Genomic DNA, 55812 nt, shown 5'->3' with positions numbered 1-55812 from the left:
GTTTAGTTTTATAATAGTTTTTAGTTGTTTAGTAATCAAATTTTTTTATAATAGGAGTCAATATACCAATGCAAGAAAAATTTGAGAGCAGTTCCAGAGTTAAAAATAATTTGGTAGAATAGGTAGATATTGCAGAAGCTTATCACTTGCTTATAGTAAATTTAAACTACATAACGGATTGTTTCTACCGGAGAACTACTTACGAAGGTGGTTTATAGCGCAATAAATATCAGGGACCAACATTACAAAACTGATACCTGATGTACCACCTACAAGAATGTCCGCTAGTAGAGATTTGTTATGAGTAACTAACACATGATAAAGAGGAGAAGGTTCACTAGTGAAATAGTTGATCCAGTCACTCTCACTTGGTGGGTCTGAGGTGATTTATTTGACCTTTTTTTCTGCTATAAACTCCCGGATCTCATTTAACTGCGAGATTCCCGCTCTTGCTGTTAAAAATTCCATCTTTATGATTGGGAAGGCTATTCGCAAGATTACCCGCTTAGCATATACATAATGTTAAGGCATTTAATACGCCAGATTTTGGCCTGTCACAATCATTCCATATTTGCAGCCACAACTTAAAAGATTTACAGCTTTTCTGCAAGGCCAGATTGGAAACCAGATTGACCAACAAATTATTTGTGACCCCAGATAAATGTCTGCACAGGATCGGCGCAGCACTAAGCCCAGGGCTCTACTTTTTCCCATCAGTATCGATTTCTTCCTCTCATATTTAAAACACCACTTCCATTTCTTTTCAGCATTTTTAAGGCATTGCTGCAAGCTATATTTTAGCACGAGGTAGCTTTTCTGTGGAAGTCATGTCCTTGTAATCACTCAGTAAGTAGCAGCAGCATATCACCTGGTTTGCAACTTTTATACCTGGAAAACACTTTTTCTGGACAACCATGAAAGTCGAAAGGCGAGAACTAATTAGTATTGCTAGACTGCCTGAAGATCTTCCTTTGTCCAAATATTTAGCTGGCGCAGCAAAGCTGGAGTTTTATTGTTCACTTTTAATAGGGGAGAGAAGTCGGTTGAGAGGAAATGTTCTTTGGTGAACAGTTCATCATTGTAAGATGTTAAGTTTAGTTTTAGTGGGGTTCATTGATTATACCACCGTTTAATGAAGCCATTCTTAGCTCAGAGCACATACACTTATTACTGCAGCATGTGTAGTCTGAATGCTTGTCGAGTGTGTTTATCAGTACAGCCTTGCAGAGTTTATCTTTAGTGTATTCAGGGTTTGTTCAATGAATAAAACAGTTCGTGGTAATGAACTATAAGTAAGGAGTGACCCTGCTCAATAGTAACCGAAACTCTAAAAAAACAGAATTTTGATACCAATAGACATGTCAAAAGAATCGGCTTATTATGCTGATTCCAAATATATAAGTTTCTTTAAGTTAGTCTTACCTATCAAAGGCTATGAGCCTGAGAAAAGCCTAACCCGATCTTCGAAACAAGGAGAAACACATCTGAAAAGTCTTAGAATGAATATTCTAATTCTCTTGGTTCATTATTGTTTTTTAACACCAGCACCTGGAGTCCAGATCAAACTTCTTTTGTCTTCAAAAGATTGGCTTTTGGCCAATTTTCTTTTATATTCATCTTCTTATTGCAAACCACAACTAACCAAAGTGAAGTGAGTGTTGGGTCTGTATTAGAAGATATAATCAAATTTTAGTAATTGGATAGTCTCGTGGAATAATCTGTTTTCTTTCTGTGTTGACAGCTTGATATTCAGTGAATGACTCATATCTTTCTTAAATTCAATCAGAGGATATCTTCCTTATGTTGTCTAGAACAAACGCAAGAAATATGACTGACAAGTACGCGAGCTGGAATTGTATTTAAAATTTACTCAAAACATTACAATGCTGTTAGACTAGGCGTTTCGTCGAAGTTGGTGTGTCCTTGACCACGTGAAAAGTTCCAACGCTGCAGCTATTTCTACATTTTTAAAGCCCAAAGAAAAAGTGGAAACCTTTACAACAACGAAGTCTCAATCTTTCAAAATTCTCATAAATTCGTTTTCGTAATAAACTCTGACTATGAAGACTAGCAGAAATAAAAGTTCCCATTCCTGAATCAGTTTTAAATGACCATTCTTGTTCACTAGACAGTTTTTTTCTTCTTCAAAATTCGCTTTTAAACTTCCAGTTACTATGGGCTGTGGTTCGCTCTTAACTAGGGGTGATTCCATGCTTCGCTCTTTACAGGATTCCGTTCTGCTACTACAACGACATCTGGGCTGGTGCCATCCTGGTTCTAAATTGTGTTTCCTTCCATTTGACGCCGTCATTCTCAACTTTTTTGTATGGCTTTAAAGGAAAGTCTAATAAAATTATGTTTTCAAAGTACAGTCTCAGTGTACCCATACTCAAGTTCAGTTATATAAGATCATTGTTTTCTAGTTGGGATCAATGTTTATACGAATTCCAGCAGCTGATCCTCTGATAGTTCATCCATCGCTTTTGACAGACAGACCGATTGGAAGATGGACAGCATTTCATTGTCTAAACTGTCGTACTGATGTATATGCATGTAGTGTTCTTGACGGCCAAAAGACTTTGGTTACAGCTTGTGGTGTTATTGTAAGTTATTTTTTCAAGTTTAGTTCGTAGTGTAATTGCCAATAAGGAAAACTATCGGTTTGAATTTCAAATAATACAGCCTTTAAATCAATTTATGAAACAAAATTGTCCGGTTGGGGATGAAAATTGAAACTGATCGATTGGATGCGTTACTAGATTATTAATAAACTGCCATCTGAATAAGTTAGCAATTCTTGCAATCAGAATCAAACGAAATATTAGCTTGTTATTTGCATGAGAATTTGAGCTGCTCAAAATAGGAAAAAAAAGCTACAAGAAAGCTTCCCCTTTTCACGTTGACAAACTAAACTAGAACGTGTAAGCTTGACATATTTCTATGGATAAGGAGCCAAATTTTTAGGCTTTCGGGTGAAATCATTTCCTAATTCCTTAAATTTTGAATGACAGCTTTGGTCAATATTTTGCACAAGTATCTTATTTTTGCGAGGTAACTCGCAAAAATAATTTTGCATTGATTTGATATTTGCTCAGACCCTTGGGAAACCATTGTGAATCTGTTGATCCCGGGAAGGTGCAAAATCAAACTTATCTATTCTGTTAAGTTTTACTAATGTGTACATTTTGGACCAACTCCTAGTGCTTCCAGGATTGCTGTCAAGACAGGCACGTACGCAGGAATTTTTTTTCGGGGTGGGGGGGGGGCAAAACCTTCGAAACAGTAGATATAAAGTAGCAATTTTTTTTTAGTATTGCAAAAAGCACGTATATCGGAAAATACAGATTAACTTTCATCTGTAGTATTGTAGCGGATGGGGGAAAGAAGACTGAAGCCTCAAAAGTACGTTTTAGGCACTGAAAGGGAAATTTTGGGGTTAACAGTGTAATATGGGCGCTGTAGGGGGTAGTTCTTTAATTGCAAAAACGTTGATTTTAATGAAAAATGATATTGTCCAAAGTTGATCCATTCAAAGCTCTACTTTATCCTGAAAGGGGGGGGGGGATAAACGCCCTAATATCAAGGATAATTCTATTTTGCTGTGGAAAGCAAATTCTCTTTACAAAAAAATAACAGTACAATTGCTAATTACTTCAAAGAGGGTAAAAAGTTGGACAGAAAATGGGTTAATAATCGGGCAGTGACTTACCGGATAATTGCATGCTGTAAAATCCTCCAAAAAAGGCTTCACACATGTATCTAGATTCTTAATAAATGTCCTACTTTTGCCAGAAATCCCAAGAAACCATGGGGAAATTAAACATTTCATAAAATTTTGAGGAGGGGCCGAAGGCTCCCCCCCCCCCGAAATTTTCATTGTCTAAACATGTCGTACACCTGTCGTACATGTCGTACACCCCGGAATTTAAGGACACTTTTAGTCCGTTAAAAGACAAAAACACAGACAGATTGGTAATTTTATGCGTAGAGACTACGAAAGAAAGGCCATTTTATGTATACTAAACACCAGGAAACATTGATCATTGTGTCCAATGAAATGATGCGAGATTTTTTTCTGCTTAAATGGAAATTTACTTGGTTGGAAAAACCAATTTTCATCAGTAGTGGAATGTGAAATGCTCCTTCTTAGCTTTATTGTAGGGTGGATAAGCTACAACCACTGGGACACATGCAACCCGGTAGAGCATGCTATGTGACCCGTGGACAAATATACGGTGCGTGTTGCGATTTTAGTACTTTGCCGCGCAGTGCAAGGTGTGACGTCCATCCCATCGATCATGATTTTTAGTCATCCACTGCTAGTCATTTGTACTGGTTTGACTTTTTTTTTTAAATAAAACTGTGTTTCTCCCAATCAACAGGTTTTTTTTCAACTGGAAGATTGGGGCCATAAGAATTCACACTCCTGTTCAAAGTTACTACTCAAAGTTTTCAGTATTACAAATTAAAGCCCCTAGTGGTAACTTTGAACGCCGTTTTAAGATTGATATAGCTCTCACTATGTGGACCAGTAATTTGTCATAGTTGCTATTTGACGCAGAATGATACATTCCCCAAAATCCAAAAATGGTTCTAGTTTTGAATAAATTCGGAAATTTTGTTTTTGAACACCGTTTTGAAATTTATATAGCTCTCACTCTGTGAGACCAGCAATTTATTAATGTCGTCATTTGACGTATATGACGTATTCCAAAAACAATTAAAGAACAATACCGCAAAACAACCTGGATTTTTTTGCCATTTTTAGTTGAACGTTATTCCTCTCTATGGTACCTGATATATGATAAAACAAATATATGTATATATTCAATATTAGATATTATAATAGTTCACAAAACAATAATTCAATATTAGAATTTGCTATTTATTTTTATGCTTATTCCTTCAGCTTGCCGTTTGCGATTGCAATCGTGTGCTAGCAATTTTTTTCACCTTCTTGTCTTCGTTGAAGCTTTTGACGAAGTTTGAAATTTTAGTTTTTTGGACACGACCTTATGAAGAAGAGACCAAAAAATTAAAAAACAAAATAGAAAGTTTTAATAGCAACGGTTAGGGTATCTCTCGTTTTCTTTAATTTTTCTTTCCAGTTATCACTAGACGAGGATGGTCATCAAATTCATCCTCGTCATGAAAATTTGTACGATTTTCTTAGAAAAGTTGCTACCATATCCTAACCATATAATCACTTGTAGCATTTACTTTGTAAACCTCATAAATTTTTACGATGGATGTCGGCTGATCCGTTTTTTTTTTAATTAAAAAACAAGGATACCCATCCTTAGTCATACGAAGCATGATTTTCATTAGCTTATCCATTTTAAAACTCTTAATAAAGCATGTTCCATCCTCTATTTAAGAAAATCCAGGAGGATTCGATTTGAATCCAGTTGCCATATGAGGGATTAGGTGGTTTTGGCGGTCTGAGAAGAGTCGGTCAAAGACCGGCTTTGGCCGGTCTGAAGCCCTCTCTCAGAAGAAAGAGTAGAGACACCCACCACGCGCCAGTCATTAGCAGCCTTTGATCTTAGAATCGGGTCTAGCAAGAGAACTTCTCTCTCCTCGGACTACCCCTCTAGAGATCTTTTCTTGTGCTGTAGTCGGTGCTTAATGTAGTCGGGGGTATGATTTTGGCAGTCATAACTAGCTTACCATTATAAGTCAGACACTAGGCAGTGTGACCGGTGGCTGGACCGGGATTGAAATTAAAAGTAGCTGCTCAATATTTGTACCTATTGCTCTCACTGACACCTCGAGAAGGTTGTCACCCCTATCTAGATGCAACAGGAATTTTGATTGCGAAATTTTTGTTTTCTAATCTGCTGGTCGTCAAAACGAAATGTTGTTGGCCGATTCTTTGAAGTAGAAAATAAAACCCAATACTTCTTAGAAATAAAAGGAAAACACGACTTTCTGAGATACTTTGGATCTAAATAATTATCTAACATCATGGATCAACTAAATAAGTTAAATTTAAAATTGCAAGAAGAAACTCGTATTATTTATTTCAAAGTCCAGGCTTTCATAACAAAGCCGCAAAGTTGGTGCCGTAAACGCTGCCACAATGCTCATAACACCACTTAATTGGCGTATGTACCCAAAATATGTTATCAATAGACTCTTTTCTGTGACAATTTTTTTTAATCAATACTGTGACAAATCTATGCTATTTCGTCAGTTTAATCCTCGTTGGTTTTTTCAGATAGGCCCCAGTCAAATACAATTGTTAGAACAGAGCGACCTGTATTCAAAAGCGTTTAAGATTGTATTAGATTCTGAAGATTTTTTCCCATCCAAAGGTAAGGATTTAATTTTGACTAGTGTTTAATATTTTTTAAAGCAGTTTTCCTGCTTCGCTGGGATTATTTTTTTGTGCAAGCTTAATCTTCACACACACACCCGCCCTTAGTTCTCCGGGTTTCAAAAAGACAATCTTTTCCAAATGCGCGAATTCTTTTGAAGTAAATTGAAGTTCGTTACCGACACCAATTTTAGCAGAAGGCCAAAAATGAAATAACTGTATTTATAAAACTGTTTACTAATTCTTAGATATTAAACATAATGAATTTTAGACAGTTGTACAAATTCGATCTTTAGTAGTAATTGTGGCATTGGCGTCCTCAGTTGAAATTGAAAGCTTAACAACTTTCCATTAACGAAAATCAAAAGCCAAAAAACTTTGAAATATCTAAAATACATGAAGGGTAAATTTAAAAGCCAAAGCGAAACATGTAACGTGATTGCTAATAGTTTATCATTGTTCCAAAACAAAGCTTGAAAGAACAGATTAAGAATCTTCGGTGAAATTCAAACTAGGCTACCAGTATTTGGCTCAGATTCATTTTTAATTTACCATAAATACTATCCAATGGTCTGGAGATCAGTTAACTGACGTCCGTTGTCAGTCCATTGGCAATCGATAAATGAATTTACAAAAAAATATTTATGAAATTAAACAAAAAGCTGCCAGACTCCTTTTCAAAAATTCATCTGGTTGCAATGCCCAGGCTCCTGATTGTAGCAGGTAAAGTGGATGGGGGAGGTGATGTCTGGCTGTATCTGCAAGGTTCGAATGCACAAGCCTGTCATTGGTGAAGGTCGAAGGTATGAGTGAGCTGAGAGATGGCGAAGACCAAAGGTATGATTGAGCTGAGAATTGGTGAAGGCCGAAGGTCTGGGCGAGCTGACAGATGGCAAATGCTTAAAGTCTGAGTGAGACTGAGCTGACAGATGGTGAAGGCTGAAGGTCTGAGCGAGCTGAGAGATAGTGATGACCAAAGGCCTCAGTGAGCTGAGAATTGGTGAAGGCCGAAGGTCTGGGCGAGCTGACAGATGGCAAATGCTTAAAGTCTGAGTGAGACTAAGCTGACAGATGGTGAAGGCTGAAGGTCTGAGCGAGCTGAGAGATAGTGATGACCAAAGGCCTGAGTGAGCTGAGAATTGGTGAAGGCCGAAGGTCTGGGCGAGCTGACAGATGGCGAATGCTTAAAGTCTGAGTGAGCTGAGAGATACGACAAATTTCTAACAGTACGGCTGAGAGTAGCTTTCTTCCTTAAGAAGATTGAAGCAATTCCACAAAATTTCCAGGGCAGAGACCTAACTAGACTTAAAAATTTTAATATTCACATAAATATTGCTTGCGATGCAAAATAAATGATCGATATTCCATTTGATATTTATTCTGAATACCTTTTTGAAACCGAATAAAATCTTCCAGTTGCATATTTTCCATAAAATGATTTCATTTTCAGCTTTGTTCTCACTCTGTTGAAAGTCGCAATCCTTTGTATACTTTTAGAATGTCTGTATCTTCAATATAATTTGTGACAATTTTAATGAGCTCATACAACCATAAAAGACTAAAAAAGCACCAAACAGTTGACATTTAGGCATTATATAGCTATTTGTAGTGCTTTGTAGTTGCTATGTTCACCATAGCAAGTAAAGCCCTATGAATTATTTCACAGGGGCTCTTTATGACTTTGGAAGGGTCTAGGTTTGGAAATTTGTAGGAATATCCTCTTTCCAAAATTTATGTATAATTACTCTTTAGACTAATTTAAAGACGCTCTTTTGTAAAACTCTTAAAACTTGCATCCAAACATGAGGTGTTCGGCAAAATTTTCTAAAAGGCCAAAATGTTTGCTTTGGTTACTTTTTTTTTTGTCTAAACAGTACTATTCCAGCCAAAGCTAGAGTCCACAGAGAGAAGAAGAGATCACAAATCATTTAGATCGTATTCTGTTTCTATGCAGTATTGTCTTAATTCTAATTTTTTTGTTTTTACCACTCGGGCGAAAAAAATCCGGGGAGGGGGGTTCAAACCCGGTGCCCTTTCCTCCTGGATATGGAGTTGGGACAGATGAGCGTTTTTTGTTTAAGACTAGCTCCGTATATTATGTAAAACTATTTTTTGTATAATTTGTTTTTGTTATATGTGGTAAAGAGGGTTCAATAATGAAAGGCACTATCTGGTTTAAAAGCTGAGATCTTTGCCTATCATGTGAGTAGGATTTGGGTACTTTTTGACGACATGACTGCCTGTCCATGGATTATTATTTATGGTTGATTGTGTTTGGCTATGCTGTTTGACCTATGTGATTGTATGGATGAGTAGGGTTAAGGCCTCATTCAAGTGCTGGTCTATATTAATCACTAATTTGGGAAAACAGTCTTCTTTTTCTCCTTCTGTCTTTTTTTTTTTTTTTTTTTTTTTTTTTTTTTTTATGTGTTTGTGCTGTTGCATTGGTGATTTCTCTTTTCATGATATATATATATATATATATATATATATATATATATATATATATATATATATATATATATATATATATATATATATATATATATATATATATATATATATATATACATATATATATATATATATATATATATATATATATATTTTTAGTGATGTTTCAGTCAACACAGAAACATGACGTCACCTGACAGACAGACAGACAACTTATTTTTATATATATAGATATATATTTACATATATATATATATATATATATATATATATATATATATATATATATATATATATATATATATATATATATATATATATATATATATATATATATATATATATATATATATATATATATATATATATATATATATGTATATATATATATATATATATATATATATATATATATATATATATATATATATATATATATATATATATATATATATATATATATATATATATATATATATATATTGGAAAATCCTGTTTCCTTGCTGTTCTTTTGATTCCTCGGCACGCTTTCTTTTCTGACTTTCTCTATCAGCAGCAAGTTTTTTGGCATAGACTCTTTGAGCATCTTCATCGGCTTTTGCCATTGTAAGTTCATCAGTCATTTTAAACTTAAACATTAATAGGTTTCTGCGTGAACATATGTCTTAAATATCTTGAATGACGTCACCGTCGTAGCAAAAATGACGACAACTAACTTGATGACGTCAGTCAACACAGAAACATGAAGTCAAACTTGATGACGTCAGTCAACACAGAAACATGACGTCACCTGACAGACAGACAGACAACTTATTTTTATATATTTATATATATATATATATATATATATATATATATATATATATATATATATATATATATATATATATATATATATATATATATTTAGTGATGAACAATATATACACGGAATATACTAAAATTTATGAACGTGCTACACTGTACCTGGAAAATGAAGAAAAAGAAATGCTGACGAGAATAAAAAAATACAGAGATGAGCAGCAGGCCCAGTATTTGAAAATTCAATCACGTGTTGTTCAAGAAAGAAACATGCTTTTGAGGTATGATTATTCCTAATAACTTTGTAATCTAATATATAGCTAAGGTACTTGAAGTTTCACTGTAGCCTACTGACTTTATTTATGTCCTTTCTCGTCTCTGCAGCTGAATTAAGGTTTCTTCCCAATTTACATGCTGTCCAAAAGCAAGCCGTAAAACTTCGTCACTATTAGCAGAGGGTACTGTCTATGTTAGTAGACCCTATACTATTAGGTGCTTCCCCCTGTAATCTGCTTTACTGATGCTACTGCTAACAACTAGTCCCCGAAGCCGCGCCGAAAGTCGACGGCGCTCCGCCCAATATAACTCAACGGGCCGCCGCCGAAAACATGTCGGCGCACTGGCGTGCCGCCGTGAGGTTTGATGGCGGCGGAGATTATAATTATTATAATAAGCATAGATTATAATAAGCGTACTGTATCATTACTGTATGGTACATTTCCATTTCTTGGTAAAGAGGCTGTGTAATGCAGTCTAGCATGTAAAGTATCACTTGTACACAAATCTTTGAATTTCAGGCGTAGTACCGCAATGTGTAGGCATGGTCCTCATACTTTGGGGTACTATGCCCTGTAGCAAGGGCAGGTTATAGCACCAAAATGATTGAATTTTAGTATGTAGCATGTAAATTTGCTTTCAAACAGATTGTTATGGGGGTTGTATGGGTAAAATTATAGCAAACCATATAATTGGCTTTCGTAAAAAGTGAATATACCACTCGATGTCGTTTTTTATGCTCTTTACGAATATAATAATCGCTTCTACCACAAATTCTGATTTGAGCACCTTTTTAGCTCTTAAATACGGCAAATTTTCAAAAAACTATGACAGTTTCTTATAACTGGCTTACCATTAAAGCAAACATACCACTTGATGCCTTTTTCTATGTTCTTTACGAATATAATAATCACGTTTACCACAAATTCGAATTTAAGCACTTTTTAAGCTCTTAAAAATGACGGATTTTCAATTGAAATATAAGTTATCCTTCATTTCCGACAAAATAATACTACATTTTCTGCGCGCCGTTTTTGACAAAATAATACTACATTTTTTCAGTGCTAAAATTATTTACAATAAGGTGCTTAAATCTGAATTTGCGGTAGAAGCGTTTATTATGTTCGTCAAGAGCATAAAAAATGGCATCGAGTGTTACATTCACTTTATACAAAAGCTAGTTATATAGTTTGCTATAAATTTACCGTAGCATGCCCTTACTGCAGGACACGGTGCCTTATTGTATAAGCCCCATGCCCATGCATTAGGAAATGCCCGGGCTTTGGAGCACCATTGCTGGAAAAATTTAGGATTTGTGAATGGCAGGGTAGTATAGCTTTAAAATATACTGTTAGTATATTTTGAATATACTAAATATATTTTACAAACACATACTACCAGGCTGTTCTAAATGAAAGATTATCTCAAAATAGTTGTATGAAGTTGTTTGTAAAATGAACATGGTGATATGACTGTAACTGACTATAGCAAGATTGGGTGCTACTGGAATAAGGTGAGGACAGTGGCATCCCAAGGGGGGGGGGGGCTACACCCCACCCACCCCAAGAATATCTGTTGGTAAAAAATCTGGTAAAATTTGAAAAATTCACCGGAACTTGATGATTTTTAGGGAATCTACATGATTATTTCTCAATGAATCAACTGGAATTTCGCTTAGGTAAAGCTGCGACCGATTCCGGTAAAACGTTGGAAAATTGCGGTAAAATCTCAAAAAATTCCAGTGAAATTCTGAAGCTGCATCCCCCCCCCAACCAGGAAAGTGTCAGGACGCCCCTGGGTGGGGATGCTACTAAATACTACTGCACAAGTAGCAGAGTGTGAGGCACATCAAAGTAAAATATTCTGTGCTATTGCATTATCAAGACATGCAAGTTTTCCATAAAATTACTATTCAACTACGCAGGCTATAAAGTTTTCATTGGGTTTACAGGGTCATCTCAGAGTTCTTGTAATAGGCCGTCTTTTAATTTTCCTGTTTAACCAGGCTTCTTGTAGTTAAAGCTACTGAAAAATGCCTTAAAAATTGCGAAAACGCCAAAAAATTGGCGGCGCGCCGCCAATAGTGCTTCGGAGGCGCGCTGCCGCCGACAAATTCTCTCCGCCGCTGCCAAATTTTTATTTGGCACGGCTTCGGGGACTACTTGCAACTCTCCTTAGCCCCAAGATATCTGAGGCTCACACGCTACGTACGTTCCTCCCCCATTTCAATCTATTCAAAGCATCCCTTTTTACATCTTCCCCAGGAAGTTTCCATTTCACTTAAACCTTTCCTTGCGACATCCTCCCACCCCAATGGAGGACGACCTGCTTTCCGTTTAGTCCTAGACAGTCGGCCGAAAAGGACAATCTATGGAACAATGGCCGAAAATAAGCTTCTTTGTGCTGACAAATGAATCATTAACTCATAATTTGATCAAGTCCTTTAAACAAAAAACCGAGATAATGAAAAAAAAATCGTTGTAGTTTTTTTAAAGGAAAAAATCAAGGGGACGCAATAGATTGGGATGGGTGGCTGAACAAAATAAAAAGCTAAACTGAATATAAAACATGCTGACGTCATTGACTTTGCATATTAAATGCTACTTAACGGTACCGCTAGGTCCTTTTACTTTCGTTACCTTAAAGTTTAACATCCACGTTTGAGAGTCATACTTGATTTTTGTCATTACCTTGGTTTGTTCTGTCCTAATTCTAGAACTTGTGTTCATATTCTTCCAAGCTCTGAATGAAATAAACTGTAGATTAACTTTTATACTTTTTGTATTCTTCACTGCATCCAGCGTCTTTACTAAGGCATTAATAATGCTGCATTGATACTATAAAAATAAAGCAATGCTACCATACAAGTAAAGCAAATCATTCGTTCAAACTTCTCGTTGTCAAGTATTCACCTCGTTATCTTTATTGTCTTAACTCCTCAGGGGAAAGACAAGTACTGCTAGGAGCTTTGGGTAACAGTCTACATTACTGCCTCTATAAGCAGATATGTGAATAAAATAAAAGTAGTACCACTACTTTTATTATTTTTTGCTCTTCCCGAATATAATATTTTTGTAGATACCCGTTATACAAGATCACCTAATCGTACTCGTTTTTCCTTAATTTAAGGGTTTTTCTCTTCTTAGCACTAATTTTCAAATTTATTTCTGCACTGTGTACTCTAAAGCCTCCTGAAAAGCCTAGAAGTTGTTTTTTTTCTTCTGATTTGAAGATAACCTTGCTCAATTTCATATTCTACTTCGGACCAATGACTGGCCTCGCATCCTACTTTAAATATATTATTCTTGAATGTAGCAATCATCTCTTTAACATACTTAAATGTTATTTGATACGTGTCTAAGACGTCACTAAAGCTTTTGTATCAGCTAAGTACAATACCGGTTTATGATCTATTTTTCCCAAGGCTAACAGATTCTTATAATTTAGGCACCTTTCAATGTTTAATCCAAGCGTGAAAATTTCGTCATCGTATCCTCTTCCCTTCTTTTTCGTCTTTTTCTTTTTTCATTACTATATCTACTGTATCTTTGTACCGAAATCAAGCTGATAAATTACACCCCCTCCTTCTTATCATTTTCTTAATTTTGGGTTTAATTTTCCTAAAATCACTAAGAACTTTTCTTTATCAAATATCATATAAGTAATTTTCAATATCTTAGCTTCAATCACTTTATTTCAAAAATTGACTTACCCTATTGTCAGCGGCTGAATCCTTATTATTTTTTAGTCATTTTAGAATCTTCTTTAACTACTTACTAAATTAATCTTCTTTCAATTAAAAACTATCGAATATTTTCTAATAATTTTCTATTTCATTTCATACTACTTTAATCACGGCTGTCAAAATAATTTGCTGATCTCTTCTTGACAATACTTTAATAACGTTCAAACTTAATATTTAACTTTTGAATGGTGTTGAGTTCAACCGGAAGCGGTCGGGGGAGGGGAGGGGCATGAAAATTAGTTTTCATATTTTGTTCAGAGTTATATTTTAAAAGAAAGTGCCTTCTACCACTCCCTTATTAGCTAAAGCTTTACTTCTTCGTAACATTGCTTGGAGAATCAAAATTCTTGTTTAGGTGCATTTGTTTTACACAATAGAATAGTATTATACCAAATATGAGGAGTACTGCCCCCTCAGCCCTTTTACGTTATAGTTTGTGTAAAACGTATTTAGGCGTTGCATTTTCATCGATCCTCCCCCCCCTATCTGAGAAAGGTGTTCTTCATTTTATACTCAAAGGTTTCCACTTAGAGAGAAGACCTATCTGTCCCTCAGCACTCATATTCAACGTCTAGTCGTTTATTCCTACATATGAACGAGAGTTTTGGCGCAAATTTCCTTAGATTTTAGGATATCTGTCACTGGAAGTAGTAAAATTTTGACTTGAAAATGCAGTTTTGGGACTTTAGAACGCTTAAACCTCTCTTGCCTTTGAAATATCTGCATAAAAGCCCCCCTCCCAACCTAAAAGATGGTGTGTAGCTGTGCAATGCTGTGCATACATGAATGAAACCTGAAATGAATCAACTCAGTCAAACGATTCCTTTATCATTTTGTATGGACTCCGCATATGTTTATGGACGAATGCGCCACGTGCCAGTATGGTCTGAAACTGAGATGTCTCATTACCAGATTTCTTTTTTTTCTAGACTCACTGACTATCAGAATTTTGATTGATAGCATCTTGACCCTGTTTGGACCAACATTTTGTTATTTATTTGCACAGAATTGCAGACATTTACGATTTACCGTGGCGCTTTTGTCGCTCAAAATGGTTATTAGAACTTCAAATTTCCATTTAGATGAGCCGCTTCTGATATGTTGTAACGATTTCTCCAAGACGGTCATCCCTGGCAAAAAAGAAAAAAAAACGCATTATTCTTGGGGAAAATACCAAATTTCCTGCTTTTGAAAATTCGAAACTTTGGTTGTAGACTTGTTGGACATGTGGAATTATTTTAAAGTTCATGGGGATTTCAACAATTTGGGCAATAAAATTACACTCTTTGAGGTTTCTGGTACCCCCTCGCGTCTACAAAATGAAACACTGTCCCTAGATGTAGTCGGAAAAACTGCAGAAATAATATTCTAAGGGTCCCTCGGCTCAGGATCTGTTTCTGATTATCCACTAATAATTGATATGTAGATTATGTTATATTGTTAAATCAGCACTTAGGAATTACTATGGGAACTCTGCCTTTAATATGTACAAAATGCTCCTTTGCCAGAACCTGGTATCGTCTATTTGCTTGATTTTTCTATTTTTTCTATTTTACCGACAGAAAAATGTTTATTTTGGGTATGGATTAGCAAAAAAAGAAAAGAAAGAAAAACATACTGCCCTTAAGAGATGAAAAAAAAAAAAAAAAAAAAAAAACACTTCAACTTCATGACACGTGGTTTTGAAATTGCCGTAATACTGCTTGTTTCAACTGCCTCAAAAAATTTTTTTTTTCAACTTTTAAGGGGGTTGAACCGTATATCGAAGCAAATATGACTGACTAGCGACTTTGGGATTTATTAGTCAGTTTAACTCAGCAAGAAAAAGCCAAAAAGACTGAACATAATAATGGCGTCAACAAGGTTGCTGCCCAGAAGCAATGGCATTTCCAATTAGAATAGTGGCTCTTCACTAATGCTTGAGTCGTACTGCAAACAAAATTATGATCCTCTTTTTACTTCATATGTTTATGTATTTAAATTTGTGAATGCAGATTTGTTGTATATACCTAATTATTCATAAAGCATAAGTTGCCTACTGCTCAATTTGGCTTAATTATCCCATTGTTAGGAGTTTAGGTAATTCCAGTCATTTGTGATTGGCTGTAGAGTCATGAAATTTGCCCCCCTCCTTCTAAAATTTTTCTGAATTTAAACCACTGGTTTGATTTGCTACTTGTTCTCTTCTGCTTTAGCCTATTGACACCAAAACGGGAACAGACACCATCTTCCTTTTCTTCCTTCAAATCTTCCGAGCCATTGGATGTCTCTCTGAAAAAGTCTTCAAAAGGCGTTGCAAGTTTCTTTACCTCAATTTTTTCAAAAAATGTAAGTTACTTTCTTTTTATCTCCTTTTCTTCGTTGTTTCACGTGGTATGTTGTTATAATAATACGACTCGGCTACGCATAGCGTTTGACGGGACACATTTTCACCAGATTATACTTCGTGAATAGCGATTAGTTGCCATTATAGTGATTGGTATGGGGGGGGGGGGTAGACGCAAGAGAGGGCGTGTAACCTAAAGGAAAGATGGCAAAAAAATACGTTTTGCAACTTTTAAGCATGAAAATTCATCCTTTTTTTTGTTCAGAGTCTATTAACCAATAAATAAAGATCGGAGATACAATACTCTTTTTCCCCTTCGAAATGCTCAATGACCAGGGATACAAGGGGATACAAAAATACAATATAAGCAACAACCAAATAAAAGAGAGAAATAGCCAAACAACGTATAAGATTTAAAACCTGCATAACATATTTAAAAACTAACATATAAGATTAAATACCTGAGGTCTGGCAGTTAAAGTGCAGAGAAGACGACCATAAACCATGGAATAAGCACCCAGGGGACATCAACTCCACAGAGAAAAAGGAAAAAAAATATATAAATTAAAACAAAATTCTATTCTGTTTGATTCTTAACTAAATGGTCCTTAAGACACCTTTTAAAAGTCCCAAACGAGTGACAAACAGTTGACAAGCAATGAGGGGATCAAAATCTGACCATAGAGTAGGGGTAGAAGGAATAGAAGAATAGGGGTAGAAGGAATAGTAGAATAGAAGATTAGTTGACAAGCACTGAGGGGATTAAAATCTGACCATAGAGTAGGAGTAGAAGGGGTAGAAGGTAGAACAAGGATACTATATGAAGAACGAAGGCTATATGGAGGTGAATCAGAAATAAATACCAGAGTTTTTGAAGATATTTTGGAAGATTCCCAAGAAGCCGATAAAAGACCAAAGAAGCACAAAAAATAATGTTAACGGGCTCTTAGGCTTAAGAGCGGTTTTGGTGAGGAACGGTTAGTGTCCGTAACCAGACGGACACATGACAGAGAGGGACCGCAGTGTAGAAGGAAAATCAGACACCCATGCAATGGGGCAATATGAAACATCTGACTGGCGAAGGCAGAAAATATGACGCTTCAGTATAGATCCAGGAAACGTTTGTCCGAGTTTTTGAATGATACCCGAATTCCGCGAGACCTCAACCTGGCTATATGGTGTCAAAATGGTAGGTTTTCATCAAGCAGGATACCAATAAGCCGGACCACCCGATTCTCTGGTCTACACAAGGAGCCTTGTGACACCTAAAGGTGTGTAAGTGGAGGGAAAGCTATACTAATTCGAGAAAAATAAGAAAATGCGACATACGAACATTCAGGGCCAGGTAATTCGCATCAAACCATGAAATTACTTTCTTGAATATTACCTCAAGGTTAGATGTGATATCACATTCCGTCTTCTCAAGGGTCCCAAGAATGGTATCATCAGCAAAAGCAACGGGACAATCTTCATTGGAAGCATAATTGGAACACCAAGGAGCATCACAATAACACAGCTTGCAGCATGCATGAGGCCTGTTGACTGCCGAAATCAGATCATTAACATAAATCAGAAATAAAACGGGACCAAGAATAGATCCCGGACACCATAATCTACCTCAGAAGGGCTTCGGAAAAGTGGATCAATTGAAATAAGCCCACCAGAAAGATACGACTCAAACCAAGAGAAAGTATTTGATCTTATACCAATATGCGATAGTTTCCAGAGAAAATTCCGATGTGTCAATTCAAGAGAGCTGTGTAAGCATTCTCTGTAGAATAATTCGCTTGGAATCCGAACTGGAAATTATCCAAAAATTAGTTTACCTCCAGAAAATTAAGAAGCCTAGATAGCATAGCCTTCTGAAAAATTTTGCTACAAACAGATAGGTGGCCTAAAATTAGCAGGACCACTCCGAGAACCACCTTTATACAGTTCTATAACCTTAGCTGTAGTGAGTGGGAGCGTGCCTCCTGCCGTGGAATAAACCACGATATTGTCCTTTCGATGAAACTTATGACCCAAAATCAATCTTGTTTCGATACGTATGTTCATCCTGCTCCAAGCGGAATGTAGCCCATCTGCAGCTGCAAGTTAGGATGATGGCAGATCGCACGAAGACCGTCAACCAAAGGGAACAGTGACGATCAGCTCCAAATTCCGGCGATTAAGCACTGTATTCCCATGCGGCACAAAATGGAGCAGCTGGTCTTGATGCAAGTATACCCACCACAGCCTACGTGACCAACCCAATCGAAACGCTTCTATTAGCTGAAAAGGAGAAGCAATTGCGGGAAGAAAATCGACGTAACTTGGTCATAGCGGGAATTCTTGAGTCTGATAATCTTAATGGAATAGAGTCACAAGTAATCATTGAACCTTGCCAAAAGAACAGCTTAGGAGGGAATCTCAAAATAATTGAAAATGCCATGCATGAGTGAGTAACAACAGACAAAAAACAACAATAGCAACAAAGGATCATAGCATCAACTCCTCATATTAAAAGTCACAAAATATTTACCTCATATCCTAGCAGTTCAAAAACCCTAAGCTTCGACCTTCCTACTATAATGCTTGTTAATGCTCAATCACTCTGCAATAAAATCACTGAACTTAATGTTCGCCTTAAAAGCCAAGAGATCGAAGTATGCTGCATCACAGAGATGTGGTCTGCAATCCCATCTACTGCTAGCATTCCTGGTTATGAGCTTTACACAAGAAACCGTACTGATAAAGATGGCAATATTACTACGCACGGTGGTGGAGTTGGCGTCTACATAAAAGCAGACGTTGAACACAATATCTTGAAATTAAATGAACACATGCATACCTACGAGCTTTTATGGGTAAAAGTTAAGCCCCAAAAAATGCCACGAGCTTTTTCATCACTTATTTTTGGAATCCTGTACTTTTTGTCACGTGCTAACTACCTTAAAGCCCTAATAAATCACCTCCATATATTCGTCGATCAAATCCGACAAAACTAATACGAATAGTGGTATAGTGCTGCTAGGCAATTTCAACGATCTCGACAGTCTCTTGATCTAAAACAGGTGGTATGAATACCTACTACGGAGAAATTAACTATCGATCTGATTTTCACAGATATTGGAGAGTTTTACCATCCCCCTGAATCAGGGCCTAGCCTTGGCAAGAGTACCTATTTTTCGATACTGTGGACGAAAAATAGCTACGAAAGAGACTATTATATTTCGGCCTGTCACAGCAGAAGGAAAAAGAGGGTTTTCTAGATGGTGCATAGGCAAAAACCGGGCTCACCTGTATAGACTATCTGATATCAATCAGATGATCGAACTTTTCAACTTTGAAATGACCAATTCCTACCATTCTTTGTTTTTCCAGAGAAACTTGTAAAAACGATCTTCTGCTGACAAATCATGGGTCTTACCTGAGATCAAGAAACTTATCAGAAAGTGCAACAGATTGCACAAGTCAGGAAACTGATAACACTGGAAGAAAATGAGGAACATCGTTGTGAACGAATATACTACTACTACTACTACTAATAAGTCACTACAGCACCAAGCCACCTAAGGCCAACACAGCTACGCACGCTCCTCCTCCAACCTAATCAATTTAAAGCCTCCCTCTTTACTCCCTCCCAGGAAGTTCCCATTTCCTTTAAATCTTTATTTATGACATCCTCTCAACCCAGACAAGGACGACCTGCTTTCCGTGTAGCCCCGGACGGTTGGCCAAAAAGGACAATCTTCGGTAATCTGTCATCCTTCATCCGTAGAACGTGGCCTAGCCATCTCAACCTTTCTTTCATTATAGCCCCAATAAGTGGGATTGAACCACACTTTTCGTACAACCTACTGTTTGAAATACAGTCAGTCAGCCGGGTACCCAGAACAATCCGTAGGCAATTTCTCTGGAAAACATCTAGTAAATTTTCATCTGCTTTTCGGGGTGCCCTTGCTTCAGAGCCATATTCGACCACTGTTATCACTGTAGCTTCCAATATTCTAATCTTGGTTTGTAGGCTTATCTTTCTATTCTTCCAAACTTTTTTTTTTATCTGTGAAAAAACACCCTGAGCTTTAGCTATTCTACTTTTAACATCTTCACTGCTCCCACCATCTTTACTAATAATACTACCAAGGTAACTGAAGCTCCCAACCTGATCAATCTTTTCGTTACCTAATGTCACCTGTTCATCTTCACTTATTCCTAGCCTTAGTGACTTAGTCTTCTTAACATTAATTTTCAAGCCTATTTTAGCACCCTGAACTCGTAAAACCTCTAAAAATTCATTCATTTTGCTCACACCTTCATCTAATATGCTTAAATCATCAGCATTATCTAAGTCCAGGAGTGTTCTTCCTCCCCATTTGATTCCATGGTCTCCAATTGCCTTTCCTGTGCTCCTTAAGACGAAGTCCATCAAAATGATCCATATAAAGGGGGATAGAACACAACCCTGCTTAACTCCTGATTTAATACAAAACCAGTTGCTAACCTCATTTCCTACCTTAACCGCAGCAGTATTATTCTCGTACATAGCACAGGTCACTTTAATGTATTTTTCTGTTATACCATATAACGATAAGACCTTTGTTAACGCTGTTCTATCAACAGAATCGAAAGCTTGCTCATAATCGATAAAACTAAGGACCAGAGGTGTTTGACAACGAAGGGACTTCTGAATTATTAACCTAAGAGTGTAAACATGGTCGACACACCCTCTACCTTTCCTAAAACCGCATTGTTCTTCCCTTAAAACTTTGTCTTCAGCAGGTCTCAGTCTAAAGAGTATCATATTACTCAGTAATTTGCTGCCTACAGAGACCAGACTAATGCCTCGATAATTACGACACTCACTCTTGTCACCTTTCTAATACAGTGGTTTAATTAATGTTTTCCTAAAATCATTGGGTACTTCCCCTTTTTCGAAAATCATGTTCATAATCTTCAGTAGCTTATTCCTAACCTCAGAGCCACCATATTTAAGGAACTCATTAATCATACTATCAGCACTTGGGGCCTGGGGAACGAATATAAGAAAGCAGAATAGGCCTATGGTGAAAAGCTCGAGAATTAACAGGCCCTCAACGCTCCACGACTTTCCAGATAAGGACGGAAGAGGGAATACACGTCACGGCAAACGATGTAAATGAGTGGTTCTCAGAAATTTGCAGTTCTAACCTGAGAGCTGAAACAAAAACTTTTGCCTCGATTTTGCTGAAATTCCTCTAATGCTGCCTCTAGAAGTCTTCTAAGTCCTAGAAAAAGTTTCTACACGTAGACCAACCAACCCAGCGGATCCGCCACCAACTCTGTTCAAAGAAAATGCCATTTACTTATTAGAACCCATTGCTTATGTTGTATAACAATATATACAAACATGTAGCTTTTGATAATGGTGGTTGCCAAGTGTATTTTTTGAAATCTAGTTTTTAACAAGATTCGTGACTGTATTCTTGTAAAGTTGCCCATTTATATCTTCTGAGAATAGAAATCAGATCTGAGGATTCTCTGGAAGATATGGGCAAGCAAATATAACTATGGGGCAATTATAACAGCATAATACTATGTGTTATTTCAGCGGTGTCTGACTCTTGGTCAAGGATTTCAGCTAGTTGCTCTGGATCTTCATTTTTAGTTTGCAAATAAATTCAATAAAATTTTATCTGTAATAGAACTAACAAGGTTGCCATAAAGTCACTATAGGAGGTTCTGCATATTTATCTCTTTTCAATGTCTTTTTTATATTGTCTAGTATGCTATCGTTATTTTTTTCTTGCTTCATGTGGTAAATACTTCAGTTTATTGACTTTTCTACTTTTTTCCTCTTTTTTTTCACTAATGAGGTGACTTGAAATTGTCAGTTGAAGATCTTTATCAATGGTAATTTTAAACGCGTTTTTTTTTCGGTTACTATTGGCCATTGTTCGTTTTTCTACCAATAACAATGTACCAATATTTAGTGTCAAGGCAGATCGAGATAAAAGTCACCATTCTTTAATAAGCTAGAAATAGCAAATGTTTCTTACTTACGTGTTTTTTTTACCATTTTTTTTGTAGCTTTTGGTTACTATGAACATCTGTTGGTCATTTACTGTGCAATAAAATGTAGGCCTCGATATATATATATATATATATATATATATATATATATATATATATATATATATATATATATATATATATATATATATATATATATATATATATATATATATATATATATATATATATATATATATATATATATTACAACCGAGGTCATCAAATAATTTTATTACAACTAACTTCATCAAATAGTTTTACTACTTCGGTTTGCTGCTATTTTAATGGATTACAGCATTACAGTTACAGATTACAGTTAGAAGCTAATGCCATGTAAATTTCAGAGTTTTCGTCTTTTATTTTTGTTTGAGTGTGTCTTCGCATCCGTAATCCGACAGTTTCGTGGGTGGTTTTTTCAACAGAGCAAAAAGTAAATAAATTGCCATTCCTTAAATAGACCTGAAAAATGAAAAAAGATTTTATTTTAGGAAAATCCCTGTCAGCATCCAATTATAATATTAAAAAACGTTCCAATTATCAATATCAAGTCTTTTAAGTACATTTCATGTTATGGCCAAGTGATGGTAGAACAGGTGCGAATTCCAAGATTGTTAGATTCAGGACAGGTATTGGAGGTCAGAGGCTAATGTGATTTCGGAAGTATACATGATCTGATTAGAAAATATGTATCTTTACTACAGTAGTCTTCTTGTGCATGCCCTCATCATTATCAATCAATATATCATTCTAGGGTTTAATCGAGTGATATAAAGTTAGTTCATGCAAGGGATTGTTAGGTTTCCTGTTCTTTCTAGAAGCCCCCCCCCAATGACGCCTTTGTTTTCTATATTTCGTCCCGTTAAGTAAAGCGTTCCAACTGGTTGAACTAGATATGTTAAGTATATGGAGCTGATTATCCGTGATTTCTTTCTAACTTCAATATAGCTTCTACAAAGCAAACACCAATAAAATGCCTAAATACAATTATATTCTTCGCCCATTTTTCGTTTCTACAAACAGAGGATTGGGATTAAGAAACTGCTTGTGCCGAAAATGTTTTTTTTTTCAGCTTTGTGTGAGTTAAAAGCAGTTTATTTGTATTGTCTTTTTTGTTGCTTCCATTTCTATTGTCGAAAATTGAATTGGGGCCATCTTGAATGTTTCTTTACATTCATGATACAAAGAGCAATTTTATAGATTAAAATTGTAACTGATTGATTATAACGCAGTGAATTACTTATAGCCAGTATTTTATCCAGTTCTGACTCAAAACGATGAAATAAAGCCCGCCGAAAGTCGGGCCAGGTTCTTGGGGGAAAGGTGTCCGCTGTAACATCCATAAAAGGTATTTTTAGGCACTAGACCATCTGATGGTTGATTCAGTTATACAATGCCAGGGCAAAATTTTTTCTTATTTGAATTGGAATCTTTTGGGCGAATGTTACAGCAGACAATTCGATCTTGATTCTATGTAAATTAGCTTCATTGTGTCTTTAGTTTTTTAACCCTTAATTTTTCTTAGAACGGTACTAGATCAACAGATGAAATGAACCTCAGGCATGCTTCGGGTCAGCCGGCTTCGGGTAAGGCTCCTTCGAAATTACCATGCACTGCTGTTGCTATCATAAATGGAATGAAATTGTTATCAACCCTTAAATTCCCAACCATGATGAAATGGGCCAAAATTGCCTCATCTGCAACTTCATATAAAGGCATACCAATTGGTAAGGACTATACTGACTCCCAATTAACATGCTAATCTCAATATTTTTGCTTTTTTGAATTGCTAATAGCGAATATCTGGACGAAGTACAATGAGAAAATGCCTGATTTTAATCTTCCTCCACGGCCACCCCCCCTTTCTCTTCAAAGGGTTTGCTGTATCCAGCTGTACTCTGTATTCAAGAATTTGTGTGAGAATTAAGTTTTCAAAAAGAATGAAAGTTCTTAAACCGAACTGGCCAGGCATGACAATAAACAACAAAGAGAGAAAAAACTTTACAAAAGAATTCAAATAAACTTCAAACGAGACGACGGCCAGTAGAAAGGAGAGACTAAAACAACGCGGATATTTCGCCTGTATCCAAACAAGGCGTCCGCAGCACAAGATAAAAAACTAAAAGAAAACTAAATTAAAAACAAATAAAAACCACCACCAATAACAATAAATACAATTATCGCTACTTATCCACGTAGAGAAAAACAGCTATTTTAGTTACTTCAATGAGGATCAAAGAGCAACTGAGGAAAAATTATGAAATGAAGCTTAGTTAATTATTCTGTCGCGAAATAATCCTCTTGTAAGCTAATATTGAAGCAACTCTTTTTGGTCTAGTAGGTAATCTTGTCCCATGGTGATTGTGTAAAATTTTAATTCCCTTATTGATTATTTGCTCATTTTTCAAAAGAACATCATAAATTGGGTCAATATTCAAATTCCCTGTGTCTCTATTTATTGAAATATTAGCAAATATATGTTTTTTAATTTCTGTAGCCTCCCTGCTAGAGCCGAAACAAAAGTTTCCGGAGGCTTCCTTAATTGTAGGGTTTTTTCTATTGAGTTACGATGCTCAATAAATTTTTCAGTAAATTGTTGGTGAGTTCTACCAATATAAAACTTTCCACAGGAACAAGGAATTTTATGCATTCCACTAACTAAATCTCTCCGGGTTAAATCCTTCCCAGAATTAAGAAAACTACCTAATGATTGGACTGATTGGAAACAAGTATCAATGTTATTTTTACTTAAAATTTGTTTAAGCATCTCTCCCAAAGTAGGTACATAAGGTAAAGAAATGAAACTTTTCGGTAAGTTTAATTCTGTGCACTGTGAAACCACAATAACCCTATTGTTGTGTTTAATACGTCTATTTTTATTACTTTATCAATGAATTTAATCGGGTAGCTATTACAAAATAAAACATCCCTCAAATACAACAATTCAGAATCTAAAAACTCCCGGGAACAAATTCTGAAAGCTCTATCCACCAGTGCAATCACAACTCCTCGTTTCACTGAAATAGGGTGGCACGAGTGAAAGTTTAAATACCTATCACTGTGAGTAGGCTTTCTATATATTGAAAAAAGTAAATGGAATTCACTTTTAATCAATAAGATACCAAGAAAAGGTAGTTTATCATCTTCTTCAAACTCCACTGTAAATTTTACGTTTTTGTCAGAACTATTTAAATGTTTATGGAAAAGGTCTAAAGACTCTAAACCGTGTTTCCAAATGCAAACCACATCATCCATGAATCTGCCCCAGAAACAATGAGAGAGCCTAAAACTGTGTATGGCGGAGGTTATAATAGATTCCATGAAGAGATTTGTCAACAAAGGGGAGAGAGATGCCCCCATAGCCAAACCAAACACCTGTTTGTAAAATTCACCTCTAAAACCAAAATAAAGATAATGTTCATTTGCAAGGATAACAAATATTTATGGGACGGAGGGTGACTCCCGTCTTAGGAATCTTGGGTAGACCATAGATCTTTGGTGCGGAACAATCTCTTGGACAAAATTTATTATAAAATTGTGGGGTAATGTGTAAATTATTTTTTAGTGACTCCAATTCCTCTCTAATCGACTTTACATATTTATCCGTAGGATCGAAATCCAATTTCTTGTAAATAGTGGTATCCGAAATGATTGTACTCATTTAACGATCATAATCATCAGTCCCCATAATTACAATAGGATTGCCTTTATCTGCTCTAGTGATAGTAAGGGCCTTATCCTTTTTCAAATCACAAAGTATTTTAATGTAATTTTTTGTTATATCATTTTTGATTTTTTTTTTTCATGTTAAAAGTCTTAAGTTTACTTACGATTTCAGCTCTAAATTCTTGAGGAGCTTCGACTTTATCAATAGAAGCCATAATTCCTGACTCTACCTTAGAAATTACTTTTGAATAAGAACTTGGGGTTGGAAAACAAAATCTAAAGCCCTTCGACAAGACTGCCTCTTGTTGACTGCTAAGGGGAGTAATTACTCTTATTTCTTAGTCTCGGTATGTTATCTCTGTGCACTTTCATGATAGTACAACTCATATACAATTGCCACAGATTTCACATATTCAAATATGAAATCTTACCGTGCAATCATAACTCCAAAAGAGGGAAACCGAACTAAAATAAATTGAAATGTAAAAAAGGTGTTATCAGATGTTGAAATCCATACAGATCATTTGTATTCATATTATTTCCAAACAAGTTTAATATCTATTTAAATTTGAGGTTTTTGTTAGAAGGTGTACAAGAGAGAGGGAGCTTAAATTTATTTTTTATTGCGTTATCCACAGAAGTGCCACCCTGGCCAGCATCGTATATGCAGGGTGGCCATTTAGAGCCTTAGTCATTATATTCTATTGACCTGAGTTTTCTTGAGAATAATTTGTCTTCTTTTTCTTTTAGGCGTTGGTATCTTCGGAGCAGGAGGTGCAATGCTCCTTTATAATTATGATAGCATTCCTCAGTTGAGGCAGGTTGTCGAGGAGTTGAAAAGATTAGAGGTAATATTTACCATATTATCCAATATTTATTATACTACAAAACGTTTTCTTTTATTTGCATAGAAAACATAGGTTCCTAAAACAACTAGGTGGGAAAAATAAGGACAAGTCTTAGATGCGTGATTGACATGGCCAGAACGGATTCGCTCTCTGTGGGGGAGTTTGGAGGAGGATTGATTCTGAAAAATTAAAAAAAATGAGGCAATTTTAATTGACGAAGGAGTGATCGGATCTTAATGAAATTTCACATTTAGAAGGATTTTGTAACTCAGATCTCTAATTTTAAATTTCGATCAGATCCAGTGTCATTGGAGGGGGGCGGATATCTTTAAAAACGCTGAGACTGGAGAGATCTGGATGAAACCTGGTAGGAAGAATAAGCTCAAGCTCAAGATACATGACTGACATAACTGGAACGAATGCGCTCTCGCTGAGGGATTTGGGGCTCGGGGGAGGTGTTGTTGGGTAATTCGAAAAAATTAGAAAAAATGAGGGATTTGTAACCTACGAACATTAATCAGATCTTAGTGAAATATGGTATTCAGAAAGATCTTGTGCTTTAGAGCTTTTACTTAAATCCCGACCAAATCTATTGAAATTAAAAAAAAATGGAAGTTTATATTGGTATTCTGACTGACAAAAATAAAGATAATGACGCAAGTAGTAAGAGCTATGAAAGTATATTCTCTGTGGAAAAAGAAACCATTGAGGCCGAAAGCCGTCGTGACGCAAGACTGTCATCTGCAAATGCTGATATAGATGAACAAAACTGTGTGATAGAATGTGCTGAAGGAATTATATCAGTTGAAGTTAGTCTAATGCTATTTCTGAAAATGCCAGGTGTGAAAATACAACTTCAGCTGGGAATACCCAAAGATGAGATACTTCTAGTGTTTGATAGCAAACAGGTTGGGAACGACGACAAAATACCAGATTATAATTGCTGAGATTTTTTTATCGAAATGACATATCTTTCTTACCTTTATTAGGGTGAAATTTCAGAAAATATCGAGAGATATGTTGAATCAAATCAAAAGCCAATATGTGCATTAGTTTACTTAGCTAATGAATTGATTATTAACTGCTTGAATAACGCTTAATATTCTGTAGATACGTTTTCTACTGCATTCTAATTATAATGAAAATTTACAGGATGATCAACGCACCCTTTCAAAACTGTGGAGTGGGATTTGGCCAGTAGTTTGCACTGTGACCAGTAACGTTTTAGTGGCTGAGCATACGTCTGGCCTTACGTATTTTTCCTATAACTATTCTTATTATCTTCCTACTACTTATACTTATTTCTGAGTATATATAATTCATTATACTGCTAATGCTTATTAATGATCATCCTTTATCGCTACTACTTTAGTTTAATTTCTATTTTATTGTTTATCGCTACTGCAAGTTTAATTTCTATTTTATTGGTTAATTCAAACGGGGGACGTATTTCCTTTTTTGTATTATCCGCTTATGCAAAAAACAAAAAAAAAGGAGAATGAACATTGTTCTTTAATACTTTGTGTTTTCTGTTAAGACTAAGAGTGTTTTCACACTACTTAAATAGCCAATTAAAGTGATAGATGTCTCTTCTGGAAACAGTTTTTTTTTCATTAACGCGAGTTTCCCAGAAGTGTGTTTGTCTAAGGACCCAAAGTGATGTTCCTTAGTTACAATATATCTAAATATGAGTTTTTAATTTTGCAAAGGCTCTTCTTGTCGTTTCAAGTAATTTTTCAATTGAAATTTACTGCCTGAAATGTTCTTATCAATTCTTGTGTGAGTGTAAAGATTTCCAATTAAAAAAATTATGCATACCATCTGATGACTTGTGCTAGGTTTGGTTGGCTAAGAAGCGTTCGAAGATACACACCAAGTAGCGGACAGTAGAGACCCTTTAATTGGGTGTCTATAAAGAAAGAAAATTGGCACTTATGGACAAGCTCGCACCCAGATGGGTGTTAAGGGATTTGAACCCCCACCGAAACGTTCGGCTGACTTATAAAAATGGAAGAAAATGAACAAAAACTAGTTTATCCTTTTTAAAAGTTTTTGTAACTCCTTGACAGAAGGATTTTCTATGGCAAATTTTACGCAAAAATTGGGGAGGAATTTTCTGTCAAGATTTGAAAAATAAGCAAAAATTGAATATATAAAACAAAGTTTCAAACTTATGGCAAACCTAAGACATTTAAATATGAATAGGGCTGTTCCTTCCTCAACCCTTGCTTTTTAAGCTAAAGTTTTCTTTTTCATGTCCCAGTCCTTTAAGAATTATCTCTGGAATACATGTGGCGCAGAGTTCGAAGTAATTTTTTTTAACGAATTTTTAGACTTTAGAGTGAAGATTGAGGATTGGGCCACCCTACTAAATTTCGAAATAACTTCGGGTCATCTGAAATTTTCGCTTGGTCTTGGCTTGCAGTTGAAAAAATTATGTCAAAAAAATTCTTCATTTGATTATTGATTATTCCTTAAAACAAACCGGTTACTAACTCCAAATTATAAGGCAAAGGGTTGTGGGTTTGTTATGCATAATACCTGAGCTGTTAATAGACCCCCAATATTATGTCATTGTCAAACAAATCAACAGTATTGATTCAGAGTTCAAAGTGTCCACATCTAAATCGGATACTGCTTGGACATTATTAATTCATTCAGTGTTATGTGAAGAAACAAAAAATTTCGCAATAGAGATTATAGTGATGCATAATCTCTACTTATACTTACTGACCTACCTATTAAAGATATTGCACTGTCGATTTTTAATTCAGTGGGTTTTTTTCTTAAGATTTATATTATGTTGCAATAAGAATTATAGTGACTAGGACGATTATTTTCAATTGTTAAGTGGGAGCTGGTAGGATGGTAATCAAGCAATGACAGGCACTATCTTTGTTTGTCCGGTGTTGAGCATTTTGCAGCAGCATATAGCGAAACATAAGGACTGAATCTTTCAAATTGCTGCAGAGTTTTTTTTTTTTTTTTTTGAAAAGATGCAATTAAGAATGCGATCGAGACGTGCAAAAAGGCTTTTCAAGTGGATATTTTTGAAAAGTGAAGAGGTCGCTATATCTGGGGGGTTCAAATCCCACATCAGCCCCCCACCGTTACTGTTGTGCTAAAGAACAGTCTTGCAAGTATTAACGTGCATAAGCCGAAGAACAAACGTGAATTTGTGCAGAAAGCTGGCTGCACAGATAAAGTTAAAAGATAAAAGAAAAAATGTACTGGTTGATCATTTAATCGATGAAGAGTTTACCATTGCAGTAGTTGCAGCCACCTCCACCCCTCCCCCACATTAAAAATTCGTGCCAGAGCTATTAAAACTGAAGATGCCGGTATTATCTAGATGGATCCTGACTATGATGTCTCCCAGATTCCAAGGCATGATAGTAGCGTTGCAAGTCTGATAAGGTGTGGAAGTTTTAGAATAGTAGAGTGGAACTTTAAAACTAAAGAAGAGTTTGATATCGCAATCAATTTTGACATCAAGATTGAATATTGCCTTTTCCGAGTGACTCTGTCAATCGAAAAGCATAAGCAGTGCTAAAATTGCCAAGGATTTCGGTATTTTGTAAGGGACTGTAAGAACCCTGTTAAATGTAATAAATGTGGAGGGGATTACACTAACAAGAACCAAGCATGATCTTCTCAGATTGTTAAGTACATTGGTCGTGGAGGGAATCATCGTAACAATAGCTTGATGTGTCTGGAGCTTAAGAAGTACCTCCCTGTTCAAAGGGCCTTGGGAAGATTGAATTCATCCGTCCGTTTTAATTTTTAAGTGATGATGATCTCCAATTCAACCGTGTCTCTTTTTTATCCAAATTTCAATGGTGTTCGTGACAAGCTTCTAACTCTCAAAAGACTGATTAGTAGTTATGAAATTGTGTGCATCAATGAACACCTTCTAAGTGCTTATAATGTCCCACAGCTAGAGCTCTCGAATGACCCAACTTCTTTACTTGGCCTGCTAAACTGACATCTGGCTGTCCTTCTGGTGGCCTGCGATTGCAGTGAATAAGAAGTTTTCTTGCTCATTTGGGCCAACTAAGATGATCCAAGGTCAGGTTGTTTATTTCAAATCGTCAAATATACGAAACGTGTATATAGAAATGGTGTCAAATCAGCATTCTTTCGCAAGATATCAAAAATAATCCCCAGCTATTCTGGCGTCATGTTTTAAAACTTACCTCGACTTGTTCAGCTGAGGACAATCCGATAGAGTTAAGCTCTTGGGAAAGTCATTTTTCCTCGTTATTTTATGAAGATCCACCTCCTCTTGACACAAAATTTAGATCTACACTTTTGGGTTATTTCGCAAAGCTAGACCATGATTAAAACTATATCATTATCACGCCAGCTTCTATTCAGGCACATATCTACCATCTTGAACCAGATAAAGTTTTGTTTAGTATATTAAATCCTCGAATAGCTTATTTATGACAATCCAACTAAAGGGGCATCATGCCCTTTAACACCCTCTCCCCCGACTATTGAGGTTTTATATGGTACTTCCAATGGCTTTAAGTTGAAAACACCAATTCTAAGACGTGCAAAGGAATTTAGGTCACTTCTCGCCTCTGAACATGCCTAGATGAATTTTAAAGCGAAAACGAATAAAAATCAAGAATAAATCTCGGCTTGTTTAGTTGATGCAGATCAGTTATTTCAACAGAGATTATTTGAATCAAAGAAGCTGCTGTAAAACGAAGACCAATAATTTAAGCATGAATACGAGTTTATCGAATTGGTTCAATATATATATATATATATATATATATATATATATATATATATATATATATATATATATATATATATATATATATATATATATATATATATATATATATATTTATATATGTTTATATACGTATATATATATATATATATATATATATATATATATATATATATATATATATATATATATATATATATATATATATATATATATATATATATATATATGTATATATTATATACTAGCTGTTGGGGTGGCGCTTCGCGCCACCCCAACACCTAGTTGGTGGGGCGCTTCACGCCCCCCAAGCCCCCCCGCGTGCGTAAGTCGTTACGCGCCATATTTGTTACGCGCCATTGTAGTTGTGTCCCTGTGTCCCACCTGTGAATATAGATAGATTTATATATGTGTTTCAAACTACATAAAAATTGCGAATATACAACATTCTTGGCTTTCCCATTGTCTGTGCACATACAAAGGCGTATGTACTAATAATGACGTCATATGCAAACGCTCTTTTTACAAACAAACAAACATGCATACACACAACTCGTTTTTATACAGATAGATAGATAGATAGATGCAATACAAATTAACTGCTTAAAACTTGCGAATATACAACATTCTTCGCTGTCCAATTGTCGCTGCATATAAATAGATTGTCAGGTTTACCGACCCTCGAACATGCAACGTACAATTGTCCATGGGAAAAACAATCAGTATTAAGATCTATACCACATTTTTCAAATGATTGACCTTGAGCTTTGTTAATGGTGATTGCAAATGCTAATCGAATTGGGAATTGCAATCTTTTAAATTGAAAAGGCAGATCCGTTGGAATCATGGGAATGCGAGGAATAAGAACAGCCTCACCCTCAAAAGGCCCTGTCAAGATTGTGGCCTCTTTTAGGTTTTCCATTGTTTTTTTTTACGGCAAGTCGAGTACCATTGCAAAGCTTTGGTGGGTTTATATTTCTTAAAAGTATTATTGGTACGCCTATTTTTAGTTGTAGCACGTGTGGTGGAAACCCAGAAAGATTTATGGAATTTAAAAATTCAGATGGATAATTGACCGCTTCATTTGGTTCCAAAACTGTGTCGACTGTTTTGTAAAGGACTGCCTGGTCTCGAATCTTGGTCAAAACAATATTGTTGATTTCATGGACGTCTATATTTTTGGGTGCGAGAATCGCTCTTTCACTTAGCCATTTATTATTTTTATAATTTTTTAGAATATTTGGAAATACTTTTTCAATCAATTCATTTTTGGACGTCACTAAATTACAGAAATCAGCAGGTAGTTGTATACGTCCTGAAATTGAGTCTACTGGGAGCTTTCTGTTTCCAATTGCCAGCAATTGATCTGACAATGTTTGACCAGAGTCATCGTTTTGCAATCGGACACGCATATTTGTAGTTAATTTTGATATTTTTACGTGTGCCCATAAATTAGAATTTTTCAGGCAAGCATTCATTTCGTCTGCAGGAGTTGATCTAGGTATTATAGGTAATGTTTGCCTGAAATCTCCCGCAAGCAATATTAATGTGCTGCCAAAGGGTTTCGACTTACCTCTCAAATCTTTCAAGCATTGATCCAGAGCCTCGAGTGATTTTTTGTGTGCTATTGTGCACTCATCCCAAATAATAAGTTTGCATTGCTGCAATACTTTACCCATCCCAGATGATTTGGAAATATTGCACGTGGGAGTTTCTGTAGAATGCAAATTCAGAGGCAATTTCAAAGCGGAATGAGCAATTCCTCCACCAGGCAGCAATGTTGCGGCTATTCCGGACGACGCAATGGCCAATGCTATGTCATTTTTTGATCGAATTGATGCCAGAATCAGTTTTATCACAAATGTTTTACCAGTACCTCCTGGTGCATCTAAAAAGAAAATTTCTCCAACGTTGTTATCGACACAATGCATTATCGTATCATAAATGTCTTTTTGTTCCGACGTTAACTTGGAAATGTTATTTTGTACATACGATGCAGTTATTGATCAACGCGTCATTGATGCAGTTATCCCAGTGTTGGTCATTCTCCAATAAATTCAGAGCTTGGCATGCACTACGGTAAGTGTCATGTATAGTACCGTTTACAGTTCTCAAATACTCAAAGGATGTCGGACCGGGTACTTTCACCAAAAGCAGGCGTAGAAAGAAGCATTCATGTTGATTGGGGTGAACGGTGTAGAGTCTTCCTATCGTGGTATCTTTGAATATGATAGGTTGGCCGTCGACTGACTTACCCTGTTTTCGACGTTCAAATACTTTATTTTTAGTATTCCACGTGTAATACGAAGGCACTTCAGTATACAGCAGTTTTTTTGCAAAAGAATCATTTTTGCAAAGCGAAAAAAAGCTGTTAATGTTGTATCCGGTGGATTAAGGATTCTTTGTTGCACGTTGGTTTCCGTGAAATAAACACGTTGACCATTCTGTAAATGTACCACTAAGTGAACAACAGCTGGACTACGTTCATGTATCGGAAATGAAAGAATTCGCCAAACAGCTTCATTACTGCTTAGGTATCTTCCAGCCTGATATTGTACGATTTCGTCGAAATCTTTGATTTCGGACTGCAAGCCAAAAACTGCCATGTCACTGCCTTTGTTGACGTATTTACATATGTATTTGATTGCCTTTACGGAGTTACAGTATTCAACGTTTTTGTGTGCATTAAATGTTTTTGATAATAATGGGGAATATGGAACAACCCACTGGTTATCTACTTCGATGGTGGTACCGTTACGCTTCTTTATTATTGCTGTTTTACCGCCATCTTCAGTAGATCTTCTTCTATATTGTGGATAACCATCATTGCCAGTAATTGTGTTTGATACTAAAAGTCGAGGATATTGCTTTGTGCACCTTCCTTTGGCCATGCATGGTGAATTTTCGTTCAGTGCACCGCAAGGTCTGTGTATCATATTTTTTACAATAATATCATGTAACCCCTTATCGACATTTTTATCAGGTATTTCAGCGGAAATCACATCATCAATTTCGTTCGAAGTAATTTTTTTATGTAGCCAGATTAGTATATGTGCGTGTGGCAAACCTCGTTTTTGCCATTCCACTGAGTACATCCAGCATCGCACTGACCCAAACACTTCAAGTTTTACTATGTAGTTAATCAGTGATTTCAACTTTTGCCGGAAGACACGGGCCGTAATGTCATGCCTATGAACCGCCGATTGTCCTTGAAGTAAAAGCTGTAGTATCTCGTCCCAAGATTGATTACAAGTAAATCTAATAAATAAATCTGGACGACCATAGAGACGAACATACGCAATAGCATCTTGAGCATATTCATGCATATGACGGGGACTGCCAGCATATGACGAAGGTTAAATTGTTAATCTTCCAACGTTTGTGGTATTACCGTCATTTATAACTGCATCTCGCAAATGAATGTATTGTTCAGAGCGGAGCTTGGTCTGATTCAGGCGGATATATAGCAAACGTTCTGATTCAATTTTAGCATACATATCAACGACAAATTGGTGAAACAATTCACGGCATTTTAAAATATAATTTTCTTCATCCTGCCGAATCATTAGTCTATAGGAATAATTATGCATTGCACTGCATTTCTTATTCATTTCTTTGTTAGTGGCTGGATTCATCAATTTAATATTAAAGTGATAGCCGTCGGCTCCATCCCAAAAAATGATAGGATATTGTAGGGCATCGTAGCATCGATGAGTTTCAGCAATTCTTAACAACTGAGCGTTTCGCTTATGAAGAAGAATAATATCTCGAGGTAAAAACTGATCACCGACCATAACGATTGCCACTTCGTCGATAGTTGGAGCATTGTATCTACGCACATGTTGGCCAGGAGGCGTTTTGTCAGCGAAAATAACAATTTTATGCGTATCAGTAGGCATCAAATCGATGGCTGTTTTGAACAGACGCACTAAATTATTATTTTCGTGGAAAAGATGTTGCAATTGGGAAACGATTGTCCTTTCAACGTTGGGAGAAATTTCGCAACATGCATTCAATTCAGAATTTCCATCACTGATGAACTACAATTGTAAAAATTTATGATTCTCGCCTGAGAATGGTAGAAGGGACCCTGCTCTATGATAAATTTGCCCTTTTACTTTGAAAGTAGACATAAAGTGATCTGGATTTTCGATTTGGGCTCCAAACGACGTCATTTGGAAACATGAGTTGTATTTTCTGATTTGTGACAAAAAACGCTTAGATTCTGACGTAGTTCCAGTAAGGAAAGTCTTCAATGGCTCTGATGGTGCAGCCAATAGAGGAAGTTTAACTTTTCCTGAGGCGCAACACATTCCCATTGTTTCACCATTGAATTTCAAGGCCTTGCAATAGGGACAAATTTTAGACATTGTCCCGATTTGAACACATCTACTCAAGCTATAATCATCGACTGGGTTGTACCTGAATGCCAGGCGATAACTTTCAGGTTGCTCTGATTCCTCGGCACGCTTTCTTTTCTTACTTTCTCTATCAGCAGCAAGCCTGATTTCTTGCTGTTCTTGTGATTCCTCGGCACGCTTTCTTTTCTTACTTTCCCTGTCATCAGCAAGCCGGATTTCTTGCTGTTCTTGTAATTCCTCGGCACGCCTTCTTTTTTCACTTTCTCTTTTAGCAGCAAGTCTGCTTCCGCGTTGCTCTGGTAGTTCCTCGGCACGCTTTCTGTTCTATCTTTCTCTATCAGCCTCAAGCCTGTTTCCTTGCTGTTCTTTTGATTGCTCGGCACGCTTTCTGTTCTTTCTTTCTCTATCAGCCTCAAGCCTGTTTCCTTGCTGTTCTTTTGATTCCTCGGCACGCTTTCTGTTCTTTCTTTCTCTATCAGCCTCAAGCCTGTTTCCTTGCTGTTCTTTTGATTCCTCGGCACGCTTTCTTTTCTGACTTTCTCTATCAGCAGCAAGTTTTTTGGCATAGACTCTTTGAGCATCTTCATCGGCTTTTGCCATTGTAAATGTACCGCTAAGTGAACAACAGCTGGACTACGTTCATGTATCAGAAATGAAAGAATTCGCCAAACAGCTTCATTACTGCTTATGTATCTTCCAGCCTGATATTGTACGATTTCGTCGAAATCTTTGATTTCGGTCTGCAAGCCAAAAACTGCCATGTCACTGCCTTTGTTGATGTATTTACATATGTATTTGATTGCCTTTACGGAGTTACAGTATTCAACGTTTATGTGTGCATTAAATGTTTTTGATAATAATGGGGAATATGGAAAAACCCACTGGTTATCTACTTCGATGGTGGTACCGTTACGCTTCTTTATTATTGCTGTTTTACCGCCATCTTCAGTAGATCTTCTTCTATATTGTGGGTAACCATCATTGCCAGTAATTGTGTTTGATACAAAAAGTATAGGATATTGCTTTGTGCACCTTCCTTTAGCCATGAATGGTGAATTTTCGTTCAGTGCACCGCAAGGTCCATGTATCATATTTTTTACAATAATATCATGTAACCCCTTATCGACATTTTTAACAGGTATTTCAGCGGAAATCACATCATCAATGTCGTTCGAAATAATTTTTTTATGTAGCCAGATTAGTATATGTGCGTGTGGCAAACCTCGTTTTTGCCATTCCACTGAGTACATCCAGCATCGCACTGACCCAAACACTTCAAGTTTTACTATGTAGTTTATCAGTGATTTCAACTTTTGCCGAAAGACACGGGCCGTAATGTCATGCCTATGAACCGCCGATTGTCCTTGAAGTAAAAGCTGCAGTATCTTGTCCCAAGATTGATTACATGTAAATGTAATAAATAAATCTGGACGACCATAGAGACGAACATACGCAATAGCATCTTGAGCATATTCATGCATATGACAGGGACTGCCAGCATATGACGAAGGTAAAATTGTTAATCTTCCAACGTTTGTGGTATTACCGTCATTTATAACTGCATCTCGCAAATGAATGTATTGTTCAGAGCGGAGCTTGGTCTGATTCAGGCGGATATATAGCAAACGTTCTGATTCAATTTTAGCATACATATCAATGACAAATTGGTGAAACAATTCACGGCATTTTAAAATATAATTTTCTTCATCCTGCCGAATCATTAGTCTATAGGAATAATTATGCATTGCACTGCATTTCTTATTCATTTCTTTGTTAGTGACTGGATTCATCAATTTAATATTAAAGTGATAGCCGTCGGCTCCATCCCAAAAAATGATAGGATATTGTAGGGCATCGTAGCATCGATGAGTTTCAGCAATTCTTAACAACTGAGCGTTTCGCTTATGAAGAATAATGTCTCGAGGTAAAAACTGATCACCGACCATAACGATTACCACTTCGTCGATAGTTGGAGCATTGTATCTACGCACATGTTGGCCAGGAGGTGTTTTGTCAGCGAAAATAACAATTTTATGCGTATCAGTAGGCATCAAATCGATGGCTGTTTTGAACAGACGCACTAAATTATTATTTTCGTGGAAAAGATGTTGCAATTGGGAAACGATTGTCCTTTCAACGTTGGGAGAAATTTCGCAACGTGCATTCAATTCAGAATTTCTATCACTGATGAACTACAATTGTAAAAATTTATGATTCTCGCCTGAAAATGGTAGAAGGGACCCTGCTCTATGATAAATTTGCCCTTTTACTTTGAAAGTAGACATAAATTGATCTGGATTTTCGATTTGGGCTCCAAACGACGTCATTTGAAAACATGAGTTGTATTTTCTGATTTGTGACAAAAAACGCTTAGATTCTGACGTAGTTCCAGTAAGGAAAGTCTTCAATGGCTCTGGTGGTGTAGCCAATAGATGAAGTTTAACTTTTCCTGAGGCGCAACACATTCCCATTGTTTCACCATTGAATTTCAAGGCCTTGCAATAGGGACAAATTTTAGACATTGTCCCGATTTGAACACATCTACTCAAGCTATAATCATCGACTGGGTTGTACCTGAATGCCAGGCGATAACTTTCAGGTTGCTCTGATTCCTCGGCACGCTTTCTTTTCTTACTTTCTCTATCAGCAGCAAGCCTGATTTCTTGCTGTTCTTGTGATTCCTCGGCACGCTTTCTTTTCTTACTTTTTCTATCAGCAGCAAGCCTGATTTCTTGCTGTTCTTGTAATTCATCGGCACGCCTTCTTTTTTCACTTTCTCTTTTAGCAGCAAGTCTGCTTCCGCGTTGCTCTGGTAGTTCCTCGGCACGCTTTCTGTTCTATCTTTCTCTATCAGCCTCAAGCCTGTTTCCTTGCTGTTCTTTTGATTCCTCGGCACGCTTTCTGTTCTTTCTTTCTCTATCAGCCTCAAGCCTGTTTCCTTGCTGTTCTTTTGATTCCTCGGCACGCTTTCTGTTCTTTCTTTCTCTATCAGCCTCAAGCCTGTTTCCTTGCTGTTCTTTTGATTCCTCGGCACGCTTTCTTTTCTAACTTTCTCTATCAGCAGCAAGTTTTTTGGCATAGACTCTTTGAGCATCTTCATCAGCTTTTGCCATTGTAAGTTCATTAGTCATTTTAAACTTAAACATTAATAGATTTCTACGTGAACATATGTCTTAAATATCTTAAATGACGTCACCGTCGTAGCAAAAATGACGACAACTAACTTGATGACCTCAGTCAACACAGAAACATGACGTCACCTGACAGACAGACAGACACACAGACAGACAACTTATTTTTATATATATAGATTTCTTGGTGAAAAAGCAAGAAACTTGCTCACAGGTTCCAGTCTCAACTCTTTGTCCATCAACGTCACCACATCAGCCCCCCACCGTTACTGTTGTGCTAAAGAACAGTCTTGCAAGTATTAACGTGCATAAGCCGAAGAACAAACGTAAATTTGTGCAGAAAGCTGGCTGCAGAGATAAAGTTAAAAGATAAAAGAAAAAATGTACTGGTTGATCATTTAATCGATGAAGAGTTTACCATTGTAGCAGTTGCAGCCATCTCCACCCCTCCCCCACATTAAAAATTCGTGCCAGAGCTATTAAAACTGAAGATGCCGGTATTATCTAGATGGATCCCGATTATGATGTCTCCCAGATTCCAAGGCATGATAGTAGCGTTGCAAGTCTGATAAGGTGTGGAAGTTTTAGAATAGTAGAGCGGAACTTTAAAACTAAAGAAGAGTTTGATATCGCAATCAATTTTGACGTCAAGATTGAATATTGCCTTTTCCGAGTGACTCTGTCAATCGAAAAGCATAAGCAGTGCTAAAATTGCCAAGGATTTCGGTATTTTGTAAGGGACTGTAAGAACCCTGTTAAATGTAATAAATGTGGAGGGGATTACACTAACAATAACCAAGCATGATCTTCTCAGATTGTTAAGTACATTAATCGTGGAGGGAATCATCTTAACAATAGCTTGATGTGTCTGGAGCTTAAGAAGTACCTACCTGTTCAAAGGGCCTTGGGAAGATTGAATTCATCCGTCCGTTTTAATTTTTAAGAGATGATGATCTCCAATTCAACCGTGTCCCTTTTTTTTCCAAATTTCAATGATGTTCGTGACAAGCTTCTAACTCTCAAAAGACTGATTAGTAGTTATGAAATTGTGTGCATCAATGAAAACCTTCTAAGTGCTTATAATGTCCCACAGCTAGAGCTCCCGAATGACCCAACTTCTTTACTTGGCCTGCTAAACTGACATCTGGCTGTCCTTCTGGTGGCCTGCGATTGCAGTGAATAAGAAGTTTTCTTTCTCATTTGGGCTAACTAAGGTGATCCAAGGTCAGGTTGTTTATTTCAAATCGTCAAATATACGAAACGTGTATATAGAAATGGTGTCAAATCAGCATTCTTTCGCAAGGTATCAAAAATAATCCCCAGCTATTCTGGCGTCATGTTTTAAAATTTACCTCGACTTGTTCAGCTGAGGACAATCCGATAGAGTTAAGCTCTTGGGAAAGTCATTTTTCCTCGTTATTTTCTGAAGATCCACCTCCTCTTGACACAAAATTTAGATCTACACTTTTGGGTTATTTTGCAAAGCTAGACCATGATTAAAACTATATCATTATCACGCCAGCTTCTATTCAGGCACATATCTACCATCTTCACTGTTCCCACCATCTATACTAATAATACTACCAAGGTAACTGAAGCTCCCAACCTGATCAATTTTTTCGTTACCTAATGTCACCTGTTCATCTTCACTTATTCCTAGCCTTAGTGACTTAGTCTTCTTAACATTAATTTTCAAGCCTATTTTAGCACCCTGACCTTTAAAAATTCATTCATTTTGGTCACACTTTCATCTAATATGCTTGAATCATCAGCATTATCTAAGTCCAGGAGCGTTCTTCCTCCCCATTTGATTCCATGGTCTCCAATTGCCTTTCCTGTGCTCCTTAAGACGAAGTCCATCAAAATGATCCATATAAAGGGGGATAGAACACAACCCTGCTTAACTCCTGATTTAATACAAAACCAGTTGCTAACCTCATTTCCTACCTTAACCGCAGCAGTATTATTCTCGTACATAGCGCAGATCACTTTAATGTATTTTTCTGTTATACCATATAACGATAAGACCTTTGTTAACGCTGGTCTATCAACAGAATCTAAAGCTTGCTCAAAATCGATAAAACTAAGGACCAGAGGTGTTTGACAACGAAGGGACTTTTCAATTATTAACCTAAGAGTGTAAACATGGTCGACACATCCTCTACCTTTCCTAAAACCGCATTGTTCTTCCCTTAAAACTTTGTCTACAGCATGTCTCAGTCTAAAGAGTATCATATTACTCAGTAATTTGCTGCCTACAGAGACCAGACTAATGCCTCGATAATTACGACACTCACTCTTGTCACCTTTCTTATACAGTGGTTTAATTAATGTTTTCCTAAAATCATTGGGTACTTCCCCTTTTTCAAAAATCATGTTCATAATCTTCAGTAGCTTATTCCTAACCTCAGAGCCACCATATTTAAGGAACTCATTAATCATACTATCAGCACCTAGGGCCTGGGGAACGAATATAAGAAAGCAGAATAGGCCTATGGTGAAAAGCTCGAGAATTAACAGGCCCTCAACGCTCCACGACTTTCCAGATAAGGACGGAAGAGGGAATACACGTCACGGCAAATGATGTAAATGAGTGGTTCTCAGAAATTTGCAGTTGTAACCTGAGAGCTGAAACAAAAACTTTTGCCTCGATGTTGCTGAAATTCCTCTAATGCTGCCTCTAGAAGTCTTCTAGGTCCTAGAAAAAGTTTCTACACGTAAACCAACCCACCCAGCGGATCCGCCACCAACTCTGTTCAAAGAAAAGGCCATTTACTTATTAGAACCCATTGCTTATGTTGTATAACAATATATACAAACATGTAGCTTTTGATAATGGTGGTTGCCAAGTGTATTTTTTGAAATCTAGTTTTTAACAAGATTCGTGACTGTATTCTTGTAAAGTTGCTCATTTATATCTTCTGAGAATAGAAATCGGATCTGAGGATTCTCCGGAAGATATGGGCAAGCAAATATAACTATGGGGCAATTATAACATCATAATACTATGTGTTATTTCAGCGGTGTCTGACTCTTGGTCAAGGATTTCAGCTAGTTGCTCTGGATCTTCATTTTTAGTTTGCAAATAAATTCAATAAAATTTTATCTGTAATAGAACTAACAAGGTTGCCATAAAGTCACTATAGGAGGTTCTGCATATTTATCTCTTTTCAATGTCTTTTTTATATTGTCTAGTATACTATCGTTATTTTTTTCTTGCTTCATGTGGTAAATACTTCAGTTTATTGACTTTTCTACTTTTTTCATCTTTTTTTTCGCTAATGAGGTGACTTGAAATTGTCAGTTGAAGATCTTTATCAATGGTAATTTTAAACGCGTTTTTTTTTCGGTTACTATTGGCCATTGTTCGTTTTTCTACCAATAACAATGTACCAATATTTAGTGTCAAGGCAGATCGAGATAAAAGTCACCATTCTTTAATAAGCTAGAAATAGCAAATGTTTCTTACTTACGTGTTTTTTTATAACCATTTTTTTTGTAGCTTTTGGTTACTATGAACATCTGTTGGTCATTTACTGCGCAATAAAATGTAGGCCTCGCATAAATATATATATATATATATATATATATATATATATATATATATATATATATATATATATATTACAACTGAGGTCATCAAATAATTTTATTACAACTAACTTCATCAAATAGTTTTACTACTACGGTTTGCTCCTATTTTAATGGATTACAGCATATTTGCTGTTAGAAGCAAATGCCACGTAAATTTCAGAGTTTTTGTCTTTTATTTTTGTTTGAGTGTGTCTTCGCATCCGTAATCCGACAGTTTCGTGGGTGGTTTTTTCAACAGAGCAAAAAGTAAATAAATTGTCACTCCTTAAATAGACCTGGAAAATGAAAAAAGATTTTATTTTAGGAAAATCCATGTCAGCATCCAATTATAATATTAAAAGACGTTCCAATTATCAATCTCAAGTCTTTAGTACATTTCATGTTATGGCCAAGTGATGGTAGAACAAGAGCGAATTCCAAGATTGTTAGATGCAGCACAGGTATTGGAGGTCAGAGGCTAATGTGATTTCGGAAGTGTACATGATCTGATTAGAAAATATGTATCTTTACTATAGTAGTCTTCTTGTGCATGCCCTCATCATTATCAATCAATATATCATTCTAGCGTTTAATCGAGTGATATAAAGTTAGTTCATGCAAGGGATTGTTAGGCTTCCTGTTCTTGCTAGAAGCCCCCCCCCCCCCAATGACGCCTTTGTTTTCTATATTTCGTCCCGTTAAGTATATGGGGCTGATTATCCGTGATTTCTTTCTAACTTCAATATAGCTTCTACAAAGCAAACACCAATAAAATTCCTAAATACAATTCTATTCTTCGCCCATTTTTCGTTTCTACGAACAGAGGATCGGGATTAAGAAACTGCTTGTGCCAAAAATGTTTTTTTTCAGCTTTGTGTGAATTAAAAGCAGTTTATTTGTATTGTCTTTTTGTTGCTTCCATTTCTATTGTCGAAAATTGAATTGGGGCCATCTTGAATGTTTCTTTACATTCATGATACAAAGAGCAATTTTATAGATTAAAATTGTAACTGATTGATTATAACGCAGTGAATTACTTATAGCCAGTATTTTATCCAGTTCTGACTCAAAACGATGAAATAAAGCCCGCCGAAAGTCGGGCCAGGTTCTTGGGGGAAAGGTGTCCGCTGTAACATCCATAAAAGGTATTTTTAGGCACTAGACCATCTGATGGTTGATTCAGTTATACAATGCCAGGGCAAACTTTTTTCTTATTTGAATTGGAATCTTTTAGGCGAATGTTACAGCAGACAATTCGATCTTGATTCTATGTAAATTAGCTTGATTGTGTCTTTAGTTTTTTAACCCTTAATTTTTCTTAGAACGGTACTACATCAACAGATGAAATGAACCTCAGGCATGCTTCGGGTCAGCCAGCTTCGGGTAAGGCTCCTAGGAAATTACCATGCACTGCTTTTACTTTCATAAATGGAATGAAATGTATATCAACCCTTCATATCCCAACCATGATGAAATGGGCCAAAATTGCCTCATCTGCAACTACATATAAAGGCATACCCATTGGTAAGAACTATACTGACTCCCGATTAACATGCTAATCTCAATAGTTTTGCCTTTTTTGAATTGCTAATAGCGAATATCTGGACGAAGTACATTGAGAAAATGCCTGATTTTAATCTTCTTCCACGGCCACCCCCCCCCCCCCTTTCTCTTCAAAGGGTTTGCTGTATCCAGCTGTACTCTGTATTCAAGAATTTGTGTGAGAATTAAGTTTTCAAAAAGAATGAAAGTTCTTAAACCGAACTGGCCAGGCATGACAATAAACAACAAAGAGAGAAAAAACTTTACAAAAGAATTCAAATAAACTTCAAACGAGACGACGGCCAGTAGAAAGGAGAGACTAAAACACCGCGGATATTTCGCCTGTATCCAAACAAGGCGTCCTCAGCACAAGATAAAAAACTAAACTAAAAACAAATAAAAACCACCACCAATAACAATAAATACAATTGTCGCTACTTATCCGCGTAGAGAAAAGCAGCTATTTGAGTTACTTCAATGAGGATCAAAGAGCAACTGAGGAAAAATTATGAAAATTGAAGCTTAATTAATTATTCTGTCGTGAAATAATCCTCTTGTAAACTAATATTGAAGCAACTCTTTTTGGTCTAGTAGGTAATCTTGTCCCATGGTGATTGTGTAAAATTTTAATTCCCTTATTGATTATTTGCTCATTTTCAAAAGAACATCATAAATTGGGTCAATATTCAAATTCCCTGTGTCTCTATTTATTGAAATATTAGCAAATATATGTTTCTTAATTTCTATAGCCTCCCTCGCCCACTGAGAAAAACCTCTATCATTAGAAATAGCTGTAGTCTCATCAAATTGTATAAAATGTTCGGGATAAAAGAATGTATGTTCAGCTAGAGCCGAAACAAAAGTTTCCGGAGGCTTTCTTAATTGTAGGGTTTTTTCTATTAATTTGCGATGCTCAATAAGTAAATTGTTGGTGAGTTCTACCAATATTAAACTTTCCACAGGAACAAGGAATTTCATGCATTCCACTTACTAAATCTCTCCGGGTTAAATCCTTCCCAGAATTAAGAAAACTACCTAATGATTGGACTGATTGGAAACAAGTATCAATGTTATTTTTACTTAAAATTCGTTTAAGCATCTCTCCCAAAGTAGGTACATAAGGTAAAGAAATGAAACTTTTCGGTAAGTTTAATTCTGTGCACTGTGAAACCACAATAACCCTATTGTTGTGTTTAATACGTCTATTTTTATTACTTTATCAATGAATTTAATCGGGTAGCTATTACAAAATAAAACATCCCTCAAATACAACAATTCAGAATCTAAAAACTCCCGGGAACAAATTCTGAAAGCTCTATCCACCAGTGCAATCACAACTCCTCGTTTCACTGAAATAGGGTGGCACGAGTGAAAGTTTAAATACCTATCACTGTGAGTAGGCTTTCTATATACTGAAAAAAGTAAATGGAACTCACTTTTAATCAATAAAATACCAAGAAAAGGTAGTTTATCATCTTCTTCAAACTCCACTGTAAATTTTACGTTTTTGTCAGAACTATTTAAATGTTTATGGAAAAGGTCTAAAGACTCTAAACCGTGTTTCCAAATGCAAACCACATCATCCATGAATCTGCTCCAGAAACAAGGAGAGAGCCTAAAACTGTGTATGGCGGAGGCTATAATAGATTCCATGAAGAGATTTGTCAACAAAGGGGAGAGAGATGCCCCCATAGCTAAACCAAACACCTGTTTGTAAAATTCACCTCTAAAACCAAAATAAAGAGAATGTTCATTTGCAAGGATAACAAATATTTATGGGACGGAGGGTGACTCCCGTCTTAGGAATCTTGGGTAGACCATAGATCTTTGGTGCGGAACAATCTCTTGGACAAAATTTATTATAAAATTGTGGGGTAATGTGTAAATTATTTTTTAGCGACTCCAATTCCTTTCTAATCGACTTTACATATTTATCCGTAGGATCGAAATCCAATTTCTCGTAAATAGTGGTATCCGAAATGATTGTACTCATTTTACGATCATAATCATCAGTCCCCATAATTACAATAGTATTGCCTTTATCTGCTCTAGTGATAGTAAGGGCCTTATCCTTTTTCAAATCAGAAAGTATTTTAATGTCATTTTTTGTTATATCATTTTCGATTTTTTTTTTCATGTTAAAAGTCTTAAGTTTCCTTACGATTTCAGCTCTAAGTTCTTGAGGAGCTTCGACTTTATCAATAGAAGCCATAATTCTTGACTCTACCTTATAAATTATTTTTGAATAAGAATTTGGGGTTGGAAAACAAAATCTAAAACCCTTCGACAAAACTGCCTCTTGTTGACTGCTAAGGGGAGTAATTAGTCTTATTTCTTAGTCCCGGTATGTTATCTCTGTGCACTTTCATGATAGTACAACTCATATACAATTGCCACTGATTTCACATATTCAAATATGAAATCTTACCCTGCAATCATAACTCCAAAAGAGGGAAACCGAACTAAAATAAATTGAAATGTAAAAAAGGTATTATCAGATGTTGAAATCCATACAGATCGTTTGTATTCATATTATTTCAAAACAAGTTTAATATCTATTTAAATTTGAGGTTTTTGTTAGAAGGTGTACAAGAGAGAGGGAGCATAAATTTATTTTTTATTGCGTTATCCACAGAAGTGCCACCCTGGCCAGCATCGTATATGCAGGGTGGCCATTTAGAGCCTTAGTCATTATATTCTATTGACCTGAGTTTTCTTGAGAATAGTTTGTCTTCTTTTTCTTTTAGGCGTTGGTATCTTCGGAGCAGGAGTGTCAATGCTCATTTATCATTATGATAGCATTCCTCAGTTGAGGCAGGTTGTCGAGGAGTTGAAAAGATTAGAGGTAATATTTACCATATTATCCAATATTTATTATACTACAAAACGTTTTCTTTTGTTTACATAGAAAACATAGGTTCCTAAAACAACTAGGTGGGAAAAATGAGCACAAGTCTTAGATGCGTGATTGACATGGCCAGAACGGATCCGCTCTCTGTGGGGGAGTTTGGAGGATTGATTCTGAAAAATAAAAAAAAATGAGGTAATTTTAATTGACGAAGGAGTGATCGGATCGTAATGAAATTTCACATTTAGAAGGATTTTGTAACTCAAATCTCTGATTTTAAATTTCGATCAGATCCAGTGTCATTGGAGGGGGGCGGATATCTTTGAAAACGCTGAGACTGGAGAGATCAGGATGAAACTTGGTAGGAAGAATAAGCTCAAGTTCAAGATACGTGACTGACATAACTGGAACGGATGCGCTCTCTTTGAGGGATTTGGGGCTCTGGGGGGGTGTTGTTGGGTAATTCGAAAAAATTAGAAAAAATGAGGGATTTGTAACCTACGAACATTAATCAGATCTTAATGAAATATGGTATTCAGAAGGATCTTGTGCTTTAGAGCTTTTACTTAAATCCCGACCAAATCTATTGAAATAAAAAAAAAATGGAAGTTTATATTTGTATTCTGACTGACAAAAATAAAGATAATGACGCCAGTAGTAAGAGCTATGAAAGTATATTCTCTGTGGAAAAAGAAACCATTGAGGCCGAAAGCCGTCGTGACGCAAGACTGTCATCTGCAAATGCTGATATAGATGAACAAAAACTGTGTGATAGAATGTGCTGAAGGAATTATATCAGTTGAAGTTAGTCTAATGCTATTTCTGAAAATGCCAGGTGTGAAAATACAACTTCAGCTGGGAATACCCAAAGATGAGATACTTCTAGTTTTTGATAGCAAACAGGTTGGGAACGACAACAAAATACCAGATTATAATTGCTGAGATTTTTTTATCGAAATGACATATCTTTCTTACCTTTATTAGGGTGAAATTTCAGGAAATATCGAGAGATATGTTGAATCAAATCAAAAGCCAATATGTGCATTAGTTTACTTAGCTAATGAATTGATTATTAACTGCTTGAATAACGCTTAATATTCTGTAGATACGTTTTCTACTGCATTCTAATTATAATGAAAATTTACAGGCTGATCAAGGCACCCTTTCAAAACTGTGGAGTGGGATTTGGCAAGTAGTTTGCACTGTGACCGGTACCGTTTTAGTGTTTGAGGTTACGTCTGGCCCTAGGTATTTTTTCCTATAACTATTCTTATTATTTTCTTACTGCTTATACCGATTTCTGAGTATATATAATTCATTATACTGCTAATGCTTATTAATGATCATCCTTTATCGCTACTACTTTAGTTTAATTTCTATTTTATTGTTTATCGCTACTGCTAGTTTAATTTCTATTTTATTGGTTAATTCAAACGGGGGACGTATTTCCTTTTTTGTATTATCCGCTTATGCAAAAAACAAAAAAAAGGAGAATGAACATTGTTCTTTAATACTTTGTGTTTGCTGCTAAGACTAAGAGTATTTTCACACTACTTAAATAGCGAATTAAAGTGATAGATGTCTCTTCTGGAAACAGTTTTTTTTTTCATTAACGTGAGTTTCCCAGGAGTGTGTTTGTCTAAGGAGCAAGTGTTTGGGGTTCAGTTCCCCCAAAGTGATGTTCCTTAGTTACAATATATCTAAATATGAGTTTTTAATTTTGCAAAGGCTCTTCTTGTCGTTTCAAGTAATTTTTCAATTGAAATTTACTGCCTGAAATGTTCTTATCAATTCTTGTGTGAGTGTAAAGATTGCCAATTAAAAAAATTATGCATACCATCTGATGACTTGTGCTAGGTTTGGTTGGCTAAGAAGCGTTCGAAGATACACACCAAGTAGCGGACAGTAGAGACCCTTTAATTGGGTGTCTATAAAGAAAGAGAATTGGCACTTATGGACAAGCTCGCACCCAGATGGGTGTTAAGGGATTTGAACCCCCACCGAAACGTTTGGCTGACTTATAAAAATGGAAGAAAAATGAACAAAAACCAGTTTATCCTTTTTAAAAGTTTTTGTAACTCCTCGACAGAAGGATTTTCTATGGCAAATTTTACGCAAAAATTGGGGAGGAATTTTCTGTCAAGATTTGAAAAATAAGCAAAAATTTAATATATAAAACAAAGTTTCAAACTTATGGCAAACCTAAGCCATTTAAATATGAATAGGGCTGTTCCTTCCTCAACCTTTGCTTTTTAAGCTAAAGTTTTCTTTTTCCTGTCTCAGTCCTTTAAGATTGATCTCTGGAATACATGTGGCGTAGAGTTCGAAGTATTTTTTTTAACGAATTTTTAGAGTGAAGATTGAGGATTGGGCTACCCTGCTAAATTTCGAAATAACTTCGGGTCATCTGAAATTTTCGCTTGCAGTTGAAAAAATTCTGTAAAAAAAAAATTCTTCATTTGATTATTGATTATTCCTTAAAACCAACCGGTTACTAACTCCAAATTATAAGGCAAAGGGTTGTGTGTTTGTTATGCATAATACCTGAGCTGTTAATAGACCCCAAATATTATGTCATTGTCAAACAAATCAACAGTATTGATTCAGAGTTCAAAGTGTCAACATCTAAATCGGATACTGCTTGGACATTATTAATTCATTAAGTGTTATGTGAAGAAACAAAAAATTTCGCAATAGAGATTATAGTGATGCATAATCTCTACTTATACTTACTGACCTACCTATTAAAGATATTGCACTGTCGATTATTAATTCAGTAGGTTTTTTATCTTAAGATTTATATCATGTTGCAATAAGATACGATTATTTTCAATTGTGAAGTGAGAGCTGGTAGGATGGTAATCAAGCAATGACAGGCACTATCTTTGTTTGTCCGGTGTTGAGCATTTTGCAGCAGCATATAGCGAAACATAAGGACTGAATCTTTCAAATTGCTGCAGAGTTTATTTTTTGAAAAGATGTAATTAAGAATGCGATCGAGACGTGCAAAAAGGCTTTTCAAGTGGATATTTTTGAAAAGCGAAGAGGTTGCTATATCTTTGCCATCAGATATTTACAAACTAATTAGTGGCTTAGTGCAACAAGATGAACCTCCACCGCTTTTTGTCATTATAGACCCATCGGATTTGCCATCGTTTCTAAATGATGCTACTAGGATTGTGGCGTCACGCCTAAACGAGTGTATTCGTATTCTAAATTTCTTGGTGAAAAAGCAAGAAACTTGCTCACAGGTTCCAGTCTTAACTGTTTGTCCATCAACGTCACCACATCAGCCCCCCACCGTTACTGTTGTGCTAAAGAACAGTCTTGCAAGTATTAACGTGCATAACCCGAAGAACAAACGTGAATTTATGCAGAAAGCTGGCTGCGCAGATAAAGTTAAAAGATAAAAGAAAAAATGTACTGGTTGATCATTTAATCGATGAAGAGTTTACCATTGCAGCAGTTGCAGCCACCTCCACCCCTCCCCCCACATTAAAAATTCGTGCCAGAGCTATTAAAACTGAAGATGCCGGTATTATCTAGATGGATCCCGATTATGATGTCTCTCAGATTCCAGGGCATGATAGTAGCGTTGCAAGTCTGATAAGGTGTGGAAGTTTTAGAATAGTAGAGCGGAACTTTAAAACTAAAGAAGAGTTTGACATCAAGATTGAATATTGCCTTTTCCGAGTGACTCTGTCAATCGAAAAGCATAAGCAGTGCTAAAATTGCCAAGGATTTCGGTATTTTGTAAGGGACTGTAAGAACCCTGTTAAATGTAATAAATGTGGAGGGGATTACACTAACAAGAACCAAGCATGATCTTCTCAGATTGTTAAGTACGTTGATTGTGGAGGGAATCATCGTAACAATAGCTTGATGTGTCTGGAGCTTAAGAAGTACCTCCCTGTTCAAAGGGCCTTGGGAAGATTGAATTCATCCGTCCGTTTTAATTTTTAAGTGATGGTGATCTCTAATTCAACCGTGTCCTTATTTTATCCAAATTTCAATGGTGTTCGTGACAAGCTTCTAACTCTCAAAAGACTGATTAGTAGTTATGAAATTGTGTGCATCAATGAACACCTTCTAAGTGCTTATAATGTCCCACAGCTAGAGCTCTCGCATGACCCAACTTCTTTATTTGGCCTGCTAAACTGACATCTGGCCGTTCTTCTGGTGGCCTGCGATTGCAGTGAATAAGAAGTTTTCTTGTTCATTTGGGCCAACTAAGGTGATCCAAGGTCAGGTTGTTTATTTCAAATCGTCAAATATACGAAGCGTGTATATAGAAATGGTGTCAAATCAGCAATCTTTCGCAAGATATCAAAAATAATCCCCAGCTATCGAATTGGTTTTATTATATGAGTTTATCGAATTGGTTTTATTGTATATATATATATATATATATATATATATATATATATATATATATATATATATATATATATATATATATATATATATATATATATATATATATATATATATATATATATATATATACGCATATATATATATTTAGCAATTTTATAAGACGCCAAGTCCTTGAAGGCTCACTCACTTTCTAAAATCGTGCACACCGGGAGAGACGAGTTTGTTTTTTTCAAAACAAGAATTATGCTGCACATTTGAACTGAATACAAATTTTTGAATGCACTAATCTGTTTTCTGTATTTCTAGCTTGCTCAAAACTTTTTTTTTAACTTTTAAAACTGGAAACTTAAGACATAAAAGAAAAAAAGTGCAGTCTAAAATCATATTTCAAATTTCTGTTCATTTTTAATTCGTACCATTTTTCCCTTGATTGTAAGTTGAGAGTTTCTTAGTAGTAGCAGTTGTAGTAGTTGTGTTGTGCTTCGTCTTATAGCCATTTTTTTGTCCTTTCTCGATTTTGTCCTTTCTTTTTCTTTTCTTTTTTACTATTTAAATTTAACTAGGAGACGCCTTGTTATTTGGGGTGCTATTATTTTCTAATACGTATTAAAGCTATCTCTGTTCTTTTATTTTAGTTCAAGAAGAAAAAGCGAAAAACTGACAAGTAACTGCTGATAAAAGAATGAAAACTGCAACACGATTTAATACCGAATATTTTGAATTCTCATTCGGTATAATTTTTCACAGATAAAAGAATACTCTTGAAATTCAATAGTAAACACTCGTTAAAAAATAACCACTTGTACGAGTTGGATGAAATACTCATCTGAGTGACAGAGTTTACAATATCAGTTGACATTTATGAATATGTCACCTACAGAAATAATTATAATAAAAGCCTTAAAACATGTGTCTTGCGAGGATAAGAGTTCAGTCTTGTTCAAGCACCTGGTTGTGTACTGCCTGCTTTTTCCCTAACAAAATCTCATAGGAAACATGTTAAATGGGCCTAACTGCTGTCCAAAATTAATGCATTCTAGCAAAAAAAAGAGATGATTTTGAGCTCAATTCGCCATCTATAGTTTCTATCCTATTGCATAGGCATAAATCTTTGGCTGGGGTGAAAAATAAAATGAGCTTTGCAGAATCAGAACCTTTTCCGTATTTTGGAGAATCCTCTAAATCTTGTCCCCTAAATCTTTGTTTATGAACCCTATATTTTCTTCTGTGCATAATTGCATCTATAAAATCGAAATTAAATAGAACTAACAAGATTCTTCTAAGGAGGGGGGGGTGTCAAATCCTTCAAACCGAATTCTTGTTCTCATTTTTTCCCATGATTTCCTAGGGTATTTTGGCTATTGCATAGTCCACGAGATCAACGAATTTATGGCAAGTCTTTTTCATTTCTCTTCTTTCAAACATGATATTTGCTGTTATTTCCTACGTGACCCTATAACTTAAAATAGTGATTTGCCTGGACTTTTTTTGGAGTGCGCTGTGAACTTGACAATTAAACAGAATAGATCTTTGGCCAGGGCCAAAAACAAAATGCGCTTTGTAGTATCAAAACCTTTTCCGTATTTGGGAGAATCCTTCTGAATCTTATCCCCTAAATCTTTGTGTATGAACATTGAAGTCTATATTTTTTTTCTGTGTATAATTGCATCTATGAAATATAAAGTAGGTGGAAATAACAAGATTATTCTAAAGGGGGGGGGGGTAAAATCCTTCAAACCGAATTCTTGTTCACATTTTTTCCTATTATTTTCTAGGCTATTTTGGATTTGTATTAAGCCCCTTCCCGTCATCTCCCCTACGTGCAGATAAAATCCTCTTGTACCAAGGTTTAAAACTAATAAAGCAAAAAAAATTTGATGTTATGTGTTTTGCCTCTAAAAGCAAAGCAATCCAGGTATAACCGGCTAGTCTAAGATTAATTTACAACTTGCTACTATTTTTAGTTTAGGCTTCATTATCAAACAGTTCGTTGTAACGAACTGTAGTATGGAACGACCCGGCTCAATAGTAACCGAAACCCTAAAAAAATGGAATTTTAATACCAAGAGTTACATCAAAAGAATTGCATTTCGTGCTGATTTTAAACATATAAGTTTCATCAAATTTTAGTCTTATCCATAAAAGAAATTTGGTCTTATAAAAAAATAGGGAAAAACACCCCCTAAAAAACATAGAATCGTAAAGAAAATCACACCATCAGGTTCAGCCCATCAGAGAACCCTACTGTAGAAGTTTCAAGCTCCCAACTAAAAAAAAAATGAATTTTTTGCCTGAAAACCGATCAAGGATATGTGTTTATTTATTTGTTTTTGTTTTTTCCCAGGGGTGATCGTATCGACCCAGTGGTTCTAGAATGTCGCGAGAGGACTCATTCTAATGGAAATTAAAAGTTCTAGTTGCCTTTTTAAGTAATCAAAGAATTGGAGGGCAACTAGACCTCCTCCCTCTCTTCTTTTTGCGTCGAAATTTTCCGATTAAAACTATGAGAAAGCCATTTAGCCAAAAAAAATTAATATGCAAGTTTCGTTTTAATTATTTGTGTGTGGAGAGCAAAAATCAAAATATGCATTAATTAAAAAAGTTTATAAATTAAATAAGAAACAAGCATTTTAGCTGCAAGTAAGGAGCTACATTAAAACTTAAAACGAACAGAAATCATTCTGTATATAAAAGGGGTTGACCCCTCCTCAACGCCTTGCTCTTTACGCTAAAGTTTTTTAACTGTTTCAAAAAGTTGAGTTGTGAGAAAGAGTCAAACTTTAGAGTAGAGCCAGGCGTTGAGGGGGGGGGTCATTCCTTTTCATATACAGAATAATTTCTGTTCGTATTAAATTTTAATGTAGCTCCTTTCTTGCAGTTAAAACAAAACTTGTTTTTTTATTTAATACCATCCTAGAGGGATTTTTCTTTTCGGGACACTTCAAAAAAAAAAGTACAACTTAAAAAAACGTCTTTCTTTTTAGGCAGTAAGAAGTGCCTGTCCAAGGAAGGGAGTGTCATATCAGAAGAAGAAAAAGAACCAAGATCTCTGCAGATTTTTTTTTTTTTTTTTTTTTTTTGTGAAGATGAAAAAGTAGAAGGTTTTAATTGAAAAATTTTACGAAATAAAATTGAATTGTTGAAAATCTTGCCTTAAGGTAACTAAAGCTTTATGCAAGCTAATTTAATTATGTTTGAATTATCTAATATCGATCTCTGTCAATTATTAGTGACCTGTGACACACTGTTTATTTTAGGCCGTCTTACATCCCCTTGAGTACTGTGCTTGACAGCTGAACAGTTTAGCATGGTTGGAGGCGATTTATTCTGTGGGTTCGCTTCTGTGGTAGAATCAGAATCTTAAGTGCACTTAATTTGTTTATGCACTTATTCTACTTACAAACTTACACCTTCAATATAGCACTCCAGCAAGCAAGCTTTCAATTTAAGGAAAGCACAATTTAAACAGCTAATGCAATAGGCTCCAAACTAAACGAAGCTCTGACTTGTATACCAAGAAATTTTAAGTTTTTTTTTCTAAGACTTGGGTACCCGTCTCAAGCTTTGTTCGTAGGGAGTCCCAAAGTATCTGGTTGTCATTTCACTTATTTTAGTTGCTCAGAATACAAACACTTGCTACATTTTTTCTAAGACTTGATATGGAGATAAACAACGATTTGAAACCTTGTGTTATAAGTTCAGCGCTAATAATAATCCGTTTGTATCGACTTGGATCATTAGAATGTTATTATTCTGTTGGACCTCTGAGTGAATGGTTTAAATTTTCTGTTGAAGTGGTTCAGAGGTTGAAGATAACTGTATCTTATAGCAAAAAAAAGGTTGATTGTCTCCTACCTGTCCATGCTCTTAAAATTATTACCAAAATTGAGGATTAAGTGCCTCAAAAGTTGAAGTAATGAGTCAAAAATGAAGTAATGAGAAACAGCTGAAGTAGTGAGTCGCAGCCTCAAGGAACAACCACTCCAGAAACAATATTAGGGGAGAATCAGTGGCGGTTATAGGCGTGGGCTAGGGAGGGAAGCTGCTCTCCCCCCCATGCAGTTTTTCTGACATTAAATTCCGTTTATTTTATGTTTTTACGGGTATACCTCTCTCCACCCAGGTTATGAGGCCTAAAACTGTTACTGGGATGTGCCCAGAGGATCGCCCTCTTTGAAGCTGAAGAGTTATGGAAGCATCTAGAAAATGGAAGTACACTTAACGTTTAACAATAAATTTACTTTTAATCTTCTTTTCTCGAAATATTGATAAATTGTGATTTTTGTAAGAATCTCTTGTACATGTTAAACTGTGTTTCCATGCTTAATTAAAAAATTAGAACCCAAGACAACTTTCCTGAGGAATGTTTATTTAGGCATATGGTTAGTTCAGTAGTTCAAGTTAGCAATAAATCTTCTTTGCCCTTTTTATTTATTTTTCGCTTTGTTTTTTTATTTACGCTTTTATTGCTTCTGCAACTCAAATTATGTCTGCTGACTAGTTTTACCAATCAATAGCCCCCCCCCCCTTTGCTTCTACTGGCCTAAAATCATGCTTTAACTATTCAAACCTCTTCCACCTCCAAGACCAGATTTTTGACGATATGCCAGGGTCTCAAAAATGATTCGGGCATCGCACCTTTCACAAGTTCTGAATGGCAGTTGGGAATTGGAGATTATGCAGCAATCGAAAGGAAATCTATATTATCGGTGATTCTTTTAATTTCTCGACTGTGTGGCAATAGAGGTCTAATTTAATCGGCCTACCT

At 35.9% G+C, this 55812-nt stretch overlaps 1 protein-coding gene across 4 annotated transcripts; it reads left to right on the top strand.

Annotated features, from left to right (window-relative positions):
- The first annotated feature begins 2402 nt into the window (after positions 1 to 2402).
- On the top strand, positions 2403 to 54190 carry LOC136042322 (uncharacterized). 4 transcript variants are annotated; one of them, XM_065727275.1, is made up of 8 exons: positions 2404 to 2603; positions 6221 to 6317; positions 9684 to 9855; positions 15791 to 15923; positions 23477 to 23678; positions 26368 to 26465; positions 27618 to 27718; positions 54029 to 54190. In XM_065727275.1, the coding sequence occupies exons 1-8, from the start codon at positions 2433 to 2435 to the stop codon at positions 54033 to 54035; spliced, it is 981 nt and encodes a 326-aa protein (XP_065583347.1). In that variant the 5' UTR covers positions 2404 to 2432; the 3' UTR covers positions 54036 to 54190. The 4 variants fall into 4 exon arrangements, with proteins under 4 accessions (XP_065583345.1, XP_065583347.1, XP_065583344.1 ...); XM_065727273.1 differs by lacking the exons at positions 23477 to 23678; positions 26368 to 26465; positions 27618 to 27718 and adding exons at positions 43600 to 43801; positions 46567 to 46664 and having other exon boundaries at positions 2403 to 2603; XM_065727272.1 differs by lacking the exons at positions 26368 to 26465; positions 27618 to 27718 and adding an exon at positions 46567 to 46664.
- The last annotated feature ends 1622 nt before the right edge of the window (positions 54191 to 55812 follow it).

Source organism: Artemia franciscana, unplaced genomic scaffold (assembly GCF_032884065.1).
Source record: "Artemia franciscana unplaced genomic scaffold, ASM3288406v1 Scaffold_1097, whole genome shotgun sequence".
In the NCBI taxonomy this organism is placed as follows: domain Eukaryota; kingdom Metazoa; phylum Arthropoda; class Branchiopoda; order Anostraca; family Artemiidae; genus Artemia; species Artemia franciscana.
This window is presented reverse-complemented; position numbering and strand designations above follow the sequence as displayed.

What these genes read in the sequence shown, in the direction of transcription:
- LOC136042322 (XM_065727273.1), top strand. Translation starts at nt 2,433, where the DNA reads ATGTTTATACGAATTCCAGCAGCTGATCCTCTGATAGTTCATCCATCG. An exon ending in AGATTTTTTCCCATCCAAAG is followed by an intron (nt 6,318 to 9,683) that starts GTAAGGATTTAA and finishes ATATATATTTAG; the next exon opens with TGATGAACAATATATACACG. An exon ending in AGGAGTTGAAAAGATTAGAG is followed by an intron (nt 46,665 to 54,028) that starts GTAATATTTACC and finishes CTTTCTTTTTAG; the next exon opens with GCAGTAAGAAGTGCCTGTCC.